The sequence below is a fragment of the Gracilinanus agilis genome, chromosome 1, assembly GCF_016433145.1.
Source record: "Gracilinanus agilis isolate LMUSP501 chromosome 1, AgileGrace, whole genome shotgun sequence".
Classification (NCBI taxonomy): Eukaryota; Metazoa; Chordata; class Mammalia; order Didelphimorphia; family Didelphidae; genus Gracilinanus; species Gracilinanus agilis.
In genome coordinates this window covers 794,879,480-794,948,211 of record NC_058130.1, presented here as the reverse complement: position 1 = coordinate 794,948,211, position 68,732 = coordinate 794,879,480, and the positions used below count along the sequence as shown (strand labels likewise).

Genomic DNA, 68,732 nt, shown 5'->3' with positions numbered 1-68,732 from the left:
GTAGTGTGGGGGTGCTAGGGAGGGGAAGGGAGGCCCTCTCTACGCCATCTCCGTCCCCGAGGTCTTTCCGAGGAGAGCGCCAGGACTGAGCCGAGCCACGGCCTCACGCCTCCTCCGGAGTCCAGGGGAGAGAGCGAGGCAGCTGATCTGACAGGCACGTGCCGGGACGACAAGGGAGAGAAGCCCAAACCTCGGCGGGAGGACACGAAAAGAGGGATGAAAGGAGAGAGCATGAGCGAAGGATCGTGGCGGGGGAGGCGACACCACCCCGGCTCCTCTGCCAGGACAGACTGTGGGACGGGCTCCCTCCCCTGCGGAGCCTCGCCTCCCTCACTCACCTGCACCCCTGCGTGGCGGGCCTTCTCTCTGGGGCATCCAGGGGGCTCCTCCTTGCTCCAACTGCGAGATCACCTCTGGTTTGGACCGGGCGAGCCCTGCTCGTTGGAAACAGGAAAGTGGCCGAGTCAGAGGCGGCTCGGAATCCTCCCCCGACTGCGCCTCACTCTGGAAACAGTGGCAGGGCCTGGACCAAAGCTGGGGGGGCTCTTTCCCGTGTCCCTAAGAGGGAGGAGTTCTGAGGACAGCGAGTGCTAATTGTGGGAACCGAGCGAGCCGTGTGTCTTGGGCTCATTCTAGCCAGTTCTAGTCAGTTATGGGCCGAGTTCAGATTCCACCCTGTGAGAAAACTTTATTCATCTGTGGGAATCGGGAGGAAACCTCACGGCGCCGTTTGTGCCCAGCCCCGAGTGCCCGGGAAACCGGGCCACATGAACATGCCGTTTAGAGACTCCGAGCCAAAGACCTGGTTATGCTGCCCGGAACAGTCAGATCCCAAGATTCGCTTTTCTCGTCATCACACACTTCAAACGGCCCATATTTCTTATCTGAAGCCCGGCCCAGCTCCTCGGTGAGCTCCTGCTCCCGGGTTCCCTGCCCTAAGCTGAGGAGGGGCCTGAGCCTGGTCTGCTGGGCATCGGGCACGTCCCGCCGGATAAAGAAGATGGAGCTTTGTTTCCGCGGGCATTTCATCTTTTGCTCAGAGGGCTTCCCAGAGCAGATCTGAGCTGGGGAAGAACACTAGGCCACTCCCAAAGGGACGGAGACTTCTCACGTCTTCAGGCATCCACGCGGTGGCTTTTAGGAAACTTGGCAAAGACCCTTCTGGGCCAGATTCTGAGTCCCCGGGAAGGCGTCCTCACCCAGGCCAAGCAGGTTCCGGTAGTTCTCCAGCATCACCTCCCGGTAGAGCTCCTTCTGGGCCGGGCCCAGGCGCCCCCACTCCTCCCGGGAGAAGTCCACGGCCACGTCCCGGAACGTCACGGAGGCCTGAGGCAGCACATACGTCCTAGTCACCTGGGAGGAGAGGAGAGAAGCTGGCCGAAGTTGGCAGGAGCAGACCTCACGCCTCCCAGCTGCCTCAGTTATATTCATTTCTCAAAGGCAGCATCAAACAATAACCTCAATGTAATCCAGAGGGTCTGGGAGCTCACCAAAGGGAGGATTCCTTTCAGACACGCAGATCGCCACTCATTCCTGGCTGTCCAGCCCCTGCGACTCTTAACGACCAAGACATCCATCATGGTGGGAGTTTTAAAAAATTCTTTTGTCACTGAATGAATAGCAACAAGGCCTGGGACAGTCCTTGGGTCCTAATGACCACCTTCTGCTTCTACATCCAATTCTCTGACAAGGCATATTATACTCAATTTTTTATCCCCATTTCCCACTCCTAATCTTGCTTAACCGTAGGGTATGGTTTCCATCTAAGTTTTTCTTGCTGTCCCATCCTCTGCTTCCTTAATTTGACCTTTTTTTTTTTTTTTAATTAAGGGCAAACCCTGACAGAACCTTTTTAGTCCAATCTCTAAGTTCCCTTGAGGAGAAAACAGTTCTACATAAAAGGAAAAATCTAAGAACTTCCCAAGATTCATTCTACCTGTCTTTCTTGGTCATATGGGATAACTGAACAAAAGTCTTTTACAAATTGTCATAAATGTGACCTAAGAATCACAATCTCTCAATGCAGAAAGCACGCCAAGCCTGGCCCACTGAATGGGAAGAACTTAACAATCTATAGGGAAGTGTAGATGACACTTGGCGGTTCATCTTGGATTGAAAACAATCATCCACAAGCCTGTCTTGCTTAGTCAGCTCAGAATCCTAGAATCTTGAGCTCTGCACAAGCCTCTACTCGGGGCTGGGAGGCAGCTGCGGGGGCCTGTCAAGGTGCTGGCTGCCATACTTCTGGAGAGGCTCAGTCCCCTAGTGGGACTCACTGAGGAAAGGTGGTCCTCAGTCAGCTTCACTCTGGTTCTCTCCACCGTAAGAGTCACTCCCTTGCTTATCAGCTCTGTACCTATGGAAGTCTTCCCTGCTTGGGCCTCGAGTTCCTTTTCTGCAAAATAAGGGATTTGGACACCATGATCTCTACCCTCCTTCTCTCTCTAAATCTAGGTGGCTCTAATTGCTCAGGCTCCGGGCCATGGGAAAAAGGTATCCACGCTTTCCTGTGGCTTCGGCACTTGAGGAAAGCACAAACTCTTACTCACTTCCAGAACCCCTGCTGTCGGGAAAACTGGAGCCATTTCTTCCTCCTCCTCGGGCCCTCCTGCTTTTGGAAAGGGCAGAGTCCTGGTAAGGCAGAGCTGTGGATTTAACATATAAGCATTTATTAAGCTCCCATTTTGTGCTAGACATCTGGAATGCAAAGACACAAATGAAATAGGTCCTGCTCTCAAGGAACTTACTAGCTGCTAGAAGAAATAATCTATTCATATAGAGAAAATAAATACAGACTAAATCAATGCAAACAGTTGAAGAGATCAGGAAAGTCCTCAAGTGGCAGCTGGAATTTGAATCAAACTTTGAAAGAAAACTAGGGATTCTAAGAGGTAGAGATTAGAAGGTATTCTAAGCACAAAAGTGGAGAAATTACATCCTGTGTAAGGAAGGATGCTGTAAAGCAGTGTGCAAGAAGAGGAATAATGTCTAGAAATGCAGTTCAAAGCTAAGTAACAAAGGCGTTTAAATGCCAAAGAAAGGAGTAGGTATTTGTAGTTTAAAGAACAGTGTTTTAATTAACCATTTTACTTTGGCGGCTGTGTAGATTTTGTTTAGAACGAGAAAGTTACCGTGCTAGTCCAGTTGTGAGGCGATGGGGGCCTGAACTAGAGTGGAGAGAAACAAGAAAGGCAGTGCAGGTGGAAGCAACCATATTTGGCAGCTCATTAGCCATGTAAGGGGAGGGGAGGAAGGTGACTCAAGTCCTAAACTGCAATGGATAGAAGGGTAGTGCTGCCTAAAGAAAAAAAAAAAGATAGATTTGGAAAATGAGAGCATTTGGGGATAACAATAGTGAGTTTTGGTCATGTTAAGCTTGAGTTGCCCAGAGAACATGCAGCAGAAAAGTCCCAAAGGGCAGTTGGTGATGCAACACTCTTCTCTCAGGGAATCACCTACATAGAGCTGGTACAATAATCAAACCCAAGGGGCCAATGAGGCCACCAAGTGATACCCCAAGAGAACAGAAAATCCTTCTTCTTCTCAGGATAAAGTCTTTACTTAGGAAAGATGAGAGGGATGATGGTCTAGCGAAAGAGAGTGATAAGGAGGTCAAACAAGTAGGAAAGAACAGATGCCCAGACAACAGACAACTATGAGAAACTATGAGAAGAGTGTAAACTGGACGAAATATTGGAAGATGAGCACATTAATGCATTGTGATGGTGGAGCAGTGAATCAACATAAATCATTTTGCAAAGAAATGAGATTAGAACAGCAAGTGGTAATGAGGTTGAGTGAACTACACTGCCCCAATCTTGTGACTCAGTTTTATAGCTAGCTTAGTTCTCTTCTATTCAATTATGGATCTAGTCCAATTTCTGTCTCGTAAAAAAACTTTATTCAGCCGTGAGAATTGTAAAACTTTATTGTTTGAACCTAGTCTTGCATGTTGGGAAGCTGAACCACCTCCCCCTGCTGCTCAGACTCTTAAATAAGGCCCTTAGAACCCAGTATGATCTGAAGATTGATGCAAGTTTTTTCAGTTATAGTTCTTCTCTTTTTTTTTTTTAACCCTTAACTTCTGTGTATTGGCTCCTTGGTGGAAGAGTGGTAAGGGTGGGAAACGGGGGTCAAGTGACTTGCCCAGGGTCACCCAGCTGGGAAGTGTCTGAGGCCGGATTTGAACCCAGGACCTCCTGTCTCCAGGCCTGGCTCTCAATCCACTGAGCTACCCAGCTGCCCCTAACCCATAGTTCTTATTTGAAAATTGGCTCCATACTAGTTAATCAGTAATTGTATCCATGTTCCTTTGATTAAGTACAGCTGCTTGGGAGGAGTGGGATAATACCCTTTTTCTGATTTCAGAGAAGTGTAACTGTACACACTGCCCTTCCACAACTGGAAAGTCCCAAATCTTTTCTCCAATTAGAAATGGGATCACCTAATTTTGTATCCTGGTTCATTGGTTTTTAATTAATTGATTTTGAGTAACTGTTTTTAATAGATAAAAACCTCTCTCCTCCTGTATTTGGGGTCCAGTGCCAAAGTCGAGGAGGCCTGGTCCCAATTTGCCGGGCAACGAACCTGCACTGCTTATAAACTGATACGCTCACAAGTGCCAACCTTGGTTTCCTCAGTCGTTTGGGTATTCAGCCACCCCAGCAACTAGGAATTCTGCAAATAAATGACTAAAATATGACTTTACACTCTGCTCCAGAGACTCCGCTGCTGGACACACACCTCAAAGAGATTATTGATGAGGACTGATGACAAGAAATGACAACTATTGAGAGAGAAGCATGGGAAAATGGGCACAATCGCATGCAGAATGAAGCAGAGCCAAGACAATAACATCCAGAATGACTACCGAATCACGACCAGAAGCTTCAGCTAAAACTCTGCCTTCAGCAAGGCCTTTCCCAATCTGCTCTGCTCTTAGTGCTTCCCTCCTGCTGTCTAAACCTTGTTAGGAGGGGGCTTCTGTCCGTGGTCTCCTCCACCTCCCAATTAAGCCCGGGAGCTCTAAGAGCGGATTGTCTGTCTTTGGCCTTTCTCCGGCTCCCCAGGGCCCAGCGGACCTCCTGGCACAGGACACAGTCAGCATCTTGGACTGCGTTCGGAGTGAGGACGGAAGGGGGCGCCTTTCACCCGGGAAAGGCTCCCGAGGAGGAATGGATTGCCTTGGGAGCAGGCGGGGTTTCCCTTCCTCGGAGGTCTTCAGCCAAGGGCTGCCGGCTGCTGGGCTGCCCTCCGGCTCTGAAGTTCTGGGATGTTCGGCCGGTGGCGGCCCCCCGTTAAAGGCTCGGAGAGTCCAAGAAGGGAGGGGCTCACGGCGATTTGGGGGCTGCCAGTTTTCGGCTGAAAGCTAAGGGTCACGGGGGTGGGGGGGGGGGGGAGGCAGGAAGCCTCAGACTTGCGGGGGGGCGGCGGCCCCCGTCCCGAGGAGTTGAGGACGCGCCTCCCGGGCCGGGTCAGTCCCGGTCCAGGGTCGGAAGGAGCGAGGCAACCCGGGCACGGGCAGAAGGCCGACAGCCCTCGGCCCAGCGTGTCCCTGAGGCCTCGCCCCGAACGCTCCAAATACATCAGGTTCCATCCGAGGCATTTCCCAGGCAGCGCGGCCCGCCCCAGCGCCACCGCCCGGACGGGCTCCCAGGCCACGCCCCAACCCGGAATGGACCAATGGCCGAGGCTATGGGAGGGGCCGCTCCTCCCCGGCTCCTTTACCCTCCCTCCTCTTCGCCAGGGGCTTCGAATCCAGCCCCGGAGCTGTTCGGCCCCGCCCCGGGCCTCAGCCACTCTCCCACTCACCCGGACCTAGGACGCAGGGCGCGGGCCGCTCCGGCGGCGGCAGCAGCAGCTGAAGCTGAGAATGAGTCCGGGCCAAGGCGGTGAGCCCGTCGGACTGACCGCAGAACAGCGGAAGTGACGTCAGACGCCTGGGAGGAAATAATGTTTGGAAGGGAGGGAGCGAGGACAGGCCGAGGCAAGAGTCTGCGCATGCGCCCCGCAGTTGGCTGCCTCCACAGGACCGCCTTGTGTGCGTGGGCGCCCCCTGCTGCTCGGGCGGCCCGGCCCGCAGTCGTTCCTGCCACGCCTTTATCCTGGCCCCACCTGGAGGGGGCGGATCCGAGTCTCTCTCGAGTGGGGCAAGGAAGGGCCTCCAGCGGACCTCCCCAATCCCCTCCTTCTGAAGGGTGCCGCTAAAGGTCCAGGCACCCTGACCACGAGGGTGAAGCGGCTGCCAGCCAAGGGATCTGGGAAGGGGCGTTTCCTCACGTGACTCAGTCTAGGCGAAGCACATTGAAGGGAAAATGGTACCGAACTCCCCAGCCCCGCCCCTGAGGCAGGAGCCGCGAGGAGTAAGGGGGCGGCAAGACCCTCTTTCGAGGCCACAGAGCTGGCCACCTCGTGACTTGGGAGAGTGTGGTTTCTTTTTGACAAACGAGGAAACTGAGGCACCCGGCGAAGTGACTGGTCCAGAGGCCACATTTGAACCCAGGACCTCCTGACTGCCGGCCAGGTGCTCTACTGTGGGGAATAGAGAGAGCACAGACTCCTCTCCGGGAAGTGCTGCTGGCTGAGGAGAGAAGAAGCGACAGCTATAAGCGATTTGTAGAAACTGAACCTTCGCTTGGCCAAACCCTGCTGGAATGATTAGGCTCACTGGAAGATGGGGAGGAACTGCGCTCTCTCCCACGCTGGTCCACCGGCTCCTCATTCCCAACCAGAAGCTGCTGCCGAACACTTGCTGGCTATATGGAACCGGCAGCTTCTTCAAAGCCTCGCGCTTTCCAGAGTCTGGCCCTAGAATCCAGCGCGCACCCTTCATGCGGAGGAGGTTCCCTCCTTTCCTCCCTTTTCACACCATCTCCTAGTCCCCCTGCCCTTCACTCCTCTCTCTCTCTCTCTCTCTCTCTCTCTCTCTCTCTCTCTCTCTCTCTCTCCCTTGACTTGAACAGCACATTCCTGCCCTCTCACCTCTGCCCTGAAGCCTGCCCTCACTGAACCATTCTCCTGCCACTACTACCGAAGTCCTGCCATGGTCTCCTCCAGCCTTAGGGCCCGAAGATGAAGCTGCTCACCACCCCTGCCAGAGAAGGGAGGTCCTCACGATGCAGAAGAAGCCATACATTTTGGGACACAACCAATGCGGGAATGTGTTGTGCTAGACTATTCCTGATTGTTACAAGAGGTTAGCTTATTTTTTCTCTCCCGGATGAGGAATAAGGAGAAGGAGGTTAAGGATAGAATGGCGAAGAAGGAATAGGAAGAAGAAGGAGAAAGAGAAGGAGGAGGAGGAGGAAGAGGAAGAAGAAGGAGGAAGAGGAAGGAGGAGGAGAAGACGACAACCAGTGAAGCATTTTTTTTCCCAAACCACAAGCAGAACAGCTTTGAAAGTCTTGGGCTGAATTTGTCATACAGGTTGTCTCAACTGTCTTGAGGGCAGTTTTATGCCTTAGTACCTTAAAAGTGCTCTAAGACTTCTGGGGTAGCCTATTTCGTTAAAATGGAAAGCAAATTATACTTCTTAAACATTTCATATATAGTCCTCCCAATGTAATCTACAGTGGAAATGCTCATTTCGTTTGGTATGTGTTAACATCATCGTCATCATAATAAAAATCTTCAGTTAGAAGCAAGCTCTATCACATGATAGGACAGCAGTTTTCCACACCCTTCCCTAAGCCCAAGGTTCTTACATTTTTCTGTGTTGTGTTAAGGGTCTTGACTTTTTTTTTTTTTTAAACAAATTCATAATTGGAGAAAATGCTAGATTTCTGTTAAGGGTTAGTTTTTTTAAATATGCACTTTACTTCTCAACTGTATTCATAGCAGCACTAGCCACAGACTCACTTCTTCAGGGCATGGACCCCGGATAAAGAAAACCTTCCTCCTTGAGAAAGTGTCCTTTGCCAATCCCAGAGCTAGTGATAGTCTAAGCACCTGGGACTTAGAGAAGATCTTTTTGAGTTTCACTGCCCCATGACTCTGGGCAAACATATACCTATTTAAACCTGCTGACAAAAGAATGACAACTTTCTTCCCTGCATGGAGGCCAGAGACAATCGGGATTAATCAGGACTAGCTTTGGCTGAGATGCCATTGGAGAACAGGCACCAAGGAAACCAAATATGGCTTTTTGCATATTTTATAAGTGAAATGAGAGTACTAGTAGAAAGAATTGGAAAGAATAAATAGCTTAGTACAGGTGGTACAAAGTTTCCTCCAAAGAGACTAAACAGAATTTTTTTTTAACTCTTACATAAGACAATCACCAAAAAAAAAAAAAAAGGAATGAAATCAAAAAGCCAAAAAAAAAAAAAAAAAATCCCCAGAAGAAAATGTTAGGTATCTCCTATTCAACACAACAGACTTAGAAATCAGATCAAGGGGAAAGAATCTAAGAATCACCAACTACCTGAAAACAACCAAAAACAAAAGTCTAAATATAATATTTCAAGAAATCATAAATGAAAACTGCCCCCACGCATTAGCATCAAAGGGGAAAAATGAATTCACAAAAAAAAAAAACTCATTATCATTTCTTGAAACCTCAAAAGGAAAACTACCAGTAATGTCAGAGCCAAAATCCAGAACTTCCAAATCAAAGGAAAAATGCAGTAGGTGAGAATATAATATTCCAGAAAGCCAAAGATCAAGGCTTACAATCAAAAATAACTTAACCAGCAAAATTGAGCATAACCTTATGGGATGGAGGATGGAGGGTGGACAAATGAACCTGAAATGTGAAATCAGATTTCCAAGCATTCCTGCTGCAAAGAACACAGAACAGAATATTTGAAAGGCAAACATAAGAGAAACCTAGAAAGGTTAATCCTCTGAAGCAAACAGAAGATCAATACAATGACTAAATGTTAAAATTTAATGGATGTTTTAAAACAAGTGTCTCCTCAGATCTCTCTTATCACCAAGGCTTAAAGAAAGCATTAAATTAGATTTGTTTCTACTTTTATTAACTGAAGAAAGAAAAGTGAGAGGGAAAAGGAGTACCCTAGGGAATAAAAGGGATAAATATGTGAGATCACACATATAAGGAAGAAGGGTTGGGGCCAGTAAATGAGACCCAAACGTAACTTCCAGCTGGTCAAGAAGGGTTGAACACACACAGACACATATAGGATATGGGGGGTGGGGAAGCATTAAGCAACAGAGAAACAATCAAGAACAAGGGAAAAGGAAAGTTAGACCAATGTGGAATTGGTTACAAATAAAACAGATTTCAGCTTTGGAGGGGAGATTGTAAACAGGAAATAAAAGGAAAGTAAGCAGGACAGCTAGATGGCTCAGTGGATAGAGAGTCAGACCTGGTTCCTGGATTCAAATCTGGTCCCAGACACTTCTAGCAGTGTGACCCTGGGCAAGTCACTTAACCCCAGTTGCCTAGTCCTTACCACTCTTCTGCCTTAGAACTGATACTTAGTATTGATTCTGACACAGAAGATAAGGGATTGAAAATAAAAAAAGAAAGGAAAGAAAGAGAGAAAAAATTTAAACAAATGCTTATTCCATGATGGGCCTTCAGTTGAAGACAGAGAATACAAGTACCAGGAAACAAGGTGCTTAGATTCTAAGGGGATAAGATACAACCTAAGAGGGAGCCAGAAGAGTAGGGAAATGGAACGACATGGCAGGAGCTCTTCAAGAAGTGATGACAGGCAGGGACTTGCCAATCATGAACAGACCTCTGAGTGGCATCTTCTTATAGATGGGCAGGACAGCTGGCAAGAAGTAGAACCTATCAGGGGCAGCTGGGTAGCTCAGTGGATTGAGAGTCAGGCCTCGAGATGGGAGGTCCTAGGTTCAAATCCGGCCTCAGACACTTCCCAGCCATGTGACCCTGGGCAAGTCACTTGACCCCCATTGCCTAGCCTTACCACTCTTCTGCCTTGGAGCCAATACACAGTATTGACTCCAAGACGGAAGGTAAGGGTTTTAAAAATTAAAAAATAAAATTAAAAAAAGAAGTAGAACCTATCACTGAGATCTGGGGAAAGGAAAGTGGGTGGTAATGGAACAGACATTGGCCATCGCATGGAGCACACTCTCTCATTATCCTATTTGTAAAGAGGTGAGGGGTGAAGGAAGAGGAAGGAAAAGAGAAGATGAAAGGAGGAAGGACGATATACAATTAACAATAGTGGCCAGGAACAAAAAGACGATGCACTCATTCAATGAAGGGCGGTCCAGAATGGCTTAGAAAGCAGAAGCCAACAATACGTTGGCTTCTTTGTCTCAAAGAAGCACATTAAAACATAAAGATCCACACAAAATTAAAATAAGGGTTTGGAGCTGAGTTTATTAGGTTTCAGCTGTATAAAAAAAAAACCAACCCCCAAGGGTAACATTCATGATCTCAGTTAAGGCAACAGTAAAAATAAACATAATTAAAATGATAAACGGGGAAACTATTATGCATAAAGGCTCCATAGACAACGAGTATTAATTAAATATGAATCAATGTGCAAATAAAAGGAGAAGCTGACCATTTTACAGGAGGAAACAGTTGGGGGACCTCAATGTACCTCTTTCAGACTTACAGACATTTAACAAAATGATAAGCAAAAAAGAACTTAAATCGAATTGTAAGAGGTAGGATGGCGATCTGGCAATTACCGAAGGAGAATAGAAAGGTGCAAACATGTTTTTCATCTGTGGCATATTTCTAAAAACTGCCCATCTCTTTAGGGCATAAAGGCTTCAATCAAACAGACACATAAAAGCAGCCTTACTCAATGTGGCCTTTTTATGTGAATTTAATTTGTAGGAAAAATAGGTCAAGAAGCTCAAGGAGAATCTTTTTTTTTAATCAGAAGGAAGGGAACTTGGCCCCAAATTTCATATAACACTACAAAGCAATAATCACCAAAAAGATTCCGTATCGGTTAAAAGATAAGAAGTTGATCAGTAGAAAAGATCAGGTCTACAATAAACAGAAGCGAGCCTAACTGCAATAGCCAATAAACCTGGAGGCCACAGTGACTGGGATAAGGACTCACTGTTTCACAAAAGCTACTCATGAAACTGCAAAGAAGTCTAGACGAACATCTAGTCTAGACGAACATCGCGTACACTATACTAAGGGTAGCTTCAAATGGACACACGACCTAGAAATAAAAGGTCACAGATTGAAAGAGGAGGAAGAAATTATTTGTCAGATCTACGGATGGAGGAGAATCGTGACCAAACGAGAGTGAGGGTCACACCTTAAAATGCACAATTTGATTACATAAAATTTTAAAAAGTTTTTCACAAACTGTAGCTAAGATCAGCAGGGAAACAGGTCCCTGAGGAAAGATCTTTACTGTAAATTTCTCTTATTCTCTCTCTTTATACACATACACATATATGTAAATAATTAGATAAATTCTAAGCTATCTGTAGCTAGATGAAACAATTCTCCAAACCACTAATAATTAGAAAAATGCAAAATAAATGAACTGAGTTTCTACTCCACAGCCATCAGGATTGAAAAATGGAGCCAAAAAAGGAAACTGATAAATGTTGGAGGAAACAGGCACTCTTCATGCAATATTGGCGAAGCCACGACTTGGAGTACGAATTCCAGGAGCCATTTTGCCCGAGGCCTCAGGGTACTAAATTGTGCACACTCTACACCAGGGGTTCCTAAACTTTTTTGGCCTGCCGCCCCATTTCCAGAAAAAATATTACTTAGCCCCCAGAAATTATTTTTTTTTAATTTTAATAGCAATTAATAGGAAAGATAAATGCACCTGTGGCCATCACCCACCAGGGGGCAGTGGCGCCCACTTTGGGAATCACTGCTCTGGACAGATGGTGGCACAGTTTTGATGTAGTACTTCCTAGGCAACCCTGGGCAAGTCATTTTACCTCTGTTTGCCAGTCTCCTCTTCTGTAAAATGAGGATAACAGCACCTACCTTGTTGTTGTAAGGAACAAATGAGATAATTGCAACGTTTTTAGCACAATGGTAGGCACATAGTAGGTACTATGTACAAGCTTATTCCTTCTTTCTGTTCCCCTCTCTTCTTTACTCTTTGTCTCCAGAATGCCAATACTACCTCCAAATCTCAAACAGATCAAAGAAAGAGGAAAAGGAACTAGCTATATCACATATTTATAGCGCCTCTTTTGGTGGTGGCAAAAAACTGGACACTAAGGGGATTCCCCTCAATTGGGAAATAACTAATTATGGCATATGGGTATAAAGGAACACTTTAGTATTTTAAGAAACGATGAAAGAGAAGGTTTCAAAGAAATCTGGGAAGATCTGTGTAACTCAATGCAGAGAGAAGTCAACAGAACCAGGACACCCACCTCCTGAGGCAAGATGGAAAAAGAATACAAAAAGAGACACACGTTTTTGGACTTGGCCAATATGAGGAATATCTTTTGCTTGATTATACATGTTTGTTACAAGAGTTATTTTTTTTTACCTTTTTTCAGTAGGGTGGGAGGAGAAAATAAATGCTTGCTTATTCTAAAGGGCCTTTCTTCGTATGCCTAGTGCTGACTCACCACAGTGCCTTGCACATAGTATGCTCTTCATGAATTCTTAACGATTATTTGAAAAGGATTTAAAGTTTAAAAAATTGTAACAAAGACTCCTAAATATTTGTAAATAACTATATAAATATTTAAATTAATAATTTTATTTGTAAATAACTATGTAAATGTTTAAATTAACACAAAATTAAAACAAATAAATAAATGTAGAACTGTTTATTGTTCTTGGTTCATCTAGGTCAATATAATAAAAATTATACTACTGAATAGGATAGAATTAAGTGTGTAAATCTCAGAGTAAAGCACCCAGCTTACAACCCTCCCCCCCATCAAGACTTAAATGTGTAAATAAGTCTGTTTTCAGCTTCAAGGAATTCTAGTTATTTTAGGATCAAACTTTTTATCTCACTTCAAGGGCATCATCAGGGCTCAAGAAACAAGGAGGCAGCCCAGCTGTAGCTTCCTCCTTATCTCTTCTTACCCTTGAAAATGTAGGGTAATACTCTTATCCCCTTCCATGGGCTGAGCTTATGATATCTTGCTATTTGGGTGGTCGACTTCACACCTAGATTGTCCCCCAGACAAGGGGTCTTGGACAGAGAAGGGAGAGGGGAAGTCTCATGTCAGGAACCTTTATAATGTTTGTATTTGCGACCAAACATTGCATTTGCCATTAGGGCTTTTGCCTTCCTCATATAAGGAAAAGAAATAAACTTCTCTCTCTTCCTCTCTCACTTTCTGACTCCAGATTTTCTTATTCGAGGGAGTGGAGACACTGGTGCTCATCATTATCTCACACCCTACCCAAACTAATTTACTTATTTAGTTCTATACCAACTAAACTACCAAAGAATTATTTTATAGACCTTGAAATTTTAACAAAATTCATTTTAGGAATAAATGATCAAGTCTTGAAAGGAAAATAATGACAAATGATAGCTGGGAGACCTCCAACTATACTACAACGTAGTTATCACTAAAACTATTTTGTACTAGTAAAAAAAAATAGAAAAATGGATCAGTGGAACAGATTTAAGTATGAAACATTCAGAAGTAAACATAATATAGTAGCATAATAAACCCAATAAACATAGAGACTCCAACTATTGGATCACAGTCTCAAGGGGCAGTGAGGCTACTGTGAGAATTTACACTGCTTAATCATGCATGTGTTACAAAAGTTTTGTTTTTCCTTTTATGCCCTCCTCACGTTGTTTTTTTAAACAAAGGAATAAGAGAAAACAGGATCTGAATAAAATTATTTAAAAAAAAAGAAATGATGTTACGATTAAAATGGATATAGATGGATATAGATAAAAGTATTAATATTTTATTTATAGCCATGTTGGTAAAAATAAAGAAGACCACACGCCTGCTAAGATCGAATTCAAATCGCCCGCCATACCTTCTGCCCACCTGGCTGCCTCTCCCTCACCTCAGGGGTCTTACACTGTTGTCTACGTAATCACACATCCTATATACCTGGATTACAAGAGGAATCATGGGAAATGTCATTTCCAAGTCCCCTAAACGTCCACAGAAAAAGTTTGTCATATATTTAAATATTTAAAACTCAAATGAACCCCAAAGAACCCCCAAAAGAAACCCCAAAATTCCAAATAACACAATGAGAAGCATTTTTAGTGCACCAAAGCTAATAGGAGTTCAGAAGGAAACCCAAAGAGCAAGACAACTTTGAAAATAATAACAAATTTATTGTATAGTTTTAAAAAGAGCCAACTGTATGTAATAGTCGTGGTTTCAGGCACAATCCTTATAATCTGATTTATTTTGCATTTGGGAATGTGCACTTTATTTGATGTTTGTTACATTCAGATTTAAAAAAACAATTTCTCAAAATAAAGTGAATCTAGGTATTCCAGACTACAACTTCAAACTGTATGATTTGAAGAAACGTGACAGAACAGGAACAAGGTTCTAGAACAGATGGGAATTAGGAAATCTCTATCAGATGGCTACTGAGAAAACTGGCAAATTATCCGCTGCAAGTCTGGGCACCGGGCAAAGGAGAGAGCTAGAAACCAGCGGAGAGAAGGAAAATCTTGAAGTAACTGTTGTAAGAACCTAAAATTTTCAGCAAAGTGTACAACTGAAATCTTTCTTGTTTTCTTTATACTCAGAAGGATTGTGTCCAGTATGAGTCCTCCGAGGGCCATTAAGCTGTGGCCTTTGGCAGAAGGACTTCCCGCAGTGATGGCACACGTAGGGTTTCTCTCCAGTATGTGTTCTCTGATGTACATACAATGAGTCGGATGTTCTGGGGAAAGGCCTTCCCACATTCTCCACATCCACACGGCTTCTCTCCAGGATGAATTCGGTTATGATAAAGAAAAGACGAGCTGGTTTGAAGGTCTTCCCACGTTGATTACATGCATGTTTGCCTCCTGAATGCATCCTCTGGTGTCAAGTAAGTTGTGTTCTCCCACTAAAGGTCTTCCCACAGTCCTCACATTCATAACGTTTCTCTCCAGCATGAATTTTCTGATGTCCAAGAAGGTTTACATTCTGGGCGAAGACGTCTGGACGTCCATTAAACTCATCAGGTTTTATTCTACCAGGAGCTCTCTGATATACAAGTGATATAAGTGCCTCGAGTAAAGGATTTCCCATATTTGTTGGGTTTTTCTTCCGTGTAAATTCATTAAGACGTGGGCTTGGACCCAAAGCCTTCCTAAAGTCATCACGTTCATGAGGTTTCTCATCTGCATGGATTTTCTGATGCTCAGCAACCTGAATGTTGAGAATAGGGCTCTCCACATTTATCAGAATTACTGAGTTTCTTTGGAGAAAGAATTTTGTGATTTGAAGTAATGGGTGAACCATGATATATGGTGTTCCTACTTTCTTTACATTCACAAGGTCTCTCTCCAAAATGAACAGTATGATATTCAATAAGGCCAAAATAACGGGAGGATTTCTCACATTCATAGTAACTAGATTATGTCTTCTTTGAGCAGTTTCCATTGCATTTACTTAGTTGGAAGTACTTTGTGCCTGTCACATTTATGGAGACTCTTTGCTAAGTATTCTTCCTGCTGAAGAGAAGACACTGGCTCTAGACTGAAGTTTTTGCCACATTCACTGCATTCCTGGCCATTGGCTGAATTCAAAGAATTCCTATGGGTGATTTTTACTTGTTGAGAACATTTCTCCTCATTGCTCTGCTGACTCTCAACCTGGCATCACATTCACAGGATTCTCCCAATTTGGAGACACAGGTGCGCTCCTTTGGGAGTCTTTTCTGGGATGACAGCTGGAGAAATGCCCAGCTTTGGGGGTTTGAGTCTGGTTTTCCAATCTGAAAGAAATAAAACACATCACTGGCCCCTGTGCCCATTGCCATAAGAATGAACAAAGCATTTAATCGGTGCTTGCCAAGTATAAAGCAATGTGGTAACTACTGAGCTCTCTTCTATGTCTTCTAGAAAACAGTCAAACTGTTGCCTTCCATGTGTATGGGAATGTATAATTTATTAAAGCCATTTACAGTATTCTCACAGGAATTTTGAGAGCTAGACAGCTCAGTGATTATGTTTTCTGAATGAGAAGATCAAGATTCGGAGTGACTGACTATCCAAATGTCTTGTGCTAATCCAGTGATTCCCAAAGTGGGCACCACCGCCCCCTGGTGGGTGTTGCAGCAATCCGGGAGTGCAGTGATGGCCACAGGTGCATTTATCTTTCCTATTAATTTCTATTAAAATTTTAAAAAATTAATTTCCAGGGGGCTAAGTAATATTTTTTCTGGAAAGAGGGCAGTAGGCCAAAAAAGTCTGGGAACCACTGTAATCAGTAGCAGAGGTCAGACTCATATTAGGAAGTTTCCTAATTTCTTTCCAAGCATTCTTTTCTGTGAGCTCTGATGCCTGCCCATAATGGAGTAAAGGTAGCTTTCACTCATGGAAATACTGAACCAGAGGCTGGAGGACTACCAGGCAGGAATGAGATAGAGGGGTTTTCTGCATTAGGCAGGAGACTAGCCTGGATTGCTCCTCAGGTTCCTGGAAACTCTGTGATTCTAAGTCTTCTTTATTCATGGGAGGTTCAGAAACACACTGGAAGAAAGACTTGTTCCATGTTTTCTAAGCTGTCTCTCCTCTTTCCTCACCGTCCTCTGGAATCATGATTCCAATAGCCTTACACAATTTAGTGGGCAATGAATATGGGCATATGGGCAAAAAGTTGATATATTTAAAGGAACAGAGATTCAGATTTAATGATTTCCCAATAATCTAATGAAAGAAAGAACAGAGGGTTTTGATCAGCATGAAGGTAGAAGGAAGGACAAAGAATAACTATAGTCTCTATAGGATGGTGGGAACCTGGAACCCATGGAATGACACAAGGGATAAGGCCAAGGGGAACCATCAGACAATGGACCTTCCTACTCTTACATCCCAACACTTCCACCCAAAGAACCCTCCCTTCCTCTCCAGCAGGTTTCTCACTGTCGTTCCCATTTTCAACTCCATGACATTTATCTGAGTCCCTGCTTTAGCTGGGATGTTACTCTTCCTTTCCATTCATTCAGATTACAATTCAATTTTGTTCTATATGACCCCAGAGGGAAGAATTAAGGCAATAGATTGAAGTTGAAAAGAGCAAATGTTGGCTTGCTAGAAGGAAAGAGTTCCTTTAAAATAGAGCTATGTAAAATACAATAGGCAGAATCATGCCAAATGGATTTATTAAAGCCAAGTCTGGATTTGTCAGATATACTGGAACAGGTATTTTTGATATGAGTTGATGTTTCCATCCCTTACAAATCTGAGATTCTGTGATGATGGTCACATTACTAATGATCAATGGGGATATGATTGAGGATGTAGACTCTAAACAGTCACCCTAATGTAAATATTAATAATATGGAAATAGGTCTTCATCAATGACACATGTAAAACCCAGTGGAATTTCCCATTGGCTACAGGGGCGTTTGTGGGGAGAAGGGAGGGAAAGAACATGAATCATGTAACCATAGAAAAATATTCTAAATTAATTAATTAAATGAAATTTTTTGATTCAAAAAATTTTTTAAAAATACTAATTCATTTCAATGTCAGCTTCAAAGGTTCTGGAGCAGCCCAGACATCTGCTCTCAATCCTACAATGTCGAACCATTTTAGCAATGCCATGGATAAAAGACAATACACATATATCAATGTGCAGATGGCAAGCTAGGAAGGACAGCCAATGTGCTGGCCTGCGAAGTCTTGATCCCAAGATTCTGATGGATTCCTTGTGTGTCAAATCAACAAAGCTGAAATTTAATGGGGATAAATGTAGAGTCTTAGATTTGATTTCATGTTTACTTCACAAGTATGAGATGAGGAAGGGGCATGGCTAGATGGATATTGCTTTCAAAAGAACTTTTAAGATTAAAAAAAAAAGCCACATTACTTTCTGACTTAGTATCAATTCTAAGACAGAAGAACAGCAAGGACTAGGCAATCAGGGTTAAGAGACTTGCCCAGAGTCACACAGCTACGAAGTGTCTGAGGCCACATTTGAACCCAGGTCCTCCCAACTCCAGGTTTGGCACTCTATCCAATGGGCTACCTGGTTGCCCCGGGATGTTAAGATTTTGCTGGATTGTAAGCTCAGTGTGGGTCAATAGCATCACAACAGATCTGGCAGCTAAAAATGCTAAAATCTCTTAGACTGAGAAACACAACTCGAAGATATAAAGAGGTGATAATAGTCTCGTACTCTGTCCAGATCAAGAGCATTCTCAAGGGTTCAGTGCTGGGGACCACATTTTCAAAAGGGCATTAATAAGCCCAGGAGATGCTAGAAAAGGGCTGTGAACAAATCTTATTATGACCATTTGGAAGAACCATAAATGTTCAGGAGAAAATTGGGGGTTGGGGAATGGAGAGACCTGATAGCTCATTTCAAGGTGCCGAAAACAATGGGGGAATATCTCAAAGAGGCAGATACAAGTCAATGAAGGAAAACTTCCTAATGTTGGGCTCTTCCAGACACAGAATGTGAATTACAGCTCACTGGAGGCCTTTAAGTAGATCCTGGATAACCTCTTGTCAAGGATGCTGCAAGGTGGTACTAATTCAGATCTAAATTAGACTAAATAGCCTTCATGACCCTTCCAATTCTGAGATTTTAGAATTCAAGAAAGAATTTTATCTAGTCATTCAAATGCAATAAGATGCCATCTGCTAAGTTCACAGAACTGATTACCGTAGATGTAAAAAGCTTCAATAACACATAATCTCTGCCCTCATTGAGCTGGAATCCATAGAAATTACATTAACTAGAAAATAATGTACAAGAAAACTGATTTTAAAAAATAACAATAGGGGCAGCTGAGTAGCTCAGTGGATTGAGAGCCAGGCCTAGAGACGGGAGGTCCTAGGTTCAAATCTGGCCTCAGACACTTCCCAGCTGTGTGACCCTGGGCAAGTCACTTAACCCCTATTGCCTAGCCCTTACCACTCTTCTGCCTTGGAGCTAATACACAGAAATTAAGGGTTTAAAAAAAAAAAAAAAAGAAAAGAAAAAATAACAATAAAGGGTACTAATAAAACTTTAAAATTAAGTAGACATTCATTTTTTGGGAGGACATGATGAAAAAAATAAACTATTCTGAATTCTTTTTTATTATGCTGGCAGCAAATATTTAATATAATGCCTGGCACATAGTAGGCACTTAATGACTTGACTAGTAATTCAGTTGAAAAAAAAACAATGAAAAAAAGTCCTCAAATTACATATAAGTACACCACTCCTGGGTTTTCAGGAAAGAGTTAAGGTGGTAGTTTGGCTTTAAAAGTCTTGGGGAGATAGAAATAAGGGGCATTCCAGTCAAAAAATACCCTAAGAAAAGGTAGGAAGGTATAAGATATGTTTATAAGACTGAAAATAATATAGTTGGTTGGATCACAGATTTTCCAGAGGTTGTATCATGAAGACTGAAGACAGAAATTAGTATTTGACTCAGGAGGAACTTAAATCTTAGTCTAAGGAGTCTGAAAATCATTCTGTAAATATGTGAGAAAGACAAAGATTTTTGAGCAAATTAGTCACATGATTAGATCCTAAGGAAGATTAGTCCATTAATGTTGGGGTATCAAAGGGACAAGGGAGATATAGGAAGACAAGGAATGGGGTTGCTGCAGTGATCCAGAGAGGTCTTCCTAAAGGACTGCATTTAGAATAGCTATTGGGCAAATAGAGGAAAACAAAGAAATAAGAGATATTCAACAGATGTTAGCAACTAAGAGAAGGCAAGAGACACAGAAGGATTAAAAAGAACACCAAGGTTGTGAACACGAGACACAGGGTGTGAAACAGGGTGCTAACATAGACAGAAATCAGATGTACAACAGGCAAGTGATAATGGTAGTGTAAGGCCAGAACTGCTTGGAAGTCATACATGAAGGCTTGTAAAATAAATTGGAATCCTAAGAATACAAAAGACAAAATAATAAAGCCAAGGGAAAAAAAAGAAAAAGAAAAATTGTCAGTTGAGTCTTAGGATAGCCCCAGCTGGGAGATTCTGAAGACCAAGGAAAAGGGAATATCTAGAAAGGATCCAAAGGGTGTTCAACTGTATCTATAAATTCAGGAAAAAGATGTAGTAAGTCCATTATGAAGTGACTCAGACTTTTTAGAGCAAGGTTGGTCAAGAAGTTGACCAGTCACTGGAAGGCACTAAAATGGGAGGTAGTAAAGAACTTGAAACAAATGGGTACAGCTAGGTTTTTCAAGAAATTTAGCAGAAAAGGAGAGAAAAAAGCTGACATGGCAGCTGGCTGTGTCAAGGACTGAAGAGAAAAGAATTATGATAGGCAGGTAACACATGTACATGGTTTAACCAGCTATGAAAGCTGTAGGAGAAAATGTTGGAATATTACTAAAAACTGCTAGTATTTACCTAACACATTAAAGTCAGCAAATCACTTTTACATAGGTTATAACTTAATTGATCCTCATAGGCACCCTATGCATTTGCAGGTATTATTAATCCCATTCTACCAGTGAGTGAATTTCCATTCAAATAAAATAAATGTCAGTAATGGGATTGGAACTCAGATCTTCCAGGCTTCTAGTTCTATACTCTCTGGATTTAAGAAATAGGAATAACATCTGGAACAAGTGGGAAGGGTAGCATTAAGGATGCTAAAAGAGGAATTGGCCTGGCCCTACTGTGTGCCAGGCAATGTACTAAGTTTTGAGAATACAAAAAGACTAGAAGGGGGAAAAAAGAGAGCAACGATGATATAGAAATAAATTTGAGGGAGAAATTCCCAGTTTGCATCTTTCCTGAGAGAAGTTTCATCTAAGAGTGGTTGGCTCTGTGTGGTGGCTATGATCATTGTCTCTCTGGTCATGATTAAAGTATTATTTTATTATTTTAATTTATTATTTTATTTGTTATTTATTATTTTATGATTAATTATTTTTACATTATATTTCATTATTTATAATTATTATATTATTAGTGTTATTTATGTATATTTAATAAAAGAAAGAGAATTGAGGGAGTGAGATCCTCCCATATACACACACACTGAGAAAATCTGCAATAAGTCTTGGCACTGGATGTAGAAGTTGTCTGGAAACTAGAGAAGAAAAGATTTGGAATGGCTATTATAGGAATTAATTGAAAGAATTCGCTTCATCTACAGTTTCTTTTTAATATGCATTCTAGAATTTTCAGCAAAGTGTATGACTAAAATCCTTTTGATTTTCATTATATTTATAAAGTTTCTTTCCAAAATGAAGTCCCTGATGGCAAGTGAGATGTGACCTTTGGCGAAAGGCCTTTCCGCACTCCTGACATTCGTATGGCTTCTCTCCAGTATGAATTCGTTGATGTTTAGTAAGCTGGGTCTTCTGGCAAAAGGCCTTCCCACACTGTTTACATTCATAAGGTTTATCTCCAGTGTGAATTCGCCAATGGCGAGTAAGTTGTGTTCTCCCACTAAAGGTCTTTCCACATTCATTACATTCATACGGTTTCTCTCCAGTATGGATTCTTTGATGTCGTGTCAGTTTTGAACTCTCTCGAAAGGCCTTTCCACATTCCTTACATTCATATGACTTCTCTCCGGTATGAATTCTGTGATGGTAAATAAGAGAAGAGCTGTGTTTGAAGGCCTTCCCACATTCATTACATTCATAGGGTTTTTCTCCAGTGTGAATTCTGTGATGAGAAATACGGGATGAGCTGTGTCTAAAGGTCTTCCCACATTCATTGCATTCATATGGTTTCTCTCCAGTATGAATTCTGCGATGTTCAAGAAGTTGTATACTTTGGCCAAAGGTTTTCCCACATTCCTTACAATCATATGGTTTCTCTCCAGTATGAATCCTGAGGTGGAAAGTAAGAGATGAACAGTATCTAAAGGTCTTCCCACATTCATTACATTCATAGGATTTCTCTCCAGTATGAATCCTGTGATGAGAAGTAAGGGATGAACTGCATCTAAAGGTCTTTCCACATTCATTACATTCATAAGCTTTCTCTCCAGGAGGAGTTACCTGATGTTCAATAAGTTGTAGGCTCTGGGAAAAGAACTCCCCACAATCATCAGATTTATTCTGGTTCTCTCCAGAATGAATCCTATGATATGAAGCAATGGATGAGTCAAGGCATGTGGCTTTCCCACATTCATCAAATTCACAAAGTTTCTCTCCAATACAATTTCTTTGATATTCCATAAAAGTAGAATTATGGCCGAACGATTTTTCACATTCATTATACTTGGAAAGTATCTTCTTTAAGTAGATATCACTGTTTCTTCTTGGGTCTGAATTGAGTGAGTAGCTCTTTTGATCTTTATCATACTTGTGGAGACTTTTTTCTACTTCTTTCCCCTGGTGTGGAGAATGGACTGGCCATAAACCAAACCATTTGTTATAGTCATTGCTCTTCACTACATTGAAAGGGTTTCTTTGGATGACTTTTACTTGAAAATGTTTCTCTTCATTGTTCTGCTTCCTCTTTAATCTGGCTGTACATTCACATGACTTTCCCAATTTGGAGTCACAGCTGCTTTCACTTGAGAGTCTTTCCAGGGATAACAGATCCATAGAAATGCCCGTCTTTGGAAGTTTAGGCCTCATCTCCCAGGCTGAAAAAAACAAGTCATGTCAAAATTTTCTATTGTCATAGGATTAAGTACTGTCACCTGTATGTCTTCCAAAAACAATTAGGGTAAAACTTCAGATGACTAGTCAAACAAAACAAGTACCATATGTTGGTAGCATTATTTACAATGTTTAAAAGGCTTTCTTAAATAGCATCAGAATGATCTTGTAAGATAGCAAGGTCACTTGTTTCATTTTCTAAATGAGGAAACAGACTCAGTGCACCAGTGTACCTATCTTCCCACAAACCCTCCAAAACTGACCTCCAACATTCTGTCATCTTTGCTAACTTGCTATATATCAGGGGAAATCTCAAAGTTCTTTTGATTTTCATTTCTCATTTCTTAGTGATTTGGAGCATTTCCTCACATAGCTAATAAATTTGCAATTCTCTTGAGAGCTAATTGTTCCTATTCTGTACCTACTTACCTATTAGGGAATAGATTTTGGCCTCATATATATTTAATGTGAGATAGAGATACATAGACATGCCTGTCAATTGTTTGTATATCATAAATATCAAACCCACAGCAGAGAAATTTAATACAAAGGCTATTATTGTCATTTGACTATTTTTCTTATCCTAGGGGCATTAATTTTGTCTGTGAAGATTTTTAATTTCATGTAATCAGTTATCTACTTTATCTTTTATAATTTCCTTTCCCTAGTTTGGTTAAGAATACATCTCTAACTCACAGCTAATATTTTATTATGTGAATATTCAGGTTGTATGTCTATTTTAAACTTATTGTAAAATATGGTATAAGTGTTGATTTAAGCATAATTTCTATCAGCCTGCTTTTCCATTCACCCAGTCATTCTTTTCAAAAATGGAGTCCTTTAATTTATGGTTTGTAATTTATCAAACACTGGGTTATTGAGTTCCATTATTTCTGATTCTCCTTTGTCTGGTATGTTTCGTTGATTTATTCCTTTCTTTCTTAGCCAATAATAAAATGCTTTAACAACCACAGCTTCATGATATAGTTTGATATCTGGAAGTGCTATTTTGCCTTCCATTCCTATCTTTTTTCAGTGATTTCCCTTGATAACACAGATCTTTGAAAGATCAGCTGAACATCCTCATCCAACCTGTTTCCCTCACTCACTTGCACATCTGCATCTTGGGTCTTCTTCCTCTGGCATCCAAGGTGCTTTCCCTTGCTCCAACCTGGAAATCACATCTGGTTTGGAAACAGCAAGCCCTGCTCAGAAGAAAAAGTAAAGCACTAGAGTCAGAGAGCCAACTTGGAAAACTAGACTTTATTCTAGGAACAATGGGAATAGTAGAAACCCCCAGAGAACTCTACAAAAGACCTCTGGAGCTATTCTCTACTGTGGCCCAGAGAGGAGAATGGAAAGTTTGAAGCATAGATTTGAACTTAGAGAAAATTAGGTAGGTGGGCCCAATCCCTGAGAAGATGGAAACATTTTACACCTTTGTAATCTGCCCTAGGGTTTTAGGAGAGAGTCTCTGACCCGGGAGGACAGTAGAAGAGGTACAACTTAAGACAGTGGTTCCCAAACTTTTTTGGCCTACTGCCCCCTTTCCAGAAAAAATGTTACTTAGCGCTCCTGGAAATTAATTTTTTTTAAATTTTAATAGCAATTAATAGGAAAGATAAATGCACCTGTGGCTCCACTAGATCGCTGCAATACCCACCAGGGGGCGGTGGTGCCCACTTTGGGAATCACTGACTTAAGACGATGTGAGTAAGCTGCCCAGCTTCCACGTGTACAAAACAACTAATGTTTATCTGAGGAAGGCAGCACAAGTACCAGGCCTCATACCTGCAAATGTTTTGGAAAGTTTCAAACAAGTGACTATGGGAGGAAGCAAAGACCATCTAAAGGCCATGTTCTGAGTCCCAGTGGGAGTTGTCCTTACCCAGGTCAACAAGATTCCTGTAGTTCTCCAACATCACCTCTTGGTACAGCTCCTTCTGAGAAGGGGCCAAGTGCCCCCATTCCTCCCAGGAAAAGTCCACAGCCACATCACTGAATGTTACCAATTCCTGAAACAGCACATACATACGAGGTTACCCTCGTTAGGAGCAGATTTTGTGAGGAACAGATCCCTCACTTCCTTGGTACCTAGGTTTATATTCATTTCTGAACCAGGGAACTAAACAGTAATCCTCAATGTGCTCTAAAAGGTCTGAGCTCACCAAAGTGGGCATTCACTTTAGCCACCCATCCCTGGCTGCCTAACCCATGTGAGTCTTATCCATATCCTCCCATAAACTAGCTAATGGTAAACATTTATTAAGCACCTATGTTTCAGGCACTGCGTTAAGTCTAGGGATACCAAAAGAAACATGCCAAAAGAGATGCTTTCAAGGAGCCAACAATTTAACAGAGAGGCACAGGAAATAAGAGAGGCCAGGGAAGGCTTTCTGTAAGAGGTGGGAATTTAGTTGAGACTTAAAAGAAGCTGGGAAGGTCAGTAGTCAGAGTGGAGGAAGGAGTGGTTCAGATATTTTCAGAGAGAATACCTGGAGCTGAGAATCATTTCTGGAACAGCCTGGAAGTCAATGTCACTGGATTGAAGACTGTGTGTTGGGCAACAGGGTGTAAAGACTGGAAAGGCAAGAGGGGGCTAGGATATGAAGGTCTTTGAATACCAAACAGAGCATTTTGTATTTTCTCCTGGAGGAAATAGGAAGTCATTAGTATTTAGTGAGTAAGGAGGTGATGTGACCCACATTTTAGAAAAATCACATCAGTGGTTAAATGCAGAATGATTCAGAGTGGGGACAGATTTGATGCAGAAAGCCTTGCAGTAATCAAAGTATAAGGTGATGAGATCCTGTACAAGAGAGGAGACAGTGTCATAAGAGAGAAGGGGGCATATATGAAAGATGTCAGACCTCGGAAATATTTTCGATTTGGGAAAGTGAGAGATAGTGAAGTATTCAGGATGGCTTCTAGGTTGTGAGACTGAAGGACTGAGAAAATAGGAGTGGCCTCTATAGTAACAGGAAACAGAGGAGGAGGGTTTTAGGGAAAAGATAAGAAATTCTGTTTTGGACATAATGCATTTTTGATGCTTAATAGACAGTCAGTTTGAGACATCTGAAAGGTCACTAGAGATGCTTCAAGACTGGGGCAGGAAACAAAGATTTGAGAATCACCAGAATAGATGGTCCATAGGAATGGCTAAGATAACCATGTGAAGTTGTATAGAGTGAGAAAAGAAGACTCAGGACAGAACCCCAACATTATGGTGATCGAATACTATTGTGCTAAAAGGAATAATGAACTGGAGGAATTCCATGTGAACTGGAAGAACCTCCAGAAATTGATGCAGAGTGAAAGGAGCAGAATCAGAAGACTGTACACCGAGACGGATACACTATGGCACAATCGAACGTAATGGACTTCTCTACTAGCAGCAATGCAAGGATCCAGGACAATCCAGAGGAACTTATGAAGAAGAACACTATCCACATCCAGAGAAATGTGTTAGTTAAAATCACCTGGGGTTCTATTTGGAAGGATTGAACCTCAATATAGTGTTTGACAAACTTCTGTGGACCTGTGGGGGTCCTTAAAACTACATTTCCCGTGGTCCAATGGGTTTCATGGGTTTCCGGTTTTGAATGAAGTATTCAAGGTGAGGGACTGTTTGAAATTAGGGGGAAGTGACTTGGAACTTCCTCTTTAGTTACCGGAGCTCGAGGAGAGAGGAAAGTAAATGGCTGAGGTGAGGTTGGAATAGGTTTTTCTTACAGGCGCGTGGTCAGTTTATCTCTATCAGCATGGCTTTTATTAAAATACTATTCTCCCTTTTGATCTCGGCCCTAATCATTTTTTTTTTTTAACCCTTGTACTTCGGTGTATTGCCTCATAGGTGGAAGATTGGTAAGGGTGGGCAATGGGGGTCAAGTGACTTGCCCAGGGTCACACAGCTAGGAAGTGGCTGAGGCCGGGTTTGAACCTAGGACCTCCTGTCTCTAGGCCTGACTCTTACTCCACTGAGCTACCCAGCTGCCCCCTCGGCCCTCATCATTTTTAATAATAACAGAAAGAACTGTGGAAGCAGAAATGGAGAAGAAAAACAACTGCTTGATCACATGTTTCGATGGGGATATGATTGGCGATGTAGATTCTAAGTGATTACTGTACTGCAAATATTAATAATATGGAAATAGATCTTGATCAATGATACATGTAAAACCCAGCAAAATTGCTCCTTGGCCACGGGAGGCGGGAGGGAGGAGGTGGGAAAGAACATGAATCATGTAACCATGGAAAAACACTCCAAAATAATTAATTAAATAATTTTTGAGCAAAAAAAAAAAAAACACTGGAAATACTTAAATGGACTGTTGCAAAAAGAAGTGAACAGACAAGGAGAAGGCTGCACACAACAACAAAATTGTATATAATCAACTATGGAAGGCAACTATTTTCAGCCATGCAAGGATCCAAAACAACTCCAAAGACTCAGATGAAAAATACTATCCACTGTCAGAGAAAAAACTGATACTCTGAATGCAAATCAAAGCATCTTTTAAATTTCTTTTTCTTAATTTTTTTGGTATGTGTGATGTCTTTTTCCACATGATGAATATGGAAATGTGTTGCATGATAACACAGGGACAACCCACATCAAATTTCTTATCATCTCAGAGAAGGAGGGAGGAGGAGAATGAGGAAGAGAGTTTGTATCATAATGTATCAGAAAATAAATGTTAAAATTATTTCTAGGGGGCAGCTGGGTAGCTCAGTGGATTGAGAGCCAGGCCTAGAGACGGGAGGTCCTAAGTTTAAATATTGCCTCAGACACTTCCTAGCTGTGTGACCCTGGGCAAGTCACTTGACCCCCATTGCCTATTATCACTCTTCTGCCTTGGAACCAATACACAGTATTGACTCCAAGACAGAAGGCAAGGGTTAAAAAAATTTTATTTCTAAAGGTAATTTGGGGAGAAATACAATAAAAATATTACTGGAGGGGGAAAAAAAGAACCCCAACCTGAGGAAGTGACATGACCAGATCTACATTGTAGAATGGATTGGACAGGGACAGATTTGAGGCAATAAGACCAGCAATCTTTCTATGGTTAGAGAGCATGATCTGGAGAAGATCCAGCAAAGGAGGCAGAGAAGCAGTCAGAGAGGTAGGAGAAGAACCAGAAGAGAAGGGTGTCCTGAAAACCTAGAGAGAAGAGAGCATCAAGGAGGAGAGAGTGCTCAGCAGTGTCAAAAGCTGCAGAGAAGTGGAGAATGAAGAGGTCACCGGATGTGCAACCCTGAGAGCAATGGTCACTCTGGAGAGGGCTGCTTCAGAGGGATGATGCGGTTGGAAACCAGATTGCTTAAAAGGGTTAGAGAGAGAGTGAAGGAGAAGAAAGTGGAGGCACCAGTTGTAGACAGCTGGAGGAATTTAGCTCCAAAGGGCAGAAGAGACAGGATAATAGAAGAGAGGTTTCTTTCTGATGGGGGACACAGAGGCTCGCTTGTAGGCAGTAGAGGATGGACCAGCAAGGAAGGAGAGATTGAGGAGAAATGAGAGTGGGCATGATAGAGAAAGGAAGCAATCTGCTGGAGGCCACGGGATGGAACCGGGCACTTGAACAAGTACGGAGGCTGAGGTCCATCCCACGGTCTGGGGGCCTCCTTCAAATCCTCGGGATGGTGGCGACCTGGGATGGCTGGTCCATCCAGTGCTGGGGCAGCCTCTATCAGCCTGCGGCCTTGCCACAGCTTGTCTCCATCCGAGGCTTTTCTTGGCTTCTTCCGCTCCCTGCTCCGCCCTCTGCTTAAGCGCCAGCCCTGAAAAGCAGGCCCCACCCGCCCCGGGCCAGAGGGAGCAGAGCAGAGCAGACCCTCCCCCGTCAAACAGAGACCCTCCGGGGGACCCCTCCGAGCCATGCCCGGGCTTGGGTCCAACCCCCGAGCCCAGCAGCGCTTTTTCCCGCCTTTTTCTCACCTGCGGGGCCTGGGCAATGGGATGCTCCGGACCCACCATGTCCTCCTGCAGCTCCGGGTCCGGCTTCGGGGCGGGCAGATCTGGGGAGAGGAAGGATGCAAAGGGTACAGAGGGGGCAGGGCAGCCGGACCACGCCAGGGACAAAGTCTCCCCGGAGAAAATGAGGCCAAGCCCAGGACTTACCCTGCATTGCTGATTGGCTTCCAGGACATGCCGGACCCCACCAGACGTGAACAGAGCATGCGCAGATGTCTTCCCAGCTCCTCAGGATCCAACTTCCTGCCCAGACAAGGTAGCAGGGCTCCACCTAGGCCCCAGGCTAGGAATGAGGGCGGCAAGAAAGCAGCTCAGATTAGCAAGGGCAAAGGTCGCTGAGGGCGGTGCTGAGAAAGGAACATGACCGGAGGAAGTGACGTAAGCCGCATAGGAGGAAGTGACTGAAGCCTTGGGAGGACACATTCTAGAAGGAAAAAACACAAAAACAGCCTTCTGTGCGCGCATGCCCAGGAGCAGATCCTCCCCCTCCACCTAGAGGCTGGACCTGCTGCTCCTTCGAGGATCTCCACATTCTGGGTCGGTGCCTAGAGCCCGGGCTTCCCTCACCCTGGGATACCTGGAGGGAGCCAGAGCTGCCGGGGAAGGGCTCCTCGCTGGCTCCGGAGAAGGAGCGAGCAGCGTTCACCTGGGTGAACCCGACGGTGTGGGGCCCCGGGGGAGGTCCCGGGAAGCGTTGGCATGACGTCCCCCTGGCTCCAGTGACTCCAGTTGTGACTCTCCTACCGGAGTCACATAGAGCCATCCCAGAGGCGCGCTGTCCGGCCCTTCCCTCCCCCTATCCCCGGATGGCCTTCCAGGACCCTTTTCCATGTCCACTTCAAGGGCGGAACTCGCTTTCTGCCGCCCTCCCTCCCCGACTTGTGGCGAGACCAGAGGACTCATCCCTCCTCGGTTCTCTCCCAGCTGAGGGGGAGGGGGTCAGTCTACCTCTTTCACCTCTACTTGTAGCCTTTCATCTCCACGCTGGAATGACAAAAGCTCCACTGTGTCCTCTCTTATAAAAGATACCGATTGACTTCCAGGAGAACATGCAGTTTGGTCCAGAGAACTGTCCACTCCACTCCACTCCCTCCCTATGGGCAGGGTCTGTTCTTTGTTCCACCTCACATCAGCAGTTCCTTGGACAGAGGTTGGCCCAAGGCGGGCCATTTGTGGCCATGTGATGAATGATGAAGCTTCCTAATTCTCAAGATTTTTAATCCTTTATCCCCTGTGCTCTATATATTATGTCCATTGATCAACCACTCTATTTCTTATCCATTACCAAATTGTTTTGATGATTCCTTGCTTGGCAATGTAGTTTGAGGTTTAATACAGCTAGGTCCACATTCTTCACTTTTTTTTTCTCTTATTCTCCTGGTAGTCAAAACCTTTTGTTCTTCCAGATGATGCTATTTTTTCTAGCTCTGTAAAGGAACTTTGTTATGGCACTGAATAAGTAAATTAAGTAGTATTGTCATTTTAATTATATTGGCTTGGCCTACCAAAGAACAATCAATATTTATCCAATTATTTAGATTTCTTTGTGTGAAGTATTTCAGAATTGCATTTCTATAATTTCTATATAATTTCATACCATCTGCAGTTATTTTAAATGGATTTTCTCTTATCTCTCATTGCTGGATTTTGTTGGTATTATATAGAAATGCTGATAATTGTTATAGGTTTATTTTATACCATGCAACTTTGCATAAAGTGAGTTTTGCTTCTTCATTGTCTATTCTTATTCCTTTGACTTCTCTTTCTTGTCTTTGCTATAACTAGCATTTCTAGTACAATACTGAGTAATAGTGGTGCTAATGGACTCCCTTGCTTCAATCCTGATATTATCAGAAAGGATTCCAGTTTATCCTCCTTACAGAAAATAATTGCTCTTGGATTTAGATAGATAAGTTATCTTTTAAAGAAAAGCTCTATTTATTTCTTGTTTTGTTGTGTTTTCAATAGGAATGGGTATTATATTTTCTCAAAAGCCTTTACTGCATCTATCAATAATGCATTTTGTTATTTTGGGGGAGAGGGTGTTATTTATATGATCATTTATGCTGATAGTTTTCCTAACATTGAACCAGCCCTACATTCCTGATATAAATCCAGTCATGGTGTATGATCTTTGTGATATATTGCTGTAATCTTATTTTAAAATTTTGCATTAATATTCATTAAGAAAATTGATCTATAGTTTTATTTCTGTTTTTACTCTCCCTGATTTAAGAATCAAAAACCATATTTGTGTTACAGGACTCCTTTACCTATTTTTTTTCCCCAAAGCTTACTGGAACTAATTTTTCTTTAAATGTCTGGAGTATTTACTTGTAAAACTATCTGGTCCTGATATTTTTTTTCTTAAGGAGCTCATTGATGGCTTATTTAATTTCTTTTTCTAAGATAGAGTTCTTTTAAGTATTCCATTTCCAAGTCTGTTTATCTAGACAGTTTATATTTTTGTAGATATTCATCTTTTTTATTAAAATTGGGAAGGCACTAAAATTAACAAATGTGGGAAAAGGCTTTCTTTAAAAGAATAAATTTTACTTTGAATTTTAAAAGGAGCCAGTAGGTAAGCAAAGAAGCCAAGCATTCCAGGGTCTTCTTGACTTTTCTATTACTGTTGAGTGTCACTATCTTTCCAGTCACATAGGTTTGAAACTTAGCTGCCATCCTTAACTTCTCACTCTAATAACCCCGCCTCCTCACCACATCCAATCAGTTGTCAAGTCTTATCATTTCAACCTTGTTAACATCTCTTGTATATACCCCCTTACCTCCTCTGACAGTGCTGCAATCTGATGCAAGATTTCATTAACCCTATGCCTAGATTACTGCAATAGTCTTTTGGTTGGTCTCCCTGACTCACCTCCCCACTCCTGTTGATTGTCCACTGAGCTGTCAAATTCATCTTCCTAAAGCTCATGTCTGATTATGTAATTCTATCTTATTCCTATTCATTAAACTGCAGTGATTCCCTATTACCCCCTGAATCAAATATAAAATCCTCATGTTTTTAAAGTCCCTCAGAACCCGGCCCCTCCTGTCTTTCCAGACTTCTTACAGCTCACTAACTTACATATACTCTATAATCCAGGAATACTGGTCTTCTTGTTCTTCAATTTGATGACTGGTACTCCAAAAGGAAGAGCCTTGTCTAATGGCCAAAAAATGGGCAATCAGTAGATAAGCTAAATGCTATTAATCTTGACATTTCTTAGAAAAAGTTATAGTGCAGTAAGAGAATGGTTCATAGGCAGCCCATGGAGAGAAAAATGAAAGAGGTGGTGGAGTGGGTTTTCACTTAATGTCAGAGCCACAAGAAACATGATTTCATGGAACATTTAGTCATTATATATTGTAGTATTAATGATAAGTATTTTCAAAAAAGAACCACCATGAAAATAAATGCAGTTTATTCATCAATATTGCCTACTGGGGACAAAGGGGTAGAGAAACTTATGGGGGTCTTGATAACGAGGCTCCATATAAAAATTCAGAATTCCCAGTCCAAAAATTAAAAAAAAAAAAAAAAGACTGGGAAAATGAGCAAATAGCAAAAGAAATTCTTAACCCTTGAAATTTTCTTTGGGTACAAAAAGAAAACTACAGAGCCAACAGGGGATGGTGAAATCCAAGCAACCATATGCAAAACTTCAAAGAAAAATGGGAATTGGTCTCAAGCTTTGGAAGAATTCAAAAAGGAATTCAAAAATCAAATAAGACTTGTTGAAGAAAAGTGGGAAGAAAATGGGGAAAAATGAAAGTAATGCAAATAGAAAATAATAGCTTAAAAAGTGAATTTGGTCAATTAAAAAGAGGCCCGAAAATCCAATGAAGAAATGAATGCCATGAAAAGTAGAATGCACCAAATGGATAAGAATAAAAAGGTCCTAGAAGAAATTCAGTCTTTAAAGATTAGAATTGGGCAAATAGAAGCTAATGACTTCATGAGACATCAAGAAACAATAAAACAAAATCAGAAGAATGAAAAAATAGAAGAAAATGTGAAATATCTCATTTTAAAAAATTGACGTGGAAAACAGATCCAGGAGAGATAATTTAAGAATTATTGGACTACCTGAAATTCATGACAAAAAAAGAAGCCTAGACATCATATTACAAGAAATTATCCAAGAAAACTGCCCTCAATATTATTCAACAAGAGGGTAAAATAGAAATTGAAAGATTCCACAGATCACATCTGGCAATTAAGTCCCCAAATGACAATGTCCAGGAATGTTATAGCCAAGTTCAAGAACTCCCAGCCCAAGGAGAAAATACTGCAAACAGCCAGAAAGAAACAATTCAAATATCATGGAACCCCAGTCAGGATGACATAGGATCTGGCAGCTTCCACACTGAAGAACTGGAAGGGTTATAATATGATATTCTGAAAGGCAAGAGAACTGGGTTTACAACCAAGAATCACCTACCTATCAAAACTGACTATATTCTTTCAGAAGAAAGTATGGTCATTTAATAAAATAGAAGATTTCCAAGCATTCCTAGAAAAAAAGACCAGACTTAAAACAGAAAATTTGATGTCAAAATTCAAAAGAAGCATAAAAAGGTAAATAAAGAGGAAGAAATTTAAAGACTTCCATAAGGTCAAATTGTTTATATTCATATATGGAAAAATATCTGTAACTCTTTAAAAAATGTTATCATCATAGTAGTTAGAAGAAGTATACATAGAGGGGTGTGGTGGTAAGCTCTTTGGGATGATATGCAAAAAAACTAGGGGTAAAAAAAGGATTGTACTAAAAGAAATTGGAAGATGTAAAATGAGGTAAGTTATACCACATAAAGAGGTGTGTGAACGGGGGTACTATTACAATAGAGGAGAGGATGAGAGTGGTGATGGCTAATACATAAACCTTAATCTCATTGAAATTAACAGCCAGATTCATTTGGGTATAGAATCCTACCTTACCATATAGAGAAATAGAAGGGGAATAAGAAAGGGGGTGGTGGGAAGGGAAGTAATATAAGAGAGGGGAAAAGAGGGAAGTGACTAAAAGCCAAACACTGGTGTGGAAGAAGAGTGAAAGAAGAAAGGGTAGGATTAAAAGAGAAGATCAGGATGAAGAAGAATACACAGATATCATATGGTAATCATAAATGAATTCAAATAGGATGAAGTCACCCATAAAATGGATGTGGATAGCAGAATGGACTAAAAACCAGAAATCTTGCCACATGTTGTTTACAAGAAACACATTTCAGGCAGGTAGGCACACAGAAAGTAAAACTGTAGCAGAATCTGTTGAGCTTCAACTGAGACAAAAAAAGCAGAAGTAGCAGTTATGATCTCAAAGCTAAAGCAAAAATAAATCTGATTAAAAGAGATAAGGTAATTACATCTTGATAAAAGGTAGTATAGACAATGAAGAAATATCAAGTACGTAACATGTGTGCATCAAATAGTATAGTATCCAGATTTTTAAAGGAGAAACTTAAAGGAGCTTAAGGAAGAAATACAGTAAAACTATACTAGCAGGGAACCTCAACCTTCCCTTACTAGAACTAGATAAATTTAACCAAAAATAAGTAAGAAGTAAAGGAAGTGAATGAAATTTTAGATAAGTTAGATTTACTACATATCTGGAGAAAACTGAATAGGGATAAAAAAGGAATATACCTTCTTTTCAAAAGCACATGGCACATATACAAAAATTCACTGTGTACTAGGGCATAAAAACTTCACAACCAAATGCAGAAAATCAGAAATAATAAAGGCAACTTTTTCAGATCATAATGCAATAACATTATAGTCCATAAGGATTCATGGGAAGGCAAATTAAAAATCAATTTGAAACTAAATTCTTCAAAACTGGTGGGTCCAAGAACAAATTATAGAAATGATCACTGATTTCACTGAAGAGAATGAAAATGAGACCACATACCAAAATTTATGGGATACAGCCAAAGCAGTACTCAGGGGAAATTTTATATCCCTAAGTGCTTATATCAGCAAAATAGAGAAAAAACAGATCAATGAATTGGGCATACAACTAAAAAAAGTAGAAAAAGAACAAATTAAAAATCCCCAATTAAAGATTAAATTGGAAATCCTAAAAACCAAAGAAGAAATTAATAAAATTGAAAGTAAAAGAATTATTGAACTAAGAAACAAGACTCAGAGCTGGTTCTATGAAAAAAAATAATAAAATGGAGTATTGGTTAATTTGATTTAAAATAGAATCAAATTACCAATATCAAAAAATGAAAAGGATTATTTCACTTCTAATGAAAAGCAATTTAAAGCAAGTATTAGGAGCTTTTCCCACCCAATTATATGGCAATAAATCTGATAATATAGGTGAAACAGATGAATATTTACAAAAATATAAATTGCCTAGATTAAGAAAAGAGAAAATGGAATACTTAAATAAGCACATCTCAGAAAAAGAAATTGAAAAAGGCATCAATGAACTCCCCAAGAAAAAATCCCCAGGGTCAACTGGATTTACAAGTGATTTCTATCAAACATTTAAAGAACAATTAATCCCAATACTATGCAAACTACTTGGCAAGAGAAGCAAAGGAGTCCTAACCAAATTCTTTTTATTACACAAATACCATACTGATACCTAAGCCAGGAAGACCAAAAACGGAAAAAGAAAAATACAGACCAATTTCCTTAATGAACATTGATGCAAAAATCTTAAATAAAATACTAGCAAAGAGACTATAGTAACATATCACAAGGATTATTCACTATGACCAGGTGAGATTTATACCAAGAATGCAAAACTGCTTTAATATTAGGAAAAACATCAGTATAATTAAATATACCAGTAATCAAATGAACAGAAATCACAATTATCTTGATAAATGCAAGAAAAGGAAAGGCCTTTGACATAATACAACTCTAGAAAGCATAAGAATAAAAGGGCCTTTCCTTAAAATAAGTAATATTTACTTAACACCAGCAAGTATCATCTGCATCGGAGATAAATTAGAAGCCTTCCCAATAAGATCAGGAGTGGAGCAAGGATGCCCATTATCATCACTATTATTTAACATTGTACTAGAAATGCTAGTTTTAGCAATTAGAGAAGAAAAAGAAATTGAAGGAATTAAAGTAGGCAATAAGGAAACTAAGCTATCACTTCGCAGATGATATGATGGTATACTTGGAGAATTTTAGAAAATCAACTAAAAAGTAATTGAAATAACTTTAAGTTGCAAGATACAAAATAAACCCACATAAATCATCAGCATTTCTTTATATTTCCAACAAAACTCAGAAGTAAGAGTTAGAAAGAGAAACTCCATTTAAAAACACTCTAGACCTGTGCTGGTGAACTTATGGTATGCATGCTGGAGGGGGCTGCTCCTTTCCCCCTCTCTACCACACATGAGGACATTTCACCTGACTCTGCTCAGCAGCCCAATGGGAGTGCTTCCTCCCTCCCCTGTCTGGGGTAAGGGAGCAGCTCACATGTGACATGAGGGTGCAGTTTGCGCACTTGGTCTCCAAAAGTTTTTCCATCACTGCTCTAGACAATATAAAATATTTGGGAATATATTTGTCAAGACAAACACAGGAATTATATGAACACAATTACAAAACACATTTCACATAAATAAAATTAGATCTAAACAACTGGAAAAACATTAATTACTCACGGGTAGGTCAAGCTAATATAATAAAAATGATAATACTACCTAAATTAATTTGCTTATTCAGTGCCATACCAATCAAACTACCAAAAAAACAATTTTATAGAATTAAAAAAATAATAAAATTCATCTGGAATAAAAGGTCAAGAATTTCAAGGGAACTAATGAAAAAAATGTGAAGGATGGAGAAATTACAAAGCACTTTTACTGACTTCAAGCTTCCACTAACAATAAAGACCCATCTTTTTAATACAAACATTTTACCAAGAAAATATGGCAGCAAGGTCTGGACCACAAATCCCTTTAAAGAGATAAAGATGAGCTACCCAAACAGAGAAATGAAATGGGTCCCGATGGTATGAGCTGGCTGCAACATATAACTGAGAAACTAAAAAGAACATGATTAAAGTATGTTATCAAAAAATTAAATGACAGAGAAAATGAGTGAGTTACACAGCAGGAAAGATGATAGGAGGATGGCCACTGCTCCATTGGTATCATTGAAATATAAAAAGAAATGGATGAAATTAGACTGACTCCATATGATAACCTTTTGGAAGGACATGGATGAAAACTGCACAAAATGGGGAAGAGGCATGAATGGATTACAAACTACATCGCTAGAAGGAATTCCCACCTTATTGAAATCATAAATCCATTTGGCAAAGGAAAAAAAAAACTAGGAAAAAAGATATCTTACCATCTGACAGTCATTTATGACTAGAAAAAAAAGTAAAATTACTGTGACAGAATCCATATTATAAGGCACTGAGGTGGTTGGTGAGGAACTATAGGAATTTCAGAAGACAGCTTTTTCCAGGTCAACAGAGAGAAGAAAGCTAGACAATAAAGGATCCAAAGTATCTTTTTCTTTTTTTAAAGAAAGGGGAAGATCTGAACATTCTTCTTGGTAGCTATTGAATAATAGATGCATGAGGATTAATCACTGCCCAGCTAAAATATTGAAATATTTGAGAAGGGATAGGATCCAGAGAGGAAAAATATAAATTAAAGTAAGACTTTAGTAAGAAGAAAGAATACCTCCCCTCTTATGATAAGTGAGAGAGAAAGGATTATGGATCTAAGAATTTTTTTACTATTGGCATCACACATTTACAAAGTTTCGACAATTTTCTCAATTCAGATTCTATGTTGTAAAAGAGAGGTGGCTAAGGAAATAAGGAGAAGAAATATTCAGAAAAGCTATTGGAAGAAAAAAAATTTTTTTTCAATTGTTTCCATTCAGATTTGAAGTCTCTAGTTTCCTTGAAAGGAAAGGTCTTTGTCTAACATTGATTACATTCTTAAGACTCAAAGTTCCTATGTTTCTGCCCAGTATGAATTTTCTGGTGTTGAGTAAGTCCTACACTACAACAGAATGCTTTTCCACATTCATTGCATTCATAAGGTTTTTCTCCAGTATGACTCCTATGATGAGAAGCAAGGGATGCCCTATGACTAAAAGCCTTCCCACATTTAGTACATTCATAAGGTGTGAGTTCTTTGATGGTCAATAAGTTTTATACTCAGGCAGAAAGTTTTCCTGCAGCCATTGCAATGTAAGGTTTTGCTCCAGTATGAACTTTATGATGGAAAGTAAGAGATGCCCTATGAGTGAAAGTCTTCCCACATTCGTTACATTCATATGGTTTCTCTCCTGTATGAATTCTCTGATGCTGAGTAAGTTCTGTGCTCCAGCGGAAAGCTTTTCCACATTCATTACACTCATATGGTTTTTCTCCAGTGTGAATTCTCTGGTGTTCACTAAGTCATGTATTTCAGCAAAAGGCCTTGCCACATTTATTACATTCATATGGTTTTTCCCCACTATGAATTCTATAATGTAAAGTAAGGGATGATCTATGGCTGAAAGCTTTCCCACATTCATTACATTCATAAGGTTTTTCTCCTGTATGAATTCTCTGATGTTCAGTAAGTCCTGAACTCCAGCGGAAAGATTTCCCACATTCGTTATATTCATAAGGCCTCTCATCAGTATGAATTCTCATACTTTTGTTACATTTATGGGGTTTCTCTATAGCATGGATTGTCTGAAGGGAAGTAACAAATAATCTCCAGTCAAAGGTTTTTACATATTCATTGCCTTTACTAGTTTTCTCTCCAGACTGCATTCTATGGTAGTCAACAGTATCTGAATTATGACTGACTTCCTACATTCATCATAATAAGAAAACATTTTCTCTGAGCATAGTCTATTACATTTACTTGAGTATGAATAGATTCTCCAACTCTTCCTGTGTGTCTCACATGAATGAAATCTTTCTTATATTCTCTGTTGTGGAAAAAGAACTGGGCCTAAATTAAAGATACTGCCATATTGCTTATGCTCGTGACCTCTCTTTATTGGAAATTTTCCTCTTGATAGTCTGTACATGCATGGAATATTCCTTCTTATTGATATTCTGTCCCTGTAAAGTGGCAACATGGCTTCCCAACTTAGTGACCCAGATGCCATTCTTTGTGAGCCTTTTCTGGAATGACTCTTCCAGAAGAATGCCCAGTTCTAGAGCTGACTCTTTGGTTTCAGGTCTAGGCTCCCAATTTGAAAAAAAATTTCAAAATATAAGTATTCTTCTTCTCATTCCTATCTGCTCCATCTAGAAAAAAACTACTCTTGAATTTTAAAAAGCAGAAATACCACTTTATTTTGGATAGTCATTTCTAGTTCTATAAAAGCTTTTGCATTAATTCTCACAATTTTATGAGTCAAAGTTAGTGACTGTTTTCCAAAAGGGTAAAGTCTCAGAGTAATTTATTATGTTAACATTGCTAATAAGTGCAATGCTCCTCCAAATTACTTGGGCTACACATTCAGTTCTTTTATTAAGCAACTATCATGTAGTATTATCACTTTAGCAGGTGCTGAGAATAAAAAAAAAACCTGAAAGCATCTGTCCTCATGGGCCTTATATTCTACTGAGGAAGAGAAGATGAATACAGATAATAATTATAAAGTAAAAGACATTCCAAGAGGTGAAAAGTACTAACAAGGTGGTGTAAGGGTTAAGAATTAAAGGTTGGACTAAATATATGAGAATGTGGTCACCAAAATTAATATATCTCAAGTCAAATTACTTTTTAGCAGTATTTATTTATAAAATAGAGGGAAAAGAGTAAGGTAGAGAAATGAGAAAGGGGGTAGAGTAAGAAATCTAGTTTAATGAGCTAAAAATATCTGCTCCAGTGCCTCGCTTTGCTCTGACAGGGCTCCAGAAGCCCAGCTGGAGGGCCCAGAGGTATTATCCATGCAGCCTCTGAAAGGGAGACCTATCTGGTGTTCATCTCTCTGGAAGTCAGGAAAGCCTTTTCCACTCACCCACGTGGTAGTGCAAAGGGAAACTCCAAGAACAGTCTTGCCAGAAGCCGTCTCAGGTCCCAAGCCAGAGCTCCTCCAAGGCCAAGTTTGAAGGAGAAAGAGCTGGTCACAGGAAGTTGCAACTTCTTTTAAAGATTCTTCTTTGCATCACTTCCTGTGCCTTCCTTCCACTTTATGTGGACCAATTGCAATTTTAGAATTTTCTTAAGACTGTCCTGGGGGCGGTCAGTCATTTCTGAGTTGTCAACCACTCATGTGATTGAGGACCTTCCCTCACTTAAGGAAATGTGGAGGTCTATATACTTCTGGTGATTAAATCTAAAACTGGGCAAGAGGAGAGTTAATCCCATCTTCACAATCCCCCTGTGAAAACCTCACACTGTACTGAAAGATCCAGAATGAACTTTGGGTGGTAGTGAAATTGAACTTAAATTTGAAATGAAAAATGAACTGAAATAAAAATACATTTATTTTGTATATATACTCTTATGCCAAAGGGGACTGCCCCCAATTGGCTTTTTGTCAATGCGTCTAGCAATCACTGATTTTGTTCTCTTTCCCTTTTATCCCCAAGTTATTGTAATTTGTAAGTTAGTTATGTTTACATGATCCATTGGGGAAACTAGTCTCCCAAAGGATCCCAGGGGGGATTGTGTAATTAAAATCTGTTACCCTAAAAACTATGATCCCCAGCAAAACTACAAGTCCCAGCACCTTACTCACTTCCTGTCACTACGTGTTGATGTAGACAGGATATAAATTGGGTGGAGTTCTGTCTCTTTCCTTTTAATCGTGGCTTTGGTGGAGCAGGGATTTTTGAGCAGGTAGAAAAACTTAGTCACATGGTTCTATAAACTTTAAAAAATAAAATTTGATGTATTAATTTAAATCTTACAGTGGAGGACCAAGAAAATCAAGGACATAATGTAGTCAGACATGCTTTATTTAGATGATTTGGGCAGCTGGATGGAGGATGGATTAGAGAGTGGATAGGCTCAGCACAGGCAGGGAGTCATTGAGAGCTTTTGTCTAAGTGAGAAGAGATAAAGGCATGGGGTAGGTAGTAGGTTGTATAAGAGGAAAGGAGACAGATGTGAGATATGTAGTAGAGAAAAAAAAGTTCAACAAGATATTGGCCATGGGAGAGGACAATGCCAGAAAAGAAAGAGTCAGACTCCTGAGATTACAAACCCATGTTCCTGGAAGGATAATGGAATCCTTAAAAGAAATTGAGAAGATTAAAGGAATGGTGGGTATATCATGGGGATAAATTCTGATTTAGATATATTAACTAGGAGATACCTATAGAACATCCAGATGGAGATATGTAACAGGCATTTCATGACTTGGCACTGGTACTTTGGAGGGGATAAGAATATGGGAATAATCTCAAACTCTAGTTCTCTAACTTGAAATTCATTGTTTTTAACCTATATCATGTTGCCTTTCCAATATAATTTTTTTTTAAATCCTTACCTTCCATCTTAAAATCAACACTGAGTATTGGTTCCAAGGCAGAAAAGTGGTAAAGGTTAGGCAATGGGGGTTAAGTGACTTGTCCAGGGTCACACAGCTAGAAGTATCTAAAGCCAGATTTGAACCCAGGACCTCCTGTCTCTAGTCTGGCTTTCTACCTAGCTGTCCCTCCACTATTCTTTATCTAAATTTCAGCACAATAGTTTACAAAGTCTGTTCTTGAAGAAAAGATGGAAAGATGGTAGCTAGACAGAAGCAGAAAAGTGTTAGTTCCTGCTTTATACTATTGCTATCATATACTGCCAAATTGCTTTCCAAAATTATACAAATTTATAGGGTCATAAGAATTTTAGCAGCAGCTTAGCCAGCATCTAATATTATCACTTTTAACCAAGGCAGCAGAGTATAAGTAGGCATGCATTATTTAGAGACAGCCAATATTTGTATTCATTTTGTCTAACTATATACTGTTCTAAGAGAGAATCCTTAAGGTAGGGTTGGAGTCACTAGCAAGTGGCATTAATGTTTTAAAGCCTATTGACATAATTCATTTTTTTAAATTAACATTAGAAAAAAATAGAGCCAGACACACAGTCCAGAATTAAAATAGAAATCCTATATTAGTTTAGGTGCTTGGTAAATATAAGATCATAAAACGTTAGGCAAGGGATTTTCATCAATAAAATATGCTAAGAAAATCAGATTGCCTAATGGAAAATGAAATCAGCGCCTCAAGGCACACATGCCACTGGTTTATGAGTTAATTATGAACATATATATTTCAAATTCTCAATTAAAAAAAAACTTAGATGAAATGGGATAATATTGATCTCCCATTTAAGGGAAAGAGGAACATTTCTATCCATGTAACAAATAGGAAAAAAAAAAAACCCTGTGAATTCTTCAGAGTTGGAAGACCTGAGCTGGGTTCAAGAATTATTGATTACCTGCTGAGGCTACCTCCTGCTATGAGATAAAGAAAAGGAGAAATGAGGTAGAAATGCAGCTCAGGGATGGAGGTCACTTGGGGCAGCTGCTGGAGCCAGTGGAGTTTCCCAAGATGGCTGTATCTGGCCTGTGGCAGCCAGTGGAGCTGGCGTTCACCATCATTCAATAGCCTGATTCCTGGCCATTGCTCACCTGGACAGGGGTTGGCTGGGGCATCCTTCTCCAGCTTCCAGCGTGATCCCCTTCGCTCTAGCTGGGCGATCACATCTGGTGTGGAAACTGCCAACCCTGCTTAGGGGAAATGAGAATGTGCTGAGCTCCCCCAGGTCCAGCCTAGCCTCCATCTCTAGGAACATGCAGACCAGGGGTTGGGGAAGGGAGAGAAGGTAAAAAGGGCCCCCAGGACGATGTAATGGCATGAACCTCAAAAGGAAGTTCTGGACAATGGCGGGATTAAGTGAATTTGGACTCAGAACAAAAATCATTTGGCCAACTTCCTGCGGGGTACTGAGACGTCTGCAGATGACTGCTTTGGACCTGGAGGGAAAATCAAGGATTCAAGGGGAAATGTTGGGGTGACATGAGCCACTCATTTCCAGCTGCACAAATGCCAAACATACAGGATATCCTAGAACCTTCACTGTGCTTTAATGGGGAGCACGGAGGCAGGAGGAAAAGCAGGGAGCCAGCCTCCTCACCCAGGCATGCCAGGGTCCAGTAGTTCTCAAGCATCACCTCCCAGGACAGCTCCCTCTGGGCTGGGCCCAGGTGCCCCCATTCGTCAAGGGAGATGATCACGGCCACATCCCAGAATGCCACCAACCCCTGGAAGACCAAAGCGCATTCCTTCACCCGGGGCCCATCTCATAGCTGCCAGATGGCAGCTCTCCAGAGGTCCACGTGGCCTCATGGCTCCATCATTCTGAATCATAGACAACCTAATAACTAGCTCCTTCTGCCTGTTCTGTGTCCTGGGTCACCAGGAGCCATCCTGACCATAACCGTGGGAGGCAGCATACTCAGTCCTCTTCGGAGTTAGGGATGGACTTGGGACTTCACAGACAGGGGAAACCCTGGCCGAGGATCCCCAAGTGCCTCTAGCCTGGGTCTCTGACCCCTACATGGGGCCTCCTGATGCTCTGAAGCTCAGGATCAATCCTGGGAGGTAGCAGTGACACCCCCCCCATGTCCTCCAGGACCCCATATTCAGATGACGCTGACGATGGGACGGGCTAGCAGGCACCAGAACCTCAAGAGCGGCGAGCTGCATCTTCAAGGACTTGGAATCAACCAAGAGAGGGGCAGCCGCCCCATGGGAGAAGGGTCTCACTGACCACAGGGTGGACTGAGGGCTTGGAGTCCACAGTGAGACCCCAAGGCCCAGACTGGGCAGCATGTAAGGACGGGGCTGGGCCCTGAGGGGAAGCCAAGCTGTACCCGGAAGAAGGAGAGGGTCAGGCCACGAGGAGCTCTGGATTTGTGGGAGGGGGCCGGCCTGCTCACCAACAGCAACTGGCATGGAGCTCTGCCTGAGCATAAGGCCTCAAGGGATCCCTGTAGAGAGCAGCCCTGGGGGAGTGGGGAGGCCCAGCAGGAAGCACTGGGCAGAGGGAACCACTGGGGTTGCTTTGGCCACTCATCCCCAGGTGGCCTTCGAGGACTGCACTTTCTGTCCAGCCCCGAATCTATAACTATGTGGATGGGGGAGTCCAGCATTGGAGGCCGAGGGCTGCAGGGGGCACAGGGGACATTCTCTCCTCATCAAGGCTCCCTCCTCTGGGCCGGGAGGCCAAGCTGCTCCAGAAACACCTTCGGGTGCAAAGGGGAGGAGGAGGGAGAAGGTGGAATAAGGCAGAGGGCAGCTCGCTAAAGGGCCCATTAGTCCTAAACAAGACAAACTAAGGAAGAACAGATAACTCAGCCACAGCTGGGTGGCTCAGGGGATGGAGAGCCAGGCCCAGAGGCAGAAGGTTCTGGGTTCCAATATGGCCTCAGACACTTCCTAGCTGGCTGCCTCTGAGCAAGTCACTTCACCTCTATGGCCCAGCCCTGGCCAAGCTTCTGTCTTAGCACTGATACTAAGATAGCACACAAAGGTTTGAAAAAAATGATCATCTCCATTGAGCCTCCCCACAACCACCCTAGGAGCTAGCTACTATGGTTTTCCCCATTTCACAGTGGAGGAAACTGAGGCAAATGGAGGTGAAGTGACTTGCCCAGGGTAACCCCTCTACTAAGGCCAGCCGTGGGGGCAGGGGAGGAAGCAGAGGGGAAGGAGCAGGAGGCTCCCACACACACACAAAGGGCTGGCGCAGGGAGAAAGCCAACTTAATGAGGAGAGGTCATTTTCTGAAAGAAATAAAGAGAACCGGCCCAGCTGCTCACCCTCCAGAAGAGCTTCCCTCCTAACCCTGCATCGGAGGCTCTTACATCCCAAAGGAGGGGGCCCAAGAGAGAAGCCCATGAAAGAGGTCCCGTAGGACGGGACAGGGGCCGGAGACTAGCTGGGCGGGGTCGCAAAACCCTTTTTAGACAATAACTTGTTCCGTGGCACCTCCCCTGTTTCGGAGTTCCGACCTCTACCACCCGTGATCGCAGAGGCCCAGGGACGACGCTGGTAGGGAGGACTCAGGCTGGGCCACGGGGGTTAGGGGACTTGTCCAGGGTCACTCAGCTGAGTCTCACCTCCTGGCTCGGATCCCCTGCCACCCCTGGAAGACATCACACCTTTACAGTCTATCACCTCCTCCACGCCAAGCCGAGCCGAGCCGAGCCGAGCCGAGCCAGAAGAAGGAGCTCCAGGAAATGCGCCTCAGAGACTACACAATGCTTTGTCAGAGGCAGGATTTGAAACCAGGCCCCGGGAGAAAAGCCCTTTGGACAAGTTGGGGCAGACGTTCGGCGGGCAGGGGAGAAGTCCAGAAGCTTCCGGGGTTTGGGGAGGAGGACAGGATGAGGGGTTCGCACCGGGGCGTTCTCACGCTCCATCAGGGCCAGTGAGGACTCGACGGTCCCCTGGGCCTGCGCCAGGCAGAAACAAGCGGACCCCGCCTCCTGACGGCTCTACCCGAGCATCCCCCAAACGCGGGGAGCTTCTGCGAGGAGGGCGCGCGGGAGCAAAGACTAAAGGGAAAGAAGAGAAGCACCTCGCGGGAAGGAGCAGGGGCCTCCCATAGGGCCTGGCCAAAGTGCTCCTCCGCCTGGGGGCGGAATTTTGGGATCCAGTCTAAGCCCCTTTGGGCGGGAGCCCTGCAGTCTAGCGCTCTGGCATTGGTTCCCGCACTGACCAATGGCTGGACCCACTGGCTCAGAGGGCGGGGCCTAGACAGAGCGAATGGGAAAGCGAACTGCGCATGCGTAGCTCCTTCCCCGCCCAGGAGCTCCCCAGGGACTCGTGGCCCCTCCTCCCGCCCAGCCTGGCCTCCTGCTCCTACTCACCACGGCCCGGGTCAGACGCAGGACTCAGGCCTTAGAGGAGGCGGAGGCTGAGGACGGAGAGGCCTGAAGGGACCCAGGGGTCCTGACTAGGCCGAAGACAGTGCCTCGAAGAATGGAAAGGGGGCCGGAAATGATGTAGGCAGGAAGCGGAAAGAGACTACCTCTTCTGGCTCCGCCCACTTTGGGGTCGCTGAAAGTCAGTGTGTCCATGGCAACCACCCGGAAGGACAGGAGCCAAATCCGCCAAGATGTCTGGGAAACGTAGTCCGGAGAGCCCTGGTGATCAGTTCGCTTGTCCAGTAGGGACGCTGGTAGGAGCGACTGGTGGGTAGGTCGTAAGTGTCAGGAAGCGGCTCTGAGCAGGCAGATAATGGCGGGAACCCCTGCCAGGGAGCGTGGGAGACGCAGAAGGCCCGACGCAGTGCACCAGGCGAGCCATATCCGGAATGAATATTTTTCATGATCTCAGTGGCTGATATTTCTAGAGCAAGATGGCTCAGTCCCTGGAGCTAGGAAGGCCAATCAACCCTAGTTGTGTAACTAGGGCCAGTCACTTGGCCTTACCTGAGTCTAAAAAAGGGATCGCAGGGAGAGGCCTTACCTCCTAGGGTTGGAGTGAGCTTCAAAGGAGATCCTACGCTTCTAAGGCGGGGAACACGGAAGACAAACTCCCTTAGTAGGAGAGACACTATAAATGAGACCGAAAACATACGGAAGCTCCCCAGGGGAAGAGTTGGAAGGGACAGAAGTGGTTGATTCCAACTTCTCATTTGACAGAAGAGGACTCTGAGGCCAGGAGGAATTAAGTATATTGCCCACTTCAGAAATAGTGGCAGAGATTTGGCCCTGGCCCCTCCGAGCCCCAATCCAGCGCTACTTCTAATGGACTACACTGCCTTTTACTAATTGAGCTAGACTTAGTTTAAAAGCTGTTGGCACCAAATACTGAGGAGCTCACAAAGAAAGAACATTGACACTGGTGAAATCATCCTACACAGACTCACCGACTCAGAGCTGGAAGGGAATAATCATTTCTATTGTGACTACTCTGAGTGATTATGGGACAGATTAAGGTCCAAATCAAAGGTGAACCCCTTTGCTCCTTCCACGTATCCTGGCCCCTTGCCATTCGAGTTGAACCTATCTGTGAAGGAGAGCAAAAGAGTGAATGGTTCTCTGCTTCTAAGACTAGACAAGTTTATGAGTTTGGAGTTTTATTCTTAATTTTCCTTAAAAACACCTCACTCAACATAAGTTGTCACCTCCTTTCCAGAAGGCAACTCAGCTCCAAGCCCCAGCCAAGGTGTAGTTTTACTTTCCTCAATCAACTGCAGGGTAAAGAAGAAAAGTACCGAATCTCTGATTCTGGGCAAAGTCCAAGTGGTGATGACAGGAACTGATTTCCTCCCACCCCTATTGAGCAAGTAAAGCCAAGCTACTAGGGATCAGGTCCTGATTATGGAGGACTAAGATTAGACTAAGAGAAGAACAGAAAGAGTGAGAGCACATAATAGATGGATAGATAGAGAGGGAATGGGGAAGAAAGAAAGGGGAGACAGAAACTGATGGGCTTGGGGGAAGGAAGGGTACAAGACAGAATAGTCTGGAGAGTCAGGAACAGAGCCAGGAGAAATGAATGTTCTGGACTTTCCACAAGTGGCTATAGTATCACAGAGTGTTCAGAAAGAGGCAGATAAGAGTTTTCTCATGCTCTGCCCTGGTCAGACCATATCTAGAAAATCATGTTCAGTTCTGAGTGCCATATTTAGGATAAATGTTGGCCAAACCAGAGCACATGCAGGATATGAAGGACAACCTGACTGTAGATCATGCCATAATCTATGCTTGGTGATTGACTGACTGATTGCTGGAACAGTTTGCAAGGAACAGCTCATGGAAGTTTAACCGGTTTAGGGAAGATTTGAGGGAAGTGCTGTAACTGCCTTCAAGCACTTGAAAGATTGTCACAGGGACAAGTTCTGTAGAACTGGCTATACAGTGCAGGTTGTAGAAAGACACATTAGGCTGGATGTTAGGAAGAATTTCACCATGAGAGCCATTCAGAAATGAAGTGGGCCCCTTCAGGATCTTATTGGACGTCTGTTAGCAAAGATTGGATGGCCAATCAATCAACAAGCATGGATTATGTCACAGTTTTCCCAGAAGTAAAATGTGCCTGCCCCCAAGAAGCTTCTTTTCTTTTAGGGAAGAAAACAGGTCCACCATTTGAAAAGAACAAAATCAAAATAAACTCCAATCCCTTGTGCTCAAGGCCTAAAGGAAGAAAGGCCTTGAAGAGTCTTCTTCCCATGAAGCTCAGTTAATGATGCCCATCTTCAGATGAACAGGATCTTTATCCACTCCAGACACAGCTGGAAAAAGTGAGACCTCTCTAGGTGAAGGGAACACCAGCACTGACAAACTCTGAGACCAAAAGATGTCAAGCTGATCCTCATGGCAATAACCAAAGGTCAGTTAAAGCAAGATATCTTTGCAAGGGGACAGCTGAGTGGCTCAGTGGATTGAGAGCCAGGCCTAGAGGCGGGAGGTCCTGGGTTCAAATCTGGCCTCAGATATGTCCTAGCTGTGTGACCCTGGGCAAGTCACTGACCCCCATTGCCCACCCTTACCACTCTTCTGCCTTGAAGCCAACACCCAGTATTGACTCCAAGACGGAAGGTAAGGGTTTAAAAATCTTTGCAAAAGTAATTTTCTTATTGTGAAAGGACATATCAGGAATTCACAGGGTTAGCAAGTACTGGAACTTTCAATAAAAAGAGATAATTGGGGGGGCAGGTCTATACTAAATTTGGTGAGGCAGAAGCAGGCTTAATTTGGCTTTCTCAAAAGGGACCCATTCTAAGCTCTCTGAGTAAACACTGCAGGCAGCCTTGTAATCAACACATCACACAGCCTTTACCACAGAGGGTACACTAGAGATAAGATACCAATTGCAGTTTTAGAATTTTCTTAGGACTGCTCAGGGGGCAGTCAGTCATTTCTGATTTGTCACCCACTTTTAGCACACGGGGTTATAGACCTCCCCCCACTCAAGTGGGATGTGTATATGCTTCTGGTGATTAAATCTAAAAGTGGGCAGGGGAGAGTTAATCCCATCTTCACAGGTCCACCAGACTCTCTAGACCAGGCTCTCTATTCACTGGGCCCCCTAGCTGCCCTTCAACAGTGCATTAATGTACTACTATTGGAACTTTGAACTGGTCCAGCCATTCTGGAAAACAATTTGGTACTATGTCCACAAGCTATTAAATTGTGTATACAAATCCTTTCACTCAGCTATAACATTATTTCTGAAACCCAGAGAACAAAGAGGGAAAAAACCCATTAATACAAATATATGTGTAGCAGTTCTTTTTAAAGATATGATGGAATACTATTGTGCTTTAAGAAATGATGAAGGAGGGGGCAGCTGGGTGGCTCAGTGGATTGAGAGTCAGGCCTAGAGACAGGAGGTCCTAGGTTCAAATCTGTCCTCAGCCACTTCCTGGCTGTATGACCCTGGGCAAGTCACTTAACCCCCATTGCCTAGCTCTTACCACTCTTCTGCCTTGGAGCCAATACACAGTATTGACTCCAAGATGGAAGGTAAGGGTTTAATAAAAAAAAAAAAAAAAAAAAAAGAAATGATGAAGGAGATGATTCCATAGAAACGTGATTAAGACTTATATGAACTGATGAAAAGTGAGCAGAACCAGGAGAACAATTTCTACAATAATATTGTCAAGAGAAATATTTTTGAAAATTTGGGAACTACTCCACACAATGATCAACCACAATCAAAGAGGACTTGTGGTGAAGCATGCTATGTACCCCTAGGAAGAGAGGTGAAGGATTAAGTGCAGAATGAATGATTTTGGGGAAGGAGGGCAGTAAGGAAAGAGAGGAAGACAAGATTAAGAATTTGTTTTGCTATACTATACATATTTGTAACAGATTTCATTTTTCTTGTCTTCTCAGTGGGAGTGTGGGGTGTGAAGGGGAAAGAGATGAGAATATATTTTAAAATAAAATTAAACTTAAAAAATTAAGATAGTCATCAAAATATTTTCAAAAACAAGTTCATGGACTCAGATTAAGAGCCTCTACAGTGTTGGCAAACCTTTTAGAGATCACGTGCCCAAACTGCACCTTCAAGCCGCCTGTGAGCCCCCTGCATTACCCCAGAGAGCAGAAGGACAAAGTGCTCACATTGGCCTGCTGGACAGAGGGGTGAGGCATCTAAAAATGTCCTCGGGCATAGTGGAGAGGGGACTGGAAGGCTGTGTTTTGAAGGAGAAGCCAGATTTCTATAAGAGCTAGTAGATGGAAGAAACGGGAGAGGAATACTTTTAAAATGAAGGGAATTTTGTTGCCTATAGAAAAGGCATTCCGGGGGGCATAGTGAGTATCACCCAAGGCTCTGTCATAGTCTCTCTCTTCTTTTCCCTCCAAGCTCTCTTTTGGTGATTTCACCAGTTCTCATAAGTTAAATTTCCATCTCTATGTAGATGACTCCCAAGATGCTTTCTACAGCCCTAATCTCTCTCTCGAGTTTCAGTTCTGAATCACCAACTCTCCACTATTTCAGAAACAGCATCTTCTAGGGATAGGAACTGAACCTGTGATTTCATAGTGTAAGGAAATTCCTATCAATCAATGCAGGTTAGCACCTTCCAGAGTTGCCTAGAGCATTGAGAAGCTAAGTGATTGGTTTATCCAGGACTGGACTTAGGACATGAATACAGATCTTCCTGGTTTTCAGACCAGCTCTTTTTTCACTATACCACTAATGTCCCATAAGCATCTCAAGGTCACTAGGTCTAAAACAGCTCTCATATTTTCCCCAAACCCACCTCCCTTCCTGATTCCCTTTTTATGTCATGGGCATCACTATCCTTCATGACTTCTAGCTTGACAACCATAGAGTCATTCCTGACTTTCCATTCACCCTCACCTCACATATCCAATCTGATGCTGTCTTGTCAATTCTCCTTCCAAATAATTTTTCAACTGTGTCTCTCATTTCCTCAATCACAGTTTCCTCCTCAGTTCAAGCTCTCATTATCAGTTAAATATATGATCTCTTCCTAATTGGTCTCACTCGTTCAAGTCTCCATTCCAACCTATCCTCCACACTATCACCAGAGTGATTTTTCCTCAAATGCACATCTGACCATGTCACACTCTCCAAATTAATTTGTGTGGCTCCATAGTGCTTTAAGGATAAAATTTCCTTGGATTAGCTTTTAAAACTGCTCAGGACCTTCCTCCAGCCTATTTTACATTACAAAGTTCTCACTGTTTCTCACTTTCTTTATACCAGCCATCTTCTTTTCCTGGAAAATACTTCAACTTTCCTTGATCAAATCCTCTTTCTTCAATAACCAGCTCAATATCAAGTCTCAAGAGAGACACTTTCTTCATGAAGTTTTCTGGCTGTTAGTGCTTTCTCTCTCTCTGCCTTGAATCTATTTTCTTTTTTCTTTTTTAAATATAGCACCAGCTTTAATAACCTCTTCTATACTGTTTCTTCAAGAGAGACTGTAGAACACTTTCCTGGTGTCTGTAAATGTATTTTTTTTAATAACTTCATTTCATACAATTTCCTTTGCAATCCTATACATTTCATTTCATACATTTAAAAGTATTATTCTGAAAAGGGTTCCATAGACTTTGCCAGATTGCAAAAGGAGTTCATGGCACAAAAACTCCTGCTATCAAAGCTCCAAGTTATATTTTAACTACCACTTATATGAATCATCTCTATACTTTTGTACCTTGGCTGGAGACACTGAGATATAGAAAAAGAAAAAAAGGGGACTTTTCTCTTTCGTTGAACTATTTTTAACCTTTATGTTGTGAAGAGAATGCAGAGAATTCTTAAGACTATCCTGAGATAGCCAAAAAGGAGGGACTTCTATTATGTAAGTGAAGAGTTGTAGTGATAGTCAAAGGTGACTATGGTCACAGTAAAACACAATTTATGTCTTTGGTTTGTTAACTTGGAAATAACACAGAACTACTAAAGTAGTTAGCAAAAACCAAGTCTTTAATCAGGAAAGAGATAGGTCCAATAATCAGCTGCTCTCCAGTGGGAAGCCAATAAGAGAATAGATAAAAATCTGAGACTCCTCTTTTGACCCCTTTTGTGATCCTTGTGATTTCTTGTTGAAAAGTATTATGGCCTTACTGAAAAGTTTTAAGTTCCTATCAAACCTGAATTTAAAGGGTTTTAACACTGTTTTAACCAGCAAGGAATGTTGCTGCCTGTTATAGCTAAGGCCAAGATACTCCCCAACTTGGCTTTCTGATAAGAACCTAGTCAAAATTCAGCCTTGGCCTTGGTCTATTCTGAAGCCAATGTTTTGTGTTTTGATGTGACATAATTTGTAACTTCTGCACATCTGCAAAGTTGGGGGGGGGGGTTCTTTTGTGTGAAATGAGTCTTGAAATATATATAATAAACTCCAGGCTCCTGGAGCCAGAGCTGGAAGCCTGAGCTAAAAGACAACTCCCTTGTGCTGTCCTCATTTCCTAATCAACTAAACGGTCTTTATCAGATTATCAGGGATGATAAAGAGATCTAGACTCTCTCCCAGAGCCAGGTACTAAGATATGGGCTGCGTGGGTCTCAGCCCAATTTATCTCCCAAGCTTCAGTATGTCTAATGAGGGCTTACTTAAAAGGATGCTGGGAATGTAGCTCAGGGGTGGCGAATTTTCCACCTGCACAGATACTACAGAGTAGGAAGCCTGGGGCTCTGAGGACAGTATCTCTGGGAAGTCTCCCAGGAATAATAGAACTTGGGAATATTTGATACCTTTGGGGGGACCTGGTACAGCCAACATACACTGACAGTTTGTAAGCAGCTAGGGAAAGAGGCTGCAGCCAGCAGCTGGGGTATCAGGGAGCGGTCTACTACCATGACGACGACAAGAAAGGGTCAAGCCAAGGGCTGGGCTGCCCAAGAGAGTTTTTTAATGCAATGGGAGAAGCTACTAAGCCAAAAAGGGTCACTTCATATTGGCCTGTCCACTAGTGTCACCAAACACTTCAAGGTCTATTGTTCAGTAAGACGTGAGTCTGGGACTCCCCTCCCTCGGGGTGAGTTCGCAGGGAGGAGGGGGAGGCACACTTGAAGCTCGCAAAAAAACCCCAGTGGACAGGTAGCTAGAAACCTTAATACCCAAGTGTAAGAGATCAAGGGCATATGTGTGCGTAGGGACGCACCGGGACCCAGACCGGCGAGGCCGCTCTCATCGGGCAAAGAAGCTTCGCCATTCAGTCACAGATTTAAAACTCACTAGTTTGTGGGAGGAAGGTTAAGCTCATTAATAAGAGAAAACTTTGCCACTGCATGAATATGGGCGCATCCAGAGAGCCCCCAGCAGCCGGCGATCAGGGTGAAGAGGGACCGTCCACGTGATCCGAGGCAGTGCGGTTCTTTCTCCTTCTTCGGTCACTCCTCTGGTTCCGAGTCTTGGGTCATTCCGGGACTCAAAGCCCAGGCGGCTCCTCTTCGCTTAAATCCGGGAATGGCTTCCGGGAGAGAAAGCGCTCTCCTGGAGGGCAGGCACGGGGGTGGGTTAGTTGTGTTAGACGGCGGCCCGGAAGTTCTCCTACTTGGCTTCCCTCTCCAACGTCGGAGTTCCTTCGAAGTCTCCGCCCTCCAGACATGCGCAAAAGCCTCCTTTGGTCCCAGGACCACATTTCCGGGAAAGGTGGGTACGTACAGTACTCGTCTAGTGCGCGCAGGGCAGTTACCATGGAAACGAGCAAACAGAAAAGGAGAACGCGACGTGAGAGTGAGCGTCTTCCTATTCGTCACTTCCGTTCCCCTGCCTTCCCCTCTAGCCCGCGGCGCGGTAGTCCATGGTCGGCCCTCCTCTACGTCGGCCGTACTCGTAGTCGCCTAGGCTCAACGATCCTCAGCCACCACCGCCGCCGGAGTCCGAGCCCGGCGTCCAGAGCCGGGGTGAGTGGGAGCTGTGGGAGGGCGGGCGGGCTGGCAGAGAGGGCGGAGCTCCTGGCGCCCTGATTTCCGAGCCTCCCAACCTCCTCCCTCTGGCCTCTGAGCATCGGGCGTGCGCAGTCCTCTCATTCTCGGAGCCCTCCAACACGTCCATTGGCTGGTCGCGGAGGCGCGGCTAGAAGGCCGACCAATCAGGGCGTCGGGTTGTTGCGCTCCCTCCTTGGCCCGCTTCCCCAGCCTCCCCTAGGCTTTCCTCTTCTTCCCTTCTCCACCCCTGCCCTGTCCTAGATGCTTCTAGTTGGGTGGCCCTGGGCCTCAGTTTACTCATCTGCAAAATGAAAGTAAAGTCAGCAAATAAGAAAAGGCCACCCGCCTGCGTCCCCCTCGTTGTCACCATTCTCAGTCCTATCTCCCGACTTTCCAGAAAAGAACGGGGGCTCGGGGAAAACAGATTCAGAAGGGGAGAGAGATGGAGAGAGAGACAGAGAGGGAAGAGAGAGACAGAGAGAGGGAAGAGAGGAGAAAGGGAAGAAAGAGAGGGATGGAGAGAAGAGACAGAGACAAAGGAGAGCGAGAATATAATTTATTAAGCACTTACTGTGTACCAGGCATTGTGCTAAGTTTCAGGGATGCAGATTTCAGACCAGACTGCCCCTGTCTGCATTGATCTTATGTTCTAATTGGGAAACACAAAACATAAAGGGAAACAAAGCTTGGCAGGGGTTCCTCATTCCCTCCTCCTGAGCTTGGATCTATTGTTGAGCCCATGGTCAACTGACATTTATGAAGAAGCACCCGCTGGGTGCTAGGCCCTAAGCTGAGCACTGGCCCGAGAGACAAGGAAGGTAAAAGACAGCCCGAGTCTGTCCGAGGGGGGAAACCACCTGCAAAAAAACTATGGACAAAGAAGACTCCAGCACCAAGTGCTCCAAAGCACGGCCAATTCCTCTCATTGGACCCTTTTCTTCCCAGTATAAAGACTGCCTCTGCCCAGAAAATAGAAGAGAGGATGACCCTGATACTCCTGAAAGCCAGGGCCTGCCAGGTGAGTGGCAAATCTTCTTTTTGGGGGGGCACCAAGTCCTCAGAGTGGGCACCAAGAAACATCCAGGAGGAACAGTTTCCCGGGACTTGGAGAAAACCAAAAGCAGTGCCCCTAATGAGGTGGAAATAATAAAGCCCTCTCTCCCTGGATCAAATGAAATATAAGCCTTATGGTGCTATGTAAACAGCAGCTATAAATTATTCTTTGAAGAGCTATGCAGTAGCTTTGGGATCATATGGTTAGGGGTCTGCTGAGAACTAGGATTGGGAGTTCAGCTGGCCACAATTAGATTTAGGAACTGTCCCTTTCATTTTACACAAGAAGAAACTGATTCCCTGGTCTTCCAAGGTGTTGAAGACAAAAGGCAGAGGGATGGGATGATTGGAACCTGGCCCAGTTTCCTGTGTGCACTCCAGCCAGTACCCCTTTTGTGGGCCTCAATATTGCTGGGCCCACTCTGTGGGCTGTCCATCCCACTGTATGTCACTTTCTGAATGACACACCTTCAGCCCTGTGGGATTAGACCAAACATTTGAATTTATGACTACCTGCAACATTTTGGGCTCTGCTTTGGACAGTCTCCATGAATGTGACACATGCCTACAGGAACATACATCTGTCTCCTTGTTGAATGCCACCTTTGCCATTAATAACCAGAAGATTTGGGACAAATTTATCTGTTGCATCTTTCCAAAAATCTTCTAGTCCTGGCATTGGTCAACAAAAATAGTAAATGGAAGTAATGTTATGAATAGCATTCAGTTACTATTATGGTTGCACTTGGGGCTGGAATTCTAAATGGTTGGGGGGGTGTGGTTAAGAGTTGGCTCTTGAATTGGGCCTTTGCCATTCCCGGTAAAAGGCTGGGAAGCAGGATTATACAAAGGCAAAAGGCCATGATTGAGGATCTTACAAATCCATTGGAGGTATCCATACCTCTTCTGAACACTGTTTTGACACAAGATTTTATAATCCTATGATCCTTCTCACCAAACCCAGTTCTTTGAAATCCCTCCCTCCAAATCCTTCTGCCCCCACCTCTCAACAATCAGCCTGAAACAATTGCTTTTACTCTTTGTCTCTTTTCCTGTGTAAGAGGCCAACCATCATTTCTTGAGGGTGAGTTGGAATGAGTCTTTTTTAACTTTGTTGAGGCTACCAAGACCCTTGCACTTGATTCTAGGATTGGAGGAAATTGATTTCTTCATTCTCTTGCTTGATATTATTGTAGGGATTAAAATTAATGGTTTGACAAAATATAAGAGAATGTGGTTGCCAGTATTATAACTCGAGTCAAAATGTTTTTTAGCAGCTTTTATTTATAAAATAGAGAGAGTAAAGTAGAGAAAGGTGAAAGAGAGTAGAGTAAACAGTCTAACTAATCACCCTAAATGTTTCTCTGGTGCCTGGCTCAACTCAGGCAGGGCTCATTAACCCTCCACCAGAGGACTCTCAGCCAGAGGGCCATTTAGCTGGAGGACCCAGTGGTGAATAACCACTTGGCCTCCTCTGGGAACTAATCTCTCCAGAATCCAGGAAAGGAGTCAGCTTTTCATTCACCCACATTGTAGTCCAAAGGAGAAGATCCAAGAGCAGTCTTACCAAATGCTGGAGTCCCAGGTCCATGCTGAAGAAGGTCTTCCACCAGCTTCCAAAGCCTCAAAAAAAAAAGCTCGAAGACCTCATGACAGGAAGTTTTAAAAACCCTTCTTAACGTCATTTCCTGTTCCTTCCTCCACTTTAGGGGACCAGTTGTAGTCTTTAAATTAGCTTAGGGCTGCCCAAGAGGCAGTCAGTTGCTTCTGGAAGGGCAAACCCATTTAGTAAGTAGTTTGTGGACTTCCCCTACTTTAGGGTTAAGTAGGGGTGTATTTGCTTTTTGTTGATTAAATTTAAAAGTAAGCAAGGTGGACAGTTAATCCCATCTTCACATTATGCTTCTTATAGAGGTATCTTAAATTGATATTTGCTTTCAGAGATCAGCTATATGGTGTTATTCTAGGCATTGCATCTGAGAATATTAGCTTAAGATGATCTGTTTAAACATTGACAGCCCAGCACACCATAGACAGTATACACTCTAGCTCCACATTTCTCAGCCCAGAATGTCTCAATCATTAAACACAGCATCCCATACTCTTAACCATTTCTATCAAGGACCCCACTGTCCTAGCCAACCAGTTTCCCAGCAATGGAGTCCTTCTTGACTCTTAACTCCCCCCTCTAACCTCCTAGATTCTCATCTTCATCATTTGCTGAGTCCCGTAAGGCCTTCCTCCAGGACATTTCTCAGGTCTTATCTCCTCAGTGCTCATGTGATCTCATGGTTCAGACATTCATCTGCCTTGGTTTTCTTATCTACCTCCAGGGTTTTGAGGATCAAATAGGTAATATTGGTTAAAAAACAAAACCAAAAAAAGCTCTTCACACTGTGCCTGGCACATAGTAGGTGCTTAATGAATGCATTCCCTTCTCTCCCTTTCCTGCAGGGCTCAGAGCTCACTTGCCACTTTTCTGATTATTTCTTACATGTTTACCCATCACATCTGCTTTATATTTACCCAGTGCTCTATATCTTGTGACCCTTGCTAAGGTCTAAGCTCTTCAAAAACAAGGAATATTTCCTTTTGATCTTTGCATCTCTAGCAGCCAGCAGAGAATGTGACACAGCATAGGCATGGCTTGTTAAACTGACTTGCACTTGTTCAACCTCTAATGAAAGCACTTAATACAGGCCCTCCACTAGCTGGCAGCAGTAGCCAACGGGCGTGTTCTGTTGGTCTAACCTTTTCTCTCTCCCAGAAAAAACACATCTTGAGCAACCAAGGTGTGTAAATGGAATTAGCTCTAGCACATTCATAGTCAAAACTCTACTATCAGAGATGATGTCATCCCCACGTCCCTTAATGGGGAGGGGAGATGAGTTACCCACACGTGACAATAAGTAACAAATCAAGAACAAGGGATGGCCCTTTGGGCAGTCCAAAACAGTGTAGAGGCTGCCATTTGTCCACTTGAATTAGAGGTGGACCCCCAGGAAGTGACGAGAGACACGATCTCGTCAAGTATATTGGTTACTGCCTGTTGGGGCAGTTCCCACTTTGAACTTGGTGCTGAAGGATCTCGGCTGAGACCTCAGGCAGCTTCCACTCTGAATGGTCACGTGGGTGAGTTAGGCTGACTTCCTTGGGCCTACCTTGGCGTTTTCCAGACTCTCTACCTTAAGTAGGCTTCTTGCCTCTCTGATTGCTAAGGCCTTGTGGTGTGTAATCTAGTTTAATTAGTCTTTTAACCCTCTCTCCCTCTATTTCCTTTGCCTTCTACCCTTCCTAATTGTAAATAAACTACCTTAAACCCAATCCTGACTTGGGTCTATTTTAATTATGGAATCAATCTGAATTATTGATTCCTGGCAGCCACACCTTAAATATATATTTATATAATACCTAAAATCTCTCTCTTACAAAGGCCCCCTTCATTTTCACATCAGGGCCCCCCAAAGGAGATGCATGTTGCCCCAGGATATATAACACAGTGGAGGAGATATGAGCCTATAGGAGGTGGCATGCTGTTGTGGAAGGAGCCTGGGCTTGGAAGTCAGAAGCCTTGGGTGGAGGGCTAGCTCTGATCACTTCTAGCCCTGTGATCCTGGTCATTCCACTTGAGGTGTATTAATTTACTTTCTCATCTGTGAAATGGGGATAATGGATACCTTTGTGAGACAAATACTTTGTATTTATACCAAGAAGGTCATTGTAGATATGAGCTGTTATTCTTGTTTTATTCCAGGTTTAGTATAAATGATGGGGAATAAGTAGTGCTCAAGAGATATTTGGCCTTTCTGGAAAACTGAGAAGCACTCCTTTTAGTTCCTGGAAGCCTCCCCTTCTCTCCTTGGTCTCTATGATGGTCCTTGGGTGGGCACAAACATATTTGCTGTTTCAGGAATTGGTGACATTCAAAGATGTGGCTGTGGACTTCTCCTGGGAGGAATGGGAGTCCTTGGCCCCTTCTCAGAAGGAGCTCTACCGAGAAGTGATGCTGGAGAACTACTGGAACCTGGTCTGCCTGGGTAAGGAGTACAGCTCCCTCCAGTGCCTCCGGACCTGCCCGCTGGAGGAACTTTGCATCCAGCCTTAATAAGCCCCATGGGATATGTTGAGTGTTGATCAGATATTGCCATGCCCCCAGGACCTGAGAATCCTAGTCCTTTTGTGGCTAGGAGATGAGGTGTTTCTGCAGATGATTACCTGGTAAATGGTCTCTGATTGATATAACAAGAAACTGGAGGCTCAGTTGTGTCGCCTGGCTGTTAGCAGGTCTGCAGTTCTTCCCTAGGGTCAGGGGTACCTTTACGAAGAGTCATTGTATTAGACTGGGCTCCCCTCCTTTTACCAGGGAAGGAGTCTCATTTATTGATTGTCTGAGCCCAAATCTACTTTGTAGCCTTAGTTGCCAGCAATATAAAACATCCTTGCCTGACCCCTCCCTGTGTATCTCAGTGTAGTACGTGGCACAGAGTAGATGCTAAATAAATACTGGTTAACTGATTGATGGGGCTCATTGTCCCCAACACTTTCCTATTTTCATTGGGCAGGACTTGAAGATTCAAAACCAGATGTGATTGAGCAGCTGGAACAACAAGAAGGCGCTGTCCTAGCAAGCACCTGTCCAGGTGAGTACCTGGGAATGTGCAGGTAAAGTACTTGGGCAGTAGCAGCTGAATCTAATAAAGTGTGTGTGTGGGGGGGGGGGGTGGGTTGGGGGCATCCAGACAGCTCAGTGGATAGATGCCAGCTGGGTTCCAGTCTGGCCTCAGACACTTCCTAGCTGTGTGACACTGGCTAAGTCTAACCATACCATTCTCCTGCCTTGAAATTGGTACTTGTGTTGATTCCAAGACAAGGTGTAGGTTTAAAACAACTACTTGTAGTTAACCTTTCATTCTATCAAGCTAGTGCCTCTCCTGCCTTTCCCAGCCCAACTCCTGGGAAAAGCCATCTCTAAGCATTGCCTCCACTTCCTTACTGCCTCACTTCTCTGTCTCTTCTGAATCTACCAGTCTATTGAAACTGCTTTCTCCAAGGTTACCAGCACTTTTAACTGATCAGTGCCATACCCTCATCCTTGATCTTTTAGCGTACCCATAGCTACCCTTGCATTCTGAGATACTGTTTTCTCTTAGTTCTCTCACTTTTCTCCCTGCCATTTCTCAGGCTCTTTTGTTGGATTATCTCACCCACTCAAGTGTGGGCTTGCCAAGATGTCTCATTAGCTTGGGCTCTCTTCTTTCCTATCTTCATATTCTCCCTTGGTGTCTCTTCAGGTTCCTTAAATTCAGTTGTCATTTAGGCCAGGCATACTTAATCTGGGGCTTTTAAAATATTTTAATAACTGAGTTTTAACTCTGTGTGTCTTTTACACACATTTAGCAACGTTGTTCTGATAAATAGTCTCTAGATTTCACCAAATGGACAAGGCGATCTTTGACAAAAAGAAATAGGCTATGAGCCTTTGATCCGTGTAGATCTCTATTAAATAAAGGTGGTCTTATAGATATCTCAAACTTCACATGTTGCCAAGGTTTTTTCCTCTAAACTTCTTCATTTCTTTCAAAGATACCATCACCTTTCTAGCCACTCAGGCTCAAAATCTTGGAGGATTATTGACTCTTCTCTGCCCTCAGCTTCTATAGCTCTTCCATTGCCAAATCTTAGTTTTCATATTTGTCCCCTTCCCATGATGCTAGTCCAGGCTCTTGTCACCTCTTACCTGGACTATTAAAGCAGCCTTCTAATTTGGTCTCTCTTCCCTGCTCCAGTCTCCCCTCTCCAATCCAACCTTCACACAGTTGTTAAATTGATAGTTTAAATCTAAGATAACTTTGATCTAATGCTATCAGCCCTCAATCTCCTTAAAAAAATTCACTCTCTTCTATTTCTTTCAGTAGAAAATAATGAAATCCTTAGTCTGACATTGAACGCCCTTTACCACCTGACTCCCAGCGACTTTTACAGGCCTATTTCATGTTAATACCTTTTATAGTCTCTTTTCCCAGGAGGCTAGCCTGCTAGAAGATTCCTCTCTATATGACCTTTTTGGTACTCTTTCTTTGGAGACTTTTACAAATAGTCCCCCAAATATGGAATGTACTACCTTCTCAGTGTTGCCTTTCAAAGTCTTTAGCTTCCTTTAGCTGTGTAAAGCATACTTCACACATTGCCTACCCATGAGGCCTTGCCTGATTCTCTCCATTTGTTAGCTTTCTCTCTTGAAATGACATTGAATTACTTGAGATTTACTTGGGCAGGACGTAAATCAAATTTTAGCTCTTGGAAAGCTTAAACTTTTCTCTATTTTAATATTTGTTGTTTTTAGCACTTACACATAGTAGATGCTTAATAGATGTTTGTTGATTCACCCTGATTTGAAGTGAACCAGGATAATTTATTATTCATTAACTCCTATGGAATTAATGCCACAAGAAGATCAGTTGACAGATGCTTAGCCTGAAAAGGAGAAGATACAATAGGGATGTGATTGCTGGCTTATCATAATTAAAGGGCTGTTATGTAGAAGAGGAGTTGAATTTGTTCTATTTGGCCCCAGCAGGCACAATTAAGAGGAATGGAGAGAAGTTACAGGAGAAAATGTAGGCTTGCTATAAAGAAAATATACGTAACAACTCAAATTGGCTATCTGAAAGTAGAATGGGTTGCCTTTTGGATTTATTAGAAGTCTTCAGAAAAAGACTAGAGGACCATTTCTTGATTGTATTAAAAGAGGAAGTCTTTTGGGATATAAGTTGCACTGAGGTCTTTGCCAGCTCTGACATTCAGTTATTCTTTTTCAAATATTATAAGCTTTTTGACACTCATCAACAATGTGACCTTTTCTGGATTCCTTTTCAGTCAGATTCCTTTTCTGGAAAATGTAATAACTAACCCACCTACTTCACAAGGTTGTTGTAAAGATTAAGATACATGCTATCTATCAATTGAATGGATAAATAACCATGAAATGACAGTATTGTTTCTTTTAGACTTTAAAGTTCAACAGTTATTTTTTTTTTTTAAACCCTTGTACTTCGGTGTATTGTCTCATAGGTGGAAGATTGGTAAGGGTGGGCAATGGGGGTCAAGTGACTTGCCCAGGGTCACACAGCTGGGAAGTGGCTGAGGCCGGGTTTAAACCTAGGACCTCCTGTCTCTAGGCCTGACTCTTACTCCACTGAGCTACCCAGCTGCCCCCAACAATTATTTTTTTAATGCAGGAAAGAGAAGATAGGATTAAATGTACAAAAGAAAAAAAATATTTACTTCATTTACTTTCAGATTGGGAGACCAGACATGAGACCAAGGAGTCAACTTCAAGGCTAGACATTGCTGTGGAACAGTTGTTCCAGGAAAGATTCAAAAGGGATGGTTCCTGTGTCTCCCAGTTGGTAGAATGCAAGACCAGGTTAGAAAAACAGCAGAGCTCTGAGAAGAAACATCATAATCAAGCAAAAACTTTCCAAAGGCAAACTTCCAAGAAATTGAAGCACCATAAATGTAAGAAATATGACAGAATGTTTGGTCAAGGGCCAACCTTTGTTTTCCAACAAAAACTATACTTTGGAAAGAGTTGCCACCAATGTGATAAACATAGAAAGAGTTTCAGATTATATTCTGACTCAAATAAGTATAATAGAATCTGTTTGAAGAAGACATTTTCTAAATATGATGAAAGTGAGAAATCTTCCAGATATAATTCAGCCTTTTTAAAATGTCATCGAATAAATACTCAAGAGAAATCTCATGAATATAATAAAGGTAGAAAAACTTACCAGAGCTCCCTCCCAGCAATCAATATTGGAGAGAAACCCCATAAATGTAATGACTGTGGAATGTCTTTCCTCAATAGCCTGCAACTAATTGAACATTGGAGCATTCATACAGGAGAGAAACCTTATGAATGTAATGAATGTGGAAAGGTGTTTTGTTGGAGCTCAGGACTTACTGAACATCAGAGAATTCATACTGGAGAAAAACCTTATGAATGTAACGAATGTGGGAAGACTTTCAGTCATAGGTCATCCCTTACTTCCCATTATAGGATTCATAGTGGGGAAAAAACTTATGGATGTAATCAATGTGGTAAGGCCTTCTACTGGACCTCAGAACTTACTAAACATCAGAGAATACATACTGGAGAAAAACCTTTTGAATGTAATGAATGTGGTAAAGCCTTTCACCAGAGCATACACCTTATTCAACATCAAAGAACTCATACTGGAGAGAAACCTTATAAATGTAATGAATGTGGGAAGGCCTTTGGCCGAATCGCACTCCTTACTGAGCATAAGAGAATTCACACGGGGGAGAAACCTTATGAATGTAGTGAATGTGGAATGGCTTTCCGGTGGAATTCAGGACTAACTGAACATCAAAGAATTCATAGTGGAGAGAAACCTTATGAATGTACTGAATGTGGGAAGACTTTCAGTCGTAGGTCATCCCTTACTTCCCATCACAGGATTCATAGTGGGAAGAAACCGTATGATTGTAATAAATGTGACAAGGCCTTCTATTGGATGTCAAAACTTACTAAACATCAGAGAACTCATACAGGAGAAAAGCCTTATGCATGCAATGAGTGTGGGAAGACTTTTAACCGAAGTTTGCATCTTTCTCAACATCAGGGAATTCATACTGGCGAAAAGCCTTTTGAATGCAATGAATGTGGGAAGGCTTTCAATCGAAGCATACATTTTACTCAGCATCAAAGAATTCATACTGGAGAAAAACCTTATGAATGTAATGAATGTGGAAAAGCCTTCTGCCAGAGCTCAGGACTTACTAGGCATCAGAAAATTCATATTAGAGACAAACACTAGACATTAGACAGGCATTAGATTTCTCAATGAGTGAATGTAAGAAGGCTTTTTGCCAGAGCAAAAAGCTTCCTGAACATCAGAGAACTAATTATTAATTAGAGAAGGCTTAGAAATGAAATTTATTTGGACAGCTTCAACGTAAGCTAGCCCTCCCATTATGGGATTCATATTGGAGAAAAAACTCATGAGTAACAAAAGTGGCAAGGTTTTCCATAGGAACACAGATTTAGTTTACATTGTAGAATTACTAGGAGAGAGAATTAATGAGTGTGAGAAAATCTTCCATAGGACCCTATGTTTTATTGCTCATCACAAAATTCATACTGGAAAGAAATAAAGAATAATAATAATAATAATAAATGTGGGAAAACCTGAATCAAAAGTCTTAATATCAGAGAATTCTTACTGAGTAAAATCTTATAAAAATTAAACCTTAAGAATGTGAAAATTTTGAAAAAATTTAGCATACGTGTTTTGCTGAAAACTATAGAAGAAATATTAAATGTAAACTCTCTAGATGAAACAAAGTTCCATTTAATTTTTTTAAAAGATAAAAACCCTTCCTTCCTTCCTTCCTTCCTTCCTTAGAATCAATACTATTTATTTGTTTCAAGTCAGAAAGAGTGGTTAGGGCTAGGCAATGGGGGATAAGTAACTTGCTCAGGGTCCCAGCTAGAAAGTGTATGAGGCCAGATTGGAACCTAAGATCTTCCATCTCTAAGCCTAGCTTTCAATCCACTGAACCATGTAGCTGCTCCTGTTCCATCTAATTTTTTGACCATTCCATTTTCTTTTTTGTAAGAATTTATTTTTTATATACTCTACTAATTCCTCTATATTAGGGAGAATTACTGTGTATTCCTCTGCAGTCTGGATCAGAGAAACTCTCCAATCTGCAGCTTTTTGCATTTTCTTTGTCCTTGGGAATTCCAAGGAACAGCATCCTTTTTAACAGAATTTGGTTGCAGGGAAGAAGGATGTGACCTATCCTGTGGGGGTGGGGGGAATAGGTTGATGGACCAGCTCTTAATTCGCTTTCACCAATAAAAGATGTCTTGGGATGGTCAAGGGAGGGGCTGAATGATGAGTTCCTAAAAATCTACTTATTAAGCTGGGTGTCCTAGCTCCAGTGGTTGCTAGTCACAAGAGCCATGGAGACCATATCTCTTTATCAGTTGTGATGCTTGGCCTAACCAGCAAACCTGATATGATCAATTAACTTACATTCATACCCTAAAATTGGTCTGTCAGGATCATTTTATTTGTAACATTTCAAGCTTCCTACCCAAAAGTCTCCCTTTCCCAAATTCACAATTAAGATGGATCATCCATGTTTCTCTTGATTAACAAAAAATTGTGATCTACCAGATTTTTGATCCCTTAGTCAATCAGAAAGCATTTACTAAGTGCCTGCTATTTGCCAGTGGAATAAAGAAAGAGAAATGCAGTTCCTGCTTACAATCTCGTGGTGGGGGTATGGGTGTAGGGGTGACAACATGAAGACGTCTATGTATAAACAAGCTATAGACAATATAAACTGGAGATGGCCAACAGAGGTAAGGCACTAGCATTAGGCAGAATTGGGAAAAGGGTTCCTGCAGAAAGTAAGATTTTATCTGGGGTTTGAAAGAAGTCAAGGAATATGGAAAGCCAATGAAAATGTCTATAGTCTTGAAATGGAGTGTTTTGTTTCAGGAATAACCAGAAAGTCAATGTCACTGGGTCAAAGAGGACATGAGGGCCAGATTGTGAATGACCTTCTATGTCAGGATTTTACATCTGGCCCCACTGGAGTTTATTGAACAAGAAGGGGGTGGCATGTGTATTAGGAAGAGCCTTTGGATAGCCAAGTGGAAGATGGACTGGAACCAGAAAGGGTTGAGGCAGGAGGCCCCCCCCAAAGGATTGTTGTCACAGACCAAGCATGAGGTGGTAAACACCTGCATCAGGGTGTGTGCAATGTCAGAGGGGAAAAAGCTTTATGTGAGAGATACTACCGTAGCAATGGATTGGATATGGAGGAGGAGGGAATGAAGAGTGGGAGACAATACTGAGATTTTGATCCTGGATGACTGGGAGGATGATGCTGCCCTCTATGGTAAGGGCACCTCAAAATTTGGGAGAGGAGAGATTTTGTGGGGAAAGATTTGGGCTTAGTTTGGCACATGTCAAGCTTAAGAGATCTATAGGACATTGACTCTGCTGATTTTTTTTAACCTTCCCTACTGTCTTAGAATCAAAACTAAGCAGTGATTCCAAGGCAGAAGAGCAGTAAGGTCCAAGCAATTTAGATTAAGTGATTTGCCCAGGGTCATACAGCTAGGAAATGTGTGAAGCCAGATTTGAACCTAGGTCCTCCCAACTCCAGGCCTGGTGTTCTACGGACTGTGATACCTATCTGCCCCTGCAATATCATTTTCTCTGTTCCCTCTTCCATCCACTTAGAGCAGAATCAGAGAATTATACAGTCACAATCACACAGATGTGCTTGCAAATGTCCGAGTTTGTGTGTGTGTGTGTGTGTGTGTGTGTGTGTGTGTGTGTGTGTGTGTGTGTATGAGATTGGTTGGTATATAGTTGTGTGTTGTCTCATTAGATTGGAAGCTCCTTGAGGGCAGGGATTGTCTTTTGCCTCTTTTTCGTATTCCCAGGACTTGGCACAGTACCTGGCATAGTAGAATGCATTTAATGAATGCTTGTTAATTTGCTATCTTATTAGCCCCCTTCTCAGTCTTGAAAAGTACATTAGATTATTCATTCTCCTTATTGGTATTTCCATAGCTCTGTATTTAATCTCCATGATCTTTTCATCTACATTTTTGTGGACATTGTTTTCTAGTTTTCTGGGTTTCGTTTAATTCACTCTATAGAATCACAAAGCTCTTCCATGTTTCCTTTCATATACCATATGTTTTCTAGGTATTCTCTGGTTGTTGGATACCTTCTTTTCCCAGTTCTTTGTTTCCAAAAGGTGAACTGCTATGAATACCTTGGTATCTGTCTGATGGACCTTTGTTTCTGTCTTTGACTTCATAGGGATATGAATTCAAGAGTGGGATCCTTGGGTCAAAGGGCATGCATAGTTTAGTCACTTGTGTAATTTCCAGTTGATGTTGAGAATGATTGGACAATTCCACAACTCCACCAACAGAGTATCAGTGTGCCTCTTCACCCAAGGCATTTTTCCAACATTAACTCTCCCTATCTTTTGTCATTTTTGCTAAGTCGTATGGGGTTGAGGTGAAACCTCAGCCAATCAATAAATATTATACCTAGTTTGTGCCAGGCACTAAAGGAATACAACCAAGAAAATGGAAGACAATCCAGGTTCTCAGGAGCTTACACAATCCAGTGGTGGAAGATAACATACAAAAGTATGCAGAAAGGAGGGGGTGAAAAGGTGGAGGCTTTTTTTTTCTAAATTTTACAAAACCAAATAGAAACATTTCTATGTACAAATAAAAAGATTATACTTAAGTTAAATCACAAATCTTTTACAACTTTTCTTCATGTCTACATAATAAATCCTATCCACAAGTGCCCCAGCCCCTCCTTGCCCTCTCTGCATTACAGAAGATATCATCCACAAGGATGACATGTTTGTGCAGATTAAGTCTTCATTTCCACCTTTCAGTTCATAATCAGGAAGTAATATCCACAATTTGTTCTTCCAATATTAATCCCGTAGCTGTGTGGAATGTTCTCTTGGTTCTACTCATTTCACTGTTCATTATTCCATATAGTTCTTTACAATTTTTTAAAAAGTTAGCCTTCTCATTGCTCCTTATGGTGAGTAGTAGCCCATCACAGTCATATACCACAATCTGTTCAGTCATTCCCCAATTTATGGGTATCCCCTCAATCTCCGTTTTTTTGCTACCACAGAGAGCTGCTATTGCGTAATTAGAATCTGCTCCCCAGAACTCCAATGTGGGGAGGATATAAGTTTCGTGTAGCCCTGCCTCTCTCTCTCCCTTGATTGCAGAGGCTGAAGCAGGCTGGAGGTTTTCAATAATTTCATTGAAGAAAATGACAATGATGAGACATCCTACCAAACTCTGTGGGATGCGGCCAAGGCAGTACTCAGGGGGAAATTTATATCCTTGAGTGCATATATTAACAAATTAGGGAGGGCAGAGATTAATGAATTGGGCATGCAACTCAAAAAATTAGAAAGCGAGCAAATTAAAAATCCCCAGATGGAAACTAAATTAGAAATACTAAAAATCAAGGGAGAAATTAATAAAATCAAAAGTAAAAGAACTATTGAATTAATAAATAAGACTAGAAGCTGGTACTTTGAAAAAACAGATAAAATAGACAAAGTACTAGTCAATCTAATAAAAAAAAGGAAAGAAGAAAACCAAATTGACAGTATCAAAGATGAAAAGGGAAACCTCACCTCTAATGAAGAGATATGGATGAAATTTACAAAAATATAAACTGCCTAGATTAACAGCAGAAGAAATAGAATACCTAAATAATCCCATATCAGAAAAAGAAATTGAACAAGCCATCAAAGAACTCTCTAAGAAAAAATCGCCAGGGCCTAATGGATTCACAAGTGAATTCTATCAGACATTCAAAGAGCAACTAATCCCAATACTATATAAATTATTTGATATGATAAGCAAAGAAGGAGTCCTACCAAATTCCTTTTATGACACAAATATGGTACTGATTCCAAAGCCAGGGAGATCAAAAACAGAGAAAGAAAACTACAGACCAATCTCCCTAAAGAACATAGATGCAAAAATCTTAAATAGAATACTAGCAAAGAGACTCCAGCAAGTAATTAAGAAGATCATCCACCATGATCAGGTGGGATTTATACCAGGAATGTAAGGTTGGTTCAACATTAGGAAAACCATCCACATAATTGACCATATCAATAGTCTAACAAACAAAAATCACATGATCATCTCAATAGATGCTGAAAAAGCCTTTGACAAAATACAGCATCCATTCCTATTGAAAACACTGAAAAGTATAGGAATAGAAGGACCTTTCCTAAAAATAATAAATAGTATATACCTAAAACCATCAACAAACATCATATGCAATGGGGATAAATTAGACGCCTTCCCAATAAGATCAGGAGTAAAACAAGGATGCCCATTATCACCCCTATTATTCAACATAGTACTAGAAACACTAGCAGTTGCAATTAGAGAAGAAAAAGAAATTGAAGGTGTCAAAATAGGCAAGGAGGAGACTAAGTTATCACTCTTTGCAGATGATATGATGGTATACTTAAAAAATCCTAGAGAATCAACTAAGAAGCTTGTAGAAATAATCAACAACTTTAGCAAAGTTGCAGGATACAAAATAAATGCACATAAACCATCAGCATTTCTATACATTTCCAACACACTAGAGCAG

General features: G+C 42.3%; 2 protein-coding genes across 2 annotated transcripts; one reads left to right on the top strand and one right to left on the bottom strand.

Annotated features, from left to right (window-relative positions):
* Nucleotides 1-21,029: 21,029 nt before the first annotated feature.
* On the bottom strand, nucleotides 21,030-29,316 carry LOC123230532 (zinc finger protein 383-like). Its single transcript, XM_044656667.1, has 5 exons — nucleotides 29,193-29,316; nucleotides 28,580-28,659; nucleotides 24,530-24,656; nucleotides 23,751-23,846; nucleotides 21,030-22,625 (listed from the first exon to the last, which is right to left on the bottom strand). The coding sequence occupies exons 1-5, from the start codon at nucleotides 29,314-29,316 to the stop codon at nucleotides 21,205-21,207; spliced, it is 1,848 nt and encodes a 615-aa protein (XP_044512602.1). The 3' UTR covers nucleotides 21,030-21,204.
* A 23,814-nt stretch (nucleotides 29,317-53,130) lies between these two features.
* On the top strand, nucleotides 53,131-63,637 carry LOC123230531 (zinc finger protein 501-like). The gene is made up of 5 exons (XM_044656666.1): nucleotides 53,131-53,430; nucleotides 58,418-58,544; nucleotides 59,070-59,147; nucleotides 62,467-62,965; nucleotides 63,134-63,637. Exons 1-5 carry the CDS (start codon nucleotides 53,131-53,133, stop codon nucleotides 63,348-63,350), a joined length of 1,221 nt encoding a protein of 406 aa, XP_044512601.1. The 3' UTR covers nucleotides 63,351-63,637.
* Nucleotides 63,638-68,732: the final 5,095 nt, after the last annotated feature.

Bases quoted from the DNA above. Each gene is read 5' to 3' on its own strand.
- LOC123230531 (XM_044656666.1), top strand. From the start codon at position 53,131: ATGCGCAAAAGCCTCCTTTGGTCCCAGGACCACATTTCCGGGAAAGGT. The intron at 53,431-58,417 runs GTGAGTGGGAGC...TTGCTGTTTCAG, and splicing joins GCCCGGCGTCCAGAGCCGGG to GAATTGGTGACATTCAAAGA. The intron at 62,966-63,133 runs GTCATCCCTTAC...TTTTAACCGAAG, and splicing joins GGGAAGACTTTCAGTCGTAG to TTTGCATCTTTCTCAACATC.
- LOC123230532 (XM_044656667.1), bottom strand. From the start codon at position 29,316: ATGCCAACGCTTCCCGGGACCTCCCCCGGGGCCCCACACCGTCGGGTT. The intron at 24,657-28,579 runs GTGAGAAAAAGG...GTGCTGTTTCAG, and splicing joins CCATTGCCCAGGCCCCGCAG to GAATTGGTAACATTCAGTGA. The intron at 22,626-23,750 runs GTGAGTGAGGGA...TGTTTTTTTCAG, and splicing joins CCCAAGATGCAGATGTGCAA to CCTGGGAGATGAGGCCTAAA.